We start from the raw sequence: 72,089 nt of genomic DNA on the forward strand, positions 1-72,089 counted from the left end.
TACAAGTTGCAGTGCTGAATACATTGGTCAGACTGCCAGATTATTAAAAGACAGAATTTCTGCACACAAAAGTGACTGTAGACTTCATCCAGAAAGGTGTGCCCTTAGTGAACATGTTTACAATAATGGACATGTAATGGACTTTAACTCAGTAAAAATTTTGACCAAAGAGAGGAATGTTTCTAAAAGATTATTCCTTGAAATGACTTACATTTCGCAATCACAAAATTGTCTGAATAAAAAAACAGACTTACAACATTTAAGTGAAATATATTCCTATTTACTTTTTATAGACAAAAATTGGAATTCCTTCAAAGACAACTCATTTGACATTACTTAAATTCATTTATCAACTTATTAACAAAAATTATACAACAAAACTCTTTCTTCTGGAGGCAACTGTAACTCTTTGATTAATTGCACCAGCGGCAAATGCCAAGTCTACTTCTTCTTCAAAATTTAATAAATTGACAAGTGATGTGTTTCTAACCTAAGATCACCACGTTCTTTCTCAAATTTAAAAAAAAACATTTTATGAATAATCCTCATTTAACTTTTATATTTGTAGCTTTCACTTACTTCATATGTCTTGTAATTTTACAGTTGTTATGTGTTTTTATCATGATCACAACTTTCATATTTTAATTTTAACTCAACTCACATGCGACCAATCTCACTAACATTGTAAGTATCCGTCTGTTAACTTAGTTCTGTATTAATTCAAAATCTATCATCTTAGCTCCCTGATGATGACAATAACCATTGTCGAAATATTGGAAATATAATGTTATAAGAGTACACTTGCGCTTCGCTGCTATCCCAAATAACTCCAAGGAATTGTTCGTAACTAGTCAGCAAAGACTACCTCTCTCTATATATATATATATATTATATATATATATATATATATATATATATATATATATATATATATATATATATATATATATATATATAATATATATATGTGTGTGTGTGTGTCTTGATGTAGAAATGGAAGCTATTATTCTGAAATGGCACTCAAGAAAGTGGCAAACCATAGACACGTGTTTCGAGCTTTTGGCTCATCGTCAGTATGGTGCAGTCAAGTGTAAGGATGGGCAGCACTTGGTTACCAAAAGATAGAAATAGAAATTCACGAAACCACCAGCGGGGCTTAAAAAAGATGCACTTATATGCACATTCGTTTCAAGATACTTGAAAATTCATAGAGAAAAGCATTTCATACTTGTTGCTTCAAGGAAAATGCGGGAATTGACAACATTACTTATTGAGTTGAGAAAACTCAAGCCACATATCAAATATTTTTGCGAAGCTCTCAAAGCAGAAAATTATGATGTATTGAAAAAAAGGAAATCGTTCCTATCCGTTTGAGTAATCTTTAATTTTTAACAACAATTAATTTATTAATACTTCAAACCGAACATGATTTCAATGATGTTGATTCATGTGATGAAGAAGAATTGACGGACTTAGATGAAAATTTGAATAATTTCAAAACTATTTATCATTTTGCTCTAATAAAAGACATGTCGCGGTTGTTGTGTCGACAAAGTGGTAAAAAAATCACAAGAAGTTTTGTTGTACCAAATGTCTCAACCATTTCTATTCACAGGAAGTATTGAACAACCATATATTTACCTGTAAAAAAATGAATAAAACCAAAATAACTCAACCATCTGAGAAAGAAAAATTTTTATTTTTCACAGATTTCAAAAATAAAGAACCCGTACCGTTTGTGATTTTGGAAAAATATGAGGATGTGAAACCTAGTAAGAAAATTCGAAAATTTCAAAAACATATTTCATGTAGTGTAGCATTTTACTTAGTGTGTACTTTCGACAATTCAAAATCAAAATTCGAATTATATTCTGGTAACGATTGTATCAGCTGGTTCGTCAAACGTTTACAACAGCTAGCTTTCGAATTAAATCCAGTATTTTCCAATGTGGTTCCAATGATTCCGCTATCACCTCAACAAAAACACGATTTCGATTCAGCCACTAACTGTCATATTTGTCTAAAACCATTTACAGAGGATCAGATCAAGGTTAAGGGCCATTGTCATATATCTAGAAAATTCCGTGGAGCACCCCATTCCACCCCTTGCAACATTAACTATCAGAATGATAATATGATACCTGTTGTTTTTCATAATTTATCTAGTTACGATAGCCATTTCATTATTAGAGCTTTAGCGAAAGAGGTTTCTGATGCTGTTAGATTGTTACCAGTAAATAAAGAAAAATATATATCATTTAGTAAACAAATTGACAACACAAGTATAACATACCGATTCCTAGACTCTTTCCGTTTCATGGCAAGTAGTCTAGATAAATTGAGTTCATATTTAAATCATTCAGAAAAGTTAATCACAAAAAGTTTCTGTAAAAATCAAGAGGAATTTTAACTTTTATTTAAGAAAGGTATTGTCCATATGATTATTTTGATAGTTGGGATAAAATGAACATTGACAAATTACCACCGATCGAATTCTTTCTCAATAAATTGGGAAAGTGTGGTGTAACAGAAGATGTGTATTCACACGCTGTTAAAGTATGGGATACTTTTGAAATTCAAAATTTACAACAATATATGGAGTTATATTTGAAAACAGATGTATTACTTTTGGCTGACGTTTTTGAAAACTTTCGAAAAGTATGTAAGAAAACATACGATTTGGAAGGTTTGAAATATTACACTGCACCAGGTCTGGCTTATACAAGTTGTTTAAAAATTTCAAAGGTTGCTTTGGAATTATTAGATGATGTAGATAAGCCAATGTTTATTGAAAGGGGTATAAGAGGAGGAATATCTCAATGTAGCAATAGATATGGTAAAGCTAATAATATTTACATGAAAAACGAGTATAACCCCCATCATATCTCATGTACTACGATGTTATTAACTTGTATGGTACAGCATTATCGGAATATTTACCTGTAGGTGATTTTAAGTGAATAAATAATACTGAGTTCTATTCTGAAGATATATTTAATACACCTGATGATTCTGAATATGGTTACATATTAGAAGAAGTTGACTTAGATTATCCTGTAGAACTTCAAAATGATAATGAAGATCTTCCATTATGTCCTCAAAAAATGATTCCACCCATATCATCATCAAAAAATCCAAAATTTTCAACAACACTTTTCGATAAGAAAAATTATGTTATTCATTATATAAATTTAAAACAGGCAGTCAGTTTAGGTCTCAAAATAATTCATAAAATTTTGAAATTACAAATACCATGGTTAAAAACTCATATTGATTTGAATACGATATTACGACAATACAGTAAAAATGAATTCGAGAAAAAAATGTATAAGCTAATGAACAATAGTGTCTTTGGGAAAACAAAAGAAAACTCGTAAATATAAAGAAATTAAATTATGTACTAAGTGGGAGGGTAGATACGGAGCCAAAAGTTACATATCAAAACCGAATTTTCATAGTTTAAATATTTTTGATGATGATATGGTAATCATTGAGATGAAAAGAGTCAATATAAAACTGAATATACCCATTTATGTAGGTTTCAGTGTTTTGGAAATTTCAAAAACTATTTTATATGACTTTCATTATAATTATATCAAACCTAAATTCAATGAAAATGCGAAATTGTATACAGATACTGATTCATTGATTTACCACTTTTTCACCGATGACATTTATGCACATATCAAAGAGGACATATATAAATTTGATACATCAGACTATGCTGTAGATAACCAATTCGGAATTCCATTGGTAAATAAAAAAGTTTTAGGTTTAATGAAAGGCGAAAACAATGGAAGAATTATGAAAGAGGGCATTGACTCTGCATCTGGAGAGAATGACGGGGAAAATTTAATAATTAAAAAGGATAAAGGTGTTACCAGAGCCTCTCTCAAAACAATGAATTTCCAAAATTACTACCATTGCCTATTCGGAAACGAACATTTTGGAGTAACGGAAAATCTGATTCGTAGTAAAAACATGAGGTATATACAATAAATCAAAGAAAAGTTACATTAACTCCTTTCGATGACAAACGAATTGTAAACTATTTATCAAGTGATACATTGCCTTGGGGTTTCAAAATTCAATCCACACTTGTAATATTCATTTTTACAATTAATCAACTTACAACTTATATTTTAACACAATAGAAAAAACGTTTCTGTCTTGAGTTCTTTTTCCGATTGATTTGTGATTTTACAGAGCAATATGAACGAAGAAATTCAAGAAAATATTATTAGTAGCACTAATAGAAACGAACTTCCTCAATTCAATGGTCCTTCAAAGTATCGGTGTAATGACAGGAGATGTTTGAAAGTTTATGAAAATTTTTCATCAGAATATAACTTTTGCCAACCCTGTCATCAATGTCAGGATTCTGGGTCCTATAGACAAAGATTAAGGAACGAGAGGGATTCGAGAAGTCAGTTGAAGAGGCAATAACTGACAGCATCACTATCATAACCGCTTTAACTGTTTGAGTTCATTATTCATTCAACAACCACATGAGGAATTTGATTTTTCCACCTCCAACATTGCACACTTTCTGTTTCAGTGAAAAACAAAAGATGGATTTTAGCGATTTATTCGAGGAAACTTTATTAAAAGCATGTGAAGATATGGAAAAAACAACAACTCTGTAAAGAGAAAAAAGAAAAACATATAAACCTAAAAACGAAAGAATCCATGAAAAACGTATTATTTTGCAAAATGTGTAATACTGCAAAAGACAATGAGGAAGTATCAAAAAGAAGTACAAGAAGTATTGTAAACATTGCAAAAAGAAAACCGTTTTTGAATTATAATCACCGACGCATCTGAGAATTGATAAACGTTATGCAGACAACCATAGAATCATTCGTAAGTAACCAATAACATCATTATGCCTGTACCAGTGAAATATAAGTGTACTAAATGTGGAGATGAAACAAATTATCCGAATATATTATGTTTAGAATGTATAGTTGAACAGATTTCACGTGACGTGTATGGTATAAAACATCCCTAATACAACTGTTACGTGTAGTAGTAATCGAATTGCTTTCAAAGAAACACACACACAACGATATAAATATGTATTTGTTGTACATTATTCTTCTACTTTCACAAATTTGCAACATCCTAACTTCAGAAGTTATTTATATCAATACACCATACAATTTGGAAAATTTCAGCATTTTATTAATGGAAGTACATCCAGATACGATTATTTTGAATGAATTTCCAGCTTTCTACTCTGAAAAATCAATACCGTTATGTAAGATAAACGAACAATATTCCTCAAACATTTTTGTAATTATTCTTTCATTTTTTCAGATTCTACGGTAACATGTGAGGACAAAGGAAAGAAGTATAGGTGTGGATACGTTATTGGATCACACGAAAACTTTCATCCCATTGTTCCATTCAAAAGCCGATTAATGTGCGGACATCATAGCATTGAATAATTCCATAAACCATCCATAACTTACAGAGGCTTCTGGTGGACAACCGTAGAAGATTTTTATGAATATGCAAATATTAATCTCAAAAAATATTTAGCTTTACCAGAAATTTATTATGTATACTTATTGTCATCTAAAAAAGAAGACTTTTTGAAAATAACCCGTTAATAAATTACGTATTTCCTTTTTCACAATATTCATGTTCAATCATACATATGACCCTTAAGGCTAGCTAATCTGGTTTATTATCAAGCGAAATGCAACAAAGTATTCATGTTTAATTATACATTTGACCTTAAGGTCAGCTAATCTGGTTTCCTGTCAGTAAAATAGCAAATATTTCAACAAAATACAACGAAAATATCCTAATTAAGTGCAAAAAAGTATTCATGTTTACTTATATATATGACCTTAAGGTCAGTTAACCTGGTTTATTATCAGGCAAACAACAAGTATTCCAACGAAATGCAACGAAAATATCCTAATTAACTGCAACAAAGTTGTCTCAAGGTCAGCTGGCGTACTAACAAAGTCATCAGATAAAACACATTGGCGTACGCCTGGGTACATGGTTTAACGAAAAAGGGTTGCCCGAACAGGGGTTGCCCGAAGAGGGTTGGCCGAAGACGATTCACTGAGCCAAAAGTTCTCTAATACGACACGGCTAACCTACATCCGCTGAGGGCTGCCTCTCCTCTTCTCTTCTTACAACACCCTCTGGCCATTGACCATCTTACAACCCTCTGGTCATTGACGATCTACAAGAACAAGGGTTGCTCAAGAACTATCACGTGGTCAATACTAGCCACCATTGTTCTTCGCCAACAAGGCCTTTTTGACACACTTCTTCACCCCAAAAAACCGCACCCCTTACGCTCTCGATGTACAGCTCGATGGCATGGTTACCATTGTATCTAGAACCACGTTAGCTATACTACTGTTGACTATATTAGGTCATTTGGTCATAATGATTATTTCATTTCGATTTCAGTGTACCTGAACATGGAAACTATCCTGAATTATTTGAGGAATATTTGCCTCCTTCGAATGTTATCGCCACGTCTCAGTTTGAGCCACAACCCGGTTGCAGTCATCATCAGTCTGATAATGATGAAATCGATGCACCTGCGAAAAAAAAGACTTCTTTTGATAGAGAGAAGTATAAACTGTTTGGATGTGATATCACAGATATGCAAGTTATAGAAGTGCGAAAGGGGTTTATGTCAACATTTATTTGAAATGTAAAATGTGTGGCATAACTCACCAGATTCATTCAGAGGATCCACGAAATGTTTCGGGAATAACTGAATCCTTGGATATTAATTCAGCCTTGATTTTGGGAGCAGTTTCATCCGGCAATGGCTACTCAACATTGGCTGAAATTTCAGCTGCAATAAATATGCCAATGATGGCTGAAAACACCTACTCTGATTATCACGATAAAGTTTCTGATGTTATTTACTCAACAGCAAAAAAAGGCATGGAAGAGGCCGGGAAAGATGAAGCAGAATTGGCCAAAAATTTGGGAGAAATTGATGAAAATGGAGTCCCATTTATAACTGTTGTAATAGATGGAGCATGGTCAAAACGATCATATAACGTTAATAATAATGCAGCTTCTGGTGTAGTGAGTTCAATGTTTATATTTTTATGATGATATTGTTGATTCATGATATCATTCGTTTCAGGGATGTATTGTAGGACACCAGACTGGAAAATTATTATATTTGGGAGTCAGGAACAAATTTTGCAGTACCTGTGATTTTTACAATAGGAAAGAAGTAGAAATACCCCAACATAAATGTTTCAAAAATTGGATTGGAACTTCTACACCAATGGAAAGAGATATTATTGTTGAAGGATTCCGAAGCAGCATTACAACGCATGGATTGAAATATCTCACATTAGTTGGAGATGGTGACAGTTCTGTCTATTCAAAATTGATGGAAACGAAACCCTATGGACCCCAAACAGTAATTACAAAAATAGAATGTAGGAACCATCTATTGAAAAATTTTTTTCGAAATTGAGAGATATAAGCAGTGAATTAATTCTACCTTTTTTAAGAAAGACGAAGGAGCGCATTAACGAATGCCTTGGTACCAGTGTACCTGACAAAAGAAGTCGAAAAACGCCTACGATTTGCCATCAGTAAGGCAACGAAATATAGCTATGAAGAAATACTGATTTTCAAACGAAAGTAAAACAATTAAAAGAGGATATTCTCAATGCTCCTTCCCATGTGTTTGGCGAACACGCCAAATTCGATGAAATCAATTATTTTAATTCCGACGAGAAATCCACTAACGTTGTATCCTCAATGAAAGAATGTGGTTTATACAGAGACATCCAGGTTTGTATGAATCGGCTCATTATACATATCGAGAGTTTACTTTACAACATGAACAATAATCTTGCTGAACATTATAACTCGATAGTTTGCAAATTTGTTGGAGGCAAGAGAATAAATTATTAGAAAAAAAAATTCTACCAATCCAGATGTGAAGCTGCTCTTAAATCATTCAACAAAGGACCAAAATATTATGGGCTCATTCATAAAGCGATGAGAAGAAGCAATATCCCTAGCATATTTACCAAAAAGTATATGGGAAAAATCAGAAAGAGAAACCTGAGATATGCAAACTTGTCCAATGAAAGAAGGAGGCGTCGACAAGAGACTCGCCTAAAAAAAGGGTTCGCTCTTCCAGATAATGACTACGGAAATATCGTCGAATCCATCCTTGATATGAATGATGATAAGTATATAACAGAAGAAATTAATTTTCTGAATAAATTAAACAAATCACAAGAGGAGATCGATGATATTGAGAAGGAAACGAAAGACCAGAGCTCTTCCATCTTATGGATGGAAGAAAGACAAAAAAGAATCACTGCATCTAATTTTGGAAACATTTGTAAAATGAAATCGAACACCCGCAGCATCAATGCTGCAATAAGGAATTATTATACAAGAAATTCAAAGTCAACAAGGCGACAGAATATGGAAAATTGAACGAATCGTTTGCGATCGAAGATTTTGAATCAAAACATAATGTGAAAGTCAGGAAGAGTGGATTTTTCATTGATGAAACATTTTATTTTTTGGGTGCAAGTCCTGATGAATTGGTTGATACTAATGCTATTGTGAAGATAAAGTGTCCTTTCAACATTAAGGATATATCTCCTGAATAAGGACGAATAACATCAAATTTGGCAAATTTGAGAACAATACATTTGTTCTGAATAGAAAACACTATTATTATTTCTTAGTTCAAGGGCAATTAGCAATAACAAAAAGAGAAAAATGTTTTTTGTAGTATGGAGTCCAAAAGGTTACCTTGTAGAAGATGAAACTATTGATCAATCACTGCCTTTTTCAGTTTCAACCATTTTGAACTCGGAGAACCACTTTAAATGAAAGTACTAATCAATGTTGTTTTTCTGTATACTGTTTTTTTTAACGTTTGTTATCTCACGTAATTTATTTTTGTTTTTTCTGAATTCCGTTTGAAAATTCCATTTTAATATGTATATTTTTGTTCTTATACTTCAGAGCCCTGAAGATGAAAAAATAATTACCAAAACGTCGACTATTTAACAATTTCTTCAATATTCCGACCGAATTCCCGCCATATCAACAATCAAAATCATATTCATCGGTCGCTATCCTATTCAAACATTACTATTAAAAACTTGGTTTTCATCATCCTCAAACAATAACATTGAAGAACAAAAGTTGAAATGAATCGGCCGTACAGTTAGAGCGAATATTCGAGCGCGCCACTGCTATCATCCGTGCTACTGATCTAGAATACGGAAATCTAAATGAATATTGGGTAATCCACAATGGACAGGAGCGGTGTTGCCAGTGTTCAGCGAGTACATTATATTTACTCCCACTCTTGATGAATATATGCCCACAAACCTTTGCTGCACGGGAAGGTCGAAGGATTCGACAGAAGCGTGTCTTGACATACTGAAGTATTCTCTTATAACTTCTTGATTGTTAGGCACTACTCACACGGGGATATTCAAGTCGCGAAACGACTAAGATACGCAGCGACTCGGAGGCCCAGCAAGTGTTTTATATGTTGCTGCTCAGATGGGGAAATTCCAGTATCGAAGACTTGGCAACGTCGCGACGCAGAGACACGACGACTCGGCTTGCCAGTCTCCTAGTCCCTCAGTTGCGTGATCGCGATGAACGAGCAAGCGTTCAACGTAAAGTTTATCGGCGAAGTGGAGAAGTTTCCTGTGCTTTATAATTATAGACTGAAAGAATATTCCAGAAAAGATGTTACGGAAAAGGCGTGGAATGAAGTAGCCAAGAAAGTTAATCTATCAAGTAAGTTCCACCTTTTTGTTAAAATGAATAACAATATAGGTATATTATTTTAGGTACTTTAGAGAATACAATGAAATTCCTCTCATGAAATGAGATGAAGAGTGGCGTTAGAAAATAGTTTGCTGAATAGTTCCTCACATCATAAGCAGTGGACCGAGAATGCAGTATAATGTCTCTCCTTGAAGGGACAAGAGTAGTAGAAGTGGTGAAGTTTTATTGTGGTTCATCACTATGATATTGAATACCTTCACATCTACGAATGAAATTATGCAGAATGCAAACTGATTTAATTATGTCAACGACTCTCTGCGTGGTTCGGGAACGAATAGAACTGCTCAAGACTTGAAATTTTTTTGTCATCATTCCAAAAACGCATTCCACACATTTCCTTCCCCTACTCAGTCTGTAGTTAAAAATTCTTTTTGTGTTATCAAGAGTTCTTTGAGGGTAGGGCCGCATCAGGTACCTTGCTAATGGAAATGCTTCATCACCAACAAAGTAGTACGGGAAGTCACACTCATTTTCATCATCAGGTAGTCTTGAAGGTGATGGCAAGTGTGATAGGCCACTTGTAATCCACTGTTTAGTAACTGATGCACGAAATATTCCTCCATCGCTATTTCTGCCTGCATAACCAGTTTCAATGGTGGTTAAAAAACCATCGGCATCACTACATGCCAGTAGTACAATGGAATGATACTGTTTATAGTTGAAATTGGTAGAACCTGTCCCAGGTAATTTTTCGATGCGGATGTGCTTCCCATCCACTGCTCCCAAGCAATTAGGTAAATTCCACAGTGTGTAGAAACATTGAGCAATTGTTTTCCATTGCTCTTCGTTTGGAATTGGCATGTAGGTGTGATTCAATACTTGCCAAATGAGTTGGGTAATTTCACGTACGATGTATATAACGGTGCTCTGTCCTCGCGCAAAGTACAATGCCAGCGATGTAAAAGTACACCCTGTAGCCAAATACCTGCAAGAGATCGATAATAATGTTCATGTATCTGTAGTTACATAAGATAAAATAATACTTTCAGCATGTTATTCTTATTGGTTATTCATGTTCTAATATTTTTCGGCAGTCCTCATTTTTTAAATTTTTGTTCAGTTGCAGAGTGCAAGGAGAAGTGGAAAAACCTGCGATCAGTTTTTGTACGCCGCTTGAAGCCACCACCGTCAGGTTCAGGAAACACGACAAAACCGTACTATTTGTCAGAGGCGATACAGTTTACACTTCCCTATATACGAACAGTGGGGAAGCCTGACGGGAATTTGCCTGAAGTACCCACTGTACCACCATCTAGATCTGACGTGTCTCAACAGTTGTCTGAACACCCATCTCAGCAACATCATTTGCCTGAAGAAGAAGAAAATTCACACTCACCACCTCCACCACCACCCCCTCTTTCCTACAGTCGGTGTGCTTCTCCTCCACTAATTAAACCTCATTGTACACCTTCAACGACTGACTCTGTGAGCACTCCGGCGTTTAAAAATAAACGTAAACAACAGACGCTCACAGATGTTGACAAGTCATTCAAAGATTATATGGATGCCAAAAAGCGAAAACTTGACAATCACGCAAGACATTCTGATGCAAAAAAACTATTTCTTGATAGCTTACTTCCCGAAATCGAGCCACTGACAGAAACCCAAATGAGGGGTTTTAGACGTAGCTCATTGATGAGCTGAGGTCATCACAGGACCAGTCTCTAATGGGCTTTTCTTCACCCTATTCATATTCTACCTCTCCATGTTCCTCGGTACCCATGCACACTTCGCAAACGATACTAACAGCAACGATGGAGAAGATAGGACTGGCTACTTCCCAACAATACTATGACGTAGTCCGCGAGGTATTAGACCCTTCAAATTGATATGTTTATATTTCCCAAAAATTGCAAGAGAAAATAATAAAAACATGTACATTTTTAAATAATAACTATAATAATAAAATAATAATATTCCTCGTACTTTGTCACTTTCACTTACCTCAATGTAATAAGAACTCGTTCCTCAGGGCTCACACATTCTCGCATGTTTGTGTTGGTATAATGAATAGCTGGAGCAATAAGCTGCATCACTTTTTGGTAAGTCTTCTTTCTCATTCTGTACGATGCGAGGAACTTCGAATCTGACTCCTGTAATTCTTTTGCAGCAACGAATAATCGGCAATTCATGTTCTTCTCTATGTAGGGGTGTAACCACATCTTTCTCACTTTCCCTTTCCTGTATCGGTTGTAATAATGGATGATGATGTCCTCATCACTACTTGAATCACTAGTCATATTATAAAGCAAGAACAATACCACGACAACAACACACCTCTTCGGCAGCTTGAAGGGAACTAAATACTAGCAACCCGAGTCGCGACTGTGTGAGGATGACAGGCAACTTGAGTCTCCCGGTATCGGAGTATCCAGGTCTCTCAGTATCCAAATCTCTGAGTATCGCAGATTTCAGTATCCCCGTGTGAGTAGTGCCTTACAAGCGACATCATCAAAAATAAAAATCAAAAATCGAATTAGGGTTTGCTTCAGAAGGATGCATTATATTTTCACTGGCACTGAACGAGTGATATCCTATCCCTTTTATTGGATTGAATAAATGTTCTAAATATCTATATTTGGGTTGATTTAACGATTTTGAATACACGTATATATTTTCAAATTTCAAACCATTTTCATGCTCTAACATATTCACCATTAAATTTGTTTTACCACAGTTGGAAGGTCGAACAATTATACATCTTATGGTAGATGGAAATAGAATACCATGCTTTTTGAAAGTTTTCTCTATTTCAAATATATTATTTTCGATTGGTAAAGCGATTTTTTGTGGAATAACTCTTATATCGTTCATATCAATTTTCAATAAAATACGTTAGGTAACTGAATTTCTAATCAGTCAACTTTCAAACTTATGAGCGAAAAGATCTAAGATGCAGCGTTATAATAGCGGTGATGGATTATTAAATAGTGCTATTAAAATCTACCGGTTGACTTGCACATATCTGGTTATAGATATTGCGGACCTGGTACAAAATTACAAAAACGTCTTGCACTCAATCAAAAGGGAATAAATGGTTTAGATGAAGCATATAAAACTCATGACATAAGTTATTCACAAACTAAAGATTTAAATCGTAGACATGAAGCTGATAGAATTTTAGCTAATAAGGCTATGATGCGATTCAAATCGAAAGGGGAAGAAATGGCTGCCCTAGCGGTCGCCGCTAGGGCAGCCGAAAACATTAACCACTAACTGCGAATATCAAAAGAAAATGTATCAAACTACTGAGTAGAATGAATGAACGATTAACAGATGTAACAAAGAATATTGAAGAGTGTCTCAAACTTCTCAATAACAACAACAATGTGAATAGAACCATCCGAGTTGAGAAGAAAAAAAATCTAATGCAAGACGTGAACGGCACAATCATGAGACACAACAAAATATGGATGTTGATTTAACTGAATTAAAGCTGAAAGAAAATGAAAAGAAGACTGTTAAAGCGCTGTCATCTAATGTCATAGAATAAGAAGAAGAAATATCAGAATCAACAGTCTTAAAATTATATGCAAACCGAAATACACTTTGAAAAACCTTATTATATAGCACCTTTATTGGGATTCCAAAAGAAGAAATTGATACCAAATAAAAAACAAATATCTCTTTTACCTGTAAATATTTCAAAAGTTAATTCAATTCGTATTGAATGTAACTTAATAAGTAATTCATTCAATAATGAGAGTGCTGTACATTTATTACATATACATATTACATATATACCCTACGTTCCCAAGTGGATTTCGAATAATACAAAAAGTATCAAATGTCATCTATTTACCAATCAACACTAGACATATTGATGAGGTGGTACTTGAAATAAACAATCAATTTCCAACAGGAGATGATAACAGTACGACTTCATCTTAAAGCACAGCTCTAAGATGGTATTTTTATATAATGTTACATCTATACCATTAGGAGAGTTCCTATACCAGGTTTTCAAGCACTTTGAAAAAACGGATACTTTATATGAGATTTGTGTTGTTAACAGAAAATTCCTTGTTATTAACAAGATTTATGTAATCCATCAAGAGTCGGTAAAGATCAAAGGAAATGTGTTGTTTTGAACAAATGTTAATAACAAAAATTAATAGCCTTTGTTAGCGCGTTAACTTTTGTTAATAACAGGTTCCTCTCTTCCCCGCAACCCCTTCGCCCGGCATCCTGCAACACAGAGCGCGCCAGTCGCCCCTCAGTACCACCAACTACAGCAGCAGACGAAACACGTGGAGACAGAGTGAGATTATAGTTTGTGTTTTGCTGCGATTTGGTATTTAGTTTATTGTTGACGTGAAGTTTTATGTTTATTTTAATGATGGAAAGTGAATGGAATCAGGAGCAAGTGATCAATTTGATAGATCTGTATCGCGAGCGCCCAGTGTTGTGGGACCCAACCAATGCTGATTTCAAAGACAGAAACTTAAAAAACTATGCTTGGACAGAAATTGGCCAAGCTCTCCGCATGACGAAAGTGGAAGTTAAGAACAAGATGACAAAAGTGATAGGACAATTTCAACGAGAGAGCAAGAAACAAAAAAGTGGGTCTGGAACCAACGCAAAAGTAAAGTGGTTTGGTTACGAACATCTATTGTTTTTGAGGGACAAAACCGTGCCCAGATCAACGAGCGAGGTGGGCTGGGAGAGAAACGAGGTAAGTAAAATAACACAAATAATTATCTTGATATATATAATTCAATGCTACGTTTTATACAACAAGACACACTTTTCTACTTCTTTCAACTGCTTTTGCCAAGGCACTGAAACCTCAGGGCCGCACAAAATTCATTCCTTACTAGTTTTGCGATGTCAGATGATTTTTTCGGTATTTTCTTTAATCTAAGTAGATTTTCTGATGACAAACCAACAATTCGCCCCTGTCCAGGAATGAGTTGTCCTGTTGAAGGGTCCTCTTGATCAAAAGTGCCTGAAGGGGTGTATGTTCCGTTTGACGACTTGCTTCGTCTCAGGAAGTTGTGTAGATGGATACAAGCCAACACAACCTCTTTTGCACGATCAGATTGGAGCAACAAAGGTTTCCTTAGTACCCTGAACACGACTGATATAATTCCGAACGCATTTTCCACCACTCTTCTACACCGACAGTGTCGATAGTTAAACACCCGTTTTTCACTACCTTTCCCATGCAGCCCAGGATATGTTTCCATAATCGTTGGTGTCTAAACTTTTCGTATAATTTCCAAAACCTGGCAACGCTGACAACCTTGGCGGCTGACCAGCGCAGACTACAAATCAGAAGTAAATATACTCTCAAGAAAAGTATATAGATATATGTATATGTATTTTAAATATTTCAAACTCCTGTGGAAATAAAGTTAATTTGTAATTTTCTAAATATTATTTTAGAATGGTCCTTCAAGATTCAAATTTAACAGTTGGTTTTAATGGAACTGCATCATCCGCGACGATAACGTATGGGACGGGTAGTGTTCTTCCCGGTAAAGGGAAGGCGTTAGGTAGATTGATTATATTGCTTTCCAATGACTCGTTCAACGCACTGTTTGCAAACACTCCACCGTCCGACAATCGTCCTTGACATCCAACAGACACGTAGGAGAAGCAATAATTAGCATCGACCAAAGTTAGTAGGACGATACTGAAGAATCCTTTGTAGTTAAAGTAATCACTACCTGTATGTATTGGAGCTTGGAGCATTACATGCTTGCCGTCCATGGCTCCAACGCAGTGAGGAAAGTTCCAGAGTCGGAGATATTTTTTGCATGGTGTAGCCATTCCTCAGGCTTGGATGGTACCTGAAAAAGACATCTTGCATTATTTTAAATTATTTTTTTTTATGGATTATTTTAAATGATTAGTTGAATTTTTAAATTATTTCAAGTTTTTCAGCATGCAGAGGAAGATGAGGACAATCGGGAAACAGAAACCACCCCAATGAGGAAACAGAAATCACCCCAGCCCCGCCTCCACAAGTCGGCGCCGCACAAGCCCTAGCAGCTAAGCATACTATAGCACCACCCCAAGCTCCGAAAGCAGCCCAACCAAAAAAACGGAAAACAAACCAAATTATGGCTGAGGAGGCATATGGCGTTATGAATCGGCTTGGGAAGAAGATCGGAGAAAGAGATCACTGTGAGGTAGGAATATTGACGTTATAGTTATAAAATCGTTTTCAATATACAGTCATAACACTGCCCTACACTTACCCTAAGAAGGATAAACACAATAATTCCTTTTTTACAGGTATTTGGGGAGAACGTAGCTTGCCAGCTTCGTCAAATAAAAGACCGTCGTTTGCAAATGGTTGCGAAACATCGAATCAATCAAGTTTTGCTCGAAATTGGTATGTCTGAGTTCCAACCGTCGGACGCAACTTCTAGCCCTGGAAGTTTGCCCCAAATAGCCCCACGCCAAGCATGTATTCATCCTTGAGCCCGCATGACGCGGACCCTGAAAGTACTCAGCTCCATGCACCGAACATCCCCACTACAAGCGATTTCTGTAGCCTGCTTAACTTTACCCAACTGTAAATACTTGATTGTAACGTTCTCTCTATTCAAATACATTGTTTACATGTACTTATGAATGTTGTACACTTGTTTTATGTTGACATAAATATGAAAAAACAAGGATTTTGGGTTGTTTAATGCAATTGAGTAGTACCATGTAGCACTCATTAGAAAGTTATTGGTAAGTGTGACACCTATAGGTGAGTAGACTAACTAGGTCGATAAAAAAGTTTCCGCGTTGTGAATAATGACGGTTTTGAAACTTGTTTTTTGCATGTTTCAAACTATTATGCAAAACGACAGTTTGATGCATTATGCAAAGTGACAGTACTTTCATTTTAATAATCTGGTATGTAATTCACTTACCTGTACATTTTCTTTGGAGCAACCAATCAAACCATCTAGTACTTGTGGAACCATCAATGAAATTGTTGATTTTGATATTTTAAATAAATATTCTAAATTTGCAAACAAGTTCCCTGTAGCTAAAAACCGCAACGTGACCGCAAGTCTCTTCTTTCACGGGAATGGCTTTTCTGTAGTTGGTGTCCTTTTTTCCAATTCTGTGCCCCAGTTGTCCGATTAACCACTCAACATCACACCTGGTCATGTGGAGGAAATTCTTGATGCACCGTAGCTCGCCTGAAAGAGGGTCACGATCGTCTTCTTGTAGATCATTTAACATATCATTCCCACTGTACACAGTCCTTACTCTGAGTGACGGTTTCACTCAGTATTTCCTACGTCTCCTTTGAGCAGCGGTAGCCAAAACAACGCACGCAGCTGCAGCGAGCACCACGTCATCCTCTCGCACCATTGTCTCACCTAGAAATGCTGGCTGTGCATGAGCGTTGATTGAAGATGGCGGAGTGACTTTTAACTTTTGTTGATAACACAACTGGCAGCCAAAAGAAAATGTTATTAACATATGTTACTGACTTTTGTTATTAACATCAGTTAATAACAAAAATGTTAAAAACTCGTGTTCTTAACTCCGGTGTAAACGCGGCTTTAATCCTTCGGTGGGCGCGCCGGCGGCAATCTGCCGCGAATTTTACATTCGACCTTGTATCAGAGCTGCCGCTCAACCTGTCGTGCTGTATATGCATGTATTCCTTACTCACATTTCTCACACCACGTTCGATAAATTGGACGTTCCAGGCGACAATGATTCAGTTACTGATATACCTTTAGTGAAGGCTATCTGCCGCAACGCGCCCACTCACGTTTCTCATTATCTTTTCCAAAAAAAAGCATCACCATGTAAGTAACACTTTATCTATAATATTTCAGCCACAATGTTTCATCCAAAATACTAATAATTAGAAGACATGTTGTTTTATTCCTACTTCTCGTTTTCTCAGGTCTCGGGGAAAATTTTGAATGAAGAAGAGTTAGAGAGAGCTCTTCACGATGTTGAGAGAGTTATCGGAAGAAAGGAAACTAGAGAACAATGAAAACCCTAGTGATAGTTATTTGGAACCAGACGAAAAGATTATTGAAGAAGATGATCACAACAGTGACTCAGAGCAATCCGGGAAGATGAAATATATTATGACATACATGAGAATGAAACAAATCTGCAAATCAGAGACGATTACCGATTTTATATAAGTAAAGACGGTGAAACTTTTTGGATCGACAAGCCTCTCGCTGCAGGTAAAACACAGGCAACAAACGTAGTGAACATTCTACCTGAGCCAAAAATGAATGCCAAAGAAGCGAAAAGAGAAATTGATGCTTTTGGTTTGTTCATTACTGACAAAATGATTGAAGATATCGTGACTTTCACCAACATATATATCCAAAAAAACAGGTTGAAATGGAATATGCTAGAGATAGGGACTGCAAAAAAAACGACAGAAACAGAGCTCAAAGCTGTTTTAGAAGCCCTGTTTTTGATTGACATAAAAAAAGGAGGCCATACAAACTGTGTTGAACTGTGGAATTCAAATGGTACAGGTATGATTCTTTTACGGGCACTTTTCAGTTATAAGCGTTTCCGTTTTCTGCTTCGAGAAAACGGAAACGGAAACGCTGCTTCGAGAAAACGGAGGCCATACGAACTGTGTTGAACTGTGGAATTCAAATGGTACAGGTATGATTCTTTTACGGGCACTTTTCAGTTATAAGCGTTTCCGTTTTCTGCTTCGAGAAAACGGAAACGGAAACGCTGCTTCGAGAAAACGGAGGCCATACGAACTGTGTTGAACTGTGGAATTCAAATGGTACAGGTATGATTCTTTTACGGGCACTTTTCAGTTATAAGCGTTTCCGTTTTCTGCTTCGAGTCATTAGATTTGATAATCTGCTCACTAGAGATAAGGGAAAAGAAACCGACAAACTTGCTCCGATTCGTGATTTTCATGAAGAGTTTGTTAGTAATTGCATAACTAATTTTCATATTAGTGAATATGTAACAATTGGTGAAATGCTCCATGGGTATACTGACGTCCTAAGAACAGATGCCTTATCTACAAAAAATCAGTTTTTGAGATTTTTTTCTTATTGGATTCGTGGCAGGCTAATTTACCTTTCTACCAAGCAAAAATGCCGTATAATTTTTCGGTACATTCAAAACTTAATATTTCATTTAGCCGTATGTGAAAAAATAGATGTATGTACTACTAAAATATGCCGTATGTGTGTAATACTAAGCATAAAAGGCGTATTGTAACGGGATAAATCGACACCTAAATTATTCATCACATAATATTCACAACAAACATACATTGCTGATGCTGTAATTCAAATTGTTAATAACACGATATCCCCCATTGTTCTGTCACGACAATATTCTACTGCACTGGATAAAGGTCACAAGCACAGTGATTTGAGGTTGAATTAATGAAATTATCGATGGATATGGTCTTTCGGTCAGTTAATCTCAGAATCTGCTTAGCCATTAGCCGACAAAAATCATTTGGGCTCGCTCTCTCTACATCTCGAGAGTGGACCGTCTGAAAAAAATTAAAGTTATAATGTAGGTTCGTTTGGGCTGAAAGAAAAGTGTTCAGGAAATACTTTCTCATTCTAGTTGCAGACCAATATGAACGTTACTCACCTGTTAGCTGATGATTGTCCAGTTGTGGTCCGATTCCATCGCTTTTTCGATTGTTTACTTCCGTCTCCATTTTTGTTGACTGTTGACTGAGAATAGAATTCCGTTACAGATTGGATCTCAGTCGTGATCTTCAATTAGCTGTCATGTCCAGATCACGAGAAGGTAACTCCCGTTGTTGATAGAGGGCGTGAAAATTCTCAGTTTTATTTATTGTGGGAATTTTTCCAGGAAAGTCTTGTTGGGAAGCAATTGTTCGAAACGTTATCGGGATAATTTGTCAGAATTAGAAATGTAGTTGAGTAATTGTTGAATGATATAAATTAGACAAGATTTCCCTATTAGGACCATCTGTTGACCAGTTTCCTAGGTCTAAGTTAATACGTCTGTTCAGCAGATTCATTTTAGTAAACTGCTAAGTCACCAGTGGAGAAACTCCACCCACTTGTTTCGAACGAGAAACTAATATTTTCCAATTTGTGGAAATATTTATCAATTGTTTGTGGTAATATCATTAAATTATTGTTTTTCCAACTTTCGAGTACTCCGTCAAGGTCGATTCTCAATTTATGTCATTGATGTTGGAAAGTATCGGAAATCAAGCATCGTCAACGCTAAAGGTGATTGGTTCGCTTAAGTCTGCTCATGGCGAATGGACCTGCGTTCCAAAATTTGAACTTTTTAAAGTAGGCTTCAAGGGAACAATTCCCCACCCGATGTTTCCGGCTTCCTCAAATCGGAAGGTAGGGCGATCGACCTGCCATGATCAGGATTTCTCATGTCAATTTGTCTGATCCATTTTCGACTCTAAAAAGAAGTCTACTTATTTTTTTTTTCATCATTCCAGAAGAATTTATGGTCAGTATAGTTCTTATTATTCCTGGAGCCATTGGAAGTCTTGACCCGATTAGACCATTCGTAGATTAGAATTTTTTTTGTGGAACCTGGAAGAGACTCATCTCACCGGAACAATTTTTGATCGTGTCAGTCGAAAACACTTCTGAGCTCGAAGGTATGTCTTCTTGTATACTTTCACTTGTGTATATTGTATTGTCCATATTTTGTTTTTCTCGTGTCATATCACAACAGCTACCCTAAAGGGGCTGTTGTCAACGTTATTGTCCTTTTATTAGAAGTAATGTTCGATCGAACGTGATGAGTCCTGATGGTGATCGAACACCGTTAACGGAAGTTATTGTAGTATCTTTTCTTGAAGCATATTGAAATGGAAATCAACAGTTGCGATCGATATCACTGCTCCGTACATTTGTAGTGAGCTAAATAAACTACTGGGTACTGACATTTGCGAGCAGGACCTAAACAACGTCTACTCTCTTGGAAAAAGTGAAAAAACTCCGGTCAAGATTGAATTTATATCTTGCTTAACTAAGAAAAAAGTCTTCGCGCAAGTGAAAAATCTTAAAGGTAGCGGTATAAGCATTGCTCACGATCTTACTCTAGATCAACGGGCGGATTTGAAGATTCTAAAAAGACATCTTGCCCAGTATAAAAAAGATCTGAATATTTATATTCGAGGTAATCGCTTGTTTGTGGGCCCAAAGCAGTATTCGGTGAGTGATCTTATTAAACTTGATACGCTAGTGAATGTACCACCTAAGACAAGCAGTGTCCCTTCTACTCCGACCCAAACGCTCATTCGATCTCCCCAATCTCCCACCGAAGAGAGATAATTTCCAGTGATTCAAGTACAGGAACCGCACCCCCTTGAATCTACACAGAAGTCAACGGGAGTAACCAAAAAAGTAATCTCCAAACCATTGGAGAAACCTATGCGAACCCGATCGTATAATCATTAGGGATAACCAGTTAGGGAGTTTCATAGACATTCGTCAGGAGACCTTTTGCATATCACATAATTTCGTATGTTTTTCTCTTTTTCTTTTTTTTGTAATTTCAAAATAATTCTGATTATATTTAGTAATATTTGATTTTGTGATGATTAATAGCCTTAAACTTGCTCACCTCAATGTTAGGTCTTTATTCACTGAATTTGATTCGCTTAAAGAATTTATTACATCAAATAACATAGATGTATTTGCATTGTCGGAAACATGGCTCAGTTCTCGTATTGATTCTTGTACGGTTGCAATTCATAATTATTCCCTGGTTAGAGCTGATAGAGATGGCAGAGGGGTTGGAGTTGGCTTTTATATAAAATCGTCTGTGAAATTTAAAATTGTTTTTTCACAAGTAAATCAGTATTTAGAGCAATTATGGATTTCTGTGAATAGCTTTGGTAAAACATTCTATTTTGGAGTCATTTATCGGCCTCCAAAAGCTAATGTAACGCTGTCGAAGTCGAAGAAGTTGTCTCTAGCTCATTACCTAGCTGTGATTCACTAAATTTGGTTGGGGACTTCAATATCAATCTCCTATCAATCAATAACTCGGTTGAAATTTTTTTGAATTTTCTCAAAACTCACAATTTATCACAGGTTATTGAAGTCCCCACAAGGATATCCTGTAATACTCAGTCACTAATTGATATACTAGTTACATCTAATAAAGATGATATTAAATCTATAAATGTAATTGACGCTGGTGTCTCCGATCATCTAGCAACGATGTGTGATATTTTGTCACTGAAAATAGTGCATGGCCACAAAACGATTACTGTTAGAGATTTTAGAAATTTCGACATAGATAGTTTCAATAACGATCTTCACTCACTCCAGTGGGATTACCTCTTTCAACTCAATAATGTTGATAGTATGATTGAATTTTTCAATGACAATATATCACATCTTTTCAATTTACATGCACCAATGAGAAGAATCAGAACAACTAAACCGCCTGCACCTTGGCTCACCTTCAATATAAAGGAAACCATTAAATTGAGGAACAAAGCATTGAAAAAATACAAATCATCCAAATCCCATACCGATTGGTCACATTACAAAGACATGCGTAATTTTACTACAGGTGCGATTCGCCGGGAAAAGAAAGCTTACCTGGACTTCACTTTAAGAAATAGGAACTCTAAAATGATCTGGAATACTCTTAAATCTCTGGATATTCTAAAATCCAAGAATAACCTTACCTTTCCACCACATTTGTCAAATTTGGATGAACTTAATACTCACTTTGTCAACATCAGTCACCCAACAAAAAACCATACTCATTTAACTCTTCTTGATAAGTATAATCATAATTCTAATGGGCCAAGCTTCCATTTTACCACTATTACTCCTATCCAGACGCAACTCTACCTGGATCGTATTGTCAAATATAGGAAATAAACATGAAATAATTCAGATTCATTTAATTACATACATGAATTGAAAGATGTTCCAACCTCACTTCAATATTTTAACACAAGAACACTCAGTATTGAGAATTCCATCTTTTAATATTTCAAGTTCATAGACATCGAAATTGATCCGATCACAGGATATGGAATACAAAACAATCTCCAAATACGCAAACTTGGCACAGATTGCATGCTGTGCATTTTACCTCAATAGAGTGACCGGATCAAAGTCGCAATGTCAGCGTATAATTCTTTATAAATATTGAGGGAGGTCAAGATCATGGATCACAGTTAAGAGACAACAGACAGTATTCAGTATTCATTTAAGTATCGATTAATCATCAGCAATGCAGCACATCTCCTTCTCTTCGATCCTGCTGGGTGGCAGTATAATGTAAGTTTTTGATTGTTTTAATGTATTATTTTTATTAACATTTGAGTGTGAGTTAATCCAAAATATATTTTTCGTTTCTGTTACAATAAATATTTAATTAAGTTTTAAATGAGTTCTTTCATTATTTGGGATGAATGAATGAATGGGTGAAACAGCAAATAAAAATCCTCTCGTTAATAGCCAAGCGAGAACTGAGTTGCGACACGTGGTGGAGGCGCCTCTCTCGTTCTCGGGGACTTCATTCTTCATAATGGGCCTGTGAAACTAATTTTCTAATACAAAAAGTTGAATTGTTCAAGTTTTAATAATATGTTGTGATAATTAGCTGAAAAGTGTATTTTTATTGTGTTTTACAATGATGAGAGAATTTAATAGCTGTTTCATCCAGTGAAATTACAGTTTTTCCCTTCTCCTCAAATTATGAGTAATACATTTTCTAATAACTGTTCATCAGCTTAGAAAGAAAAGTATTACTGAAGTTGAGCAATCATAAAGAATATCTGTTCATTCAGCTTCTTAAGATAGATTGCCAATGGAATAACTTGAAAAAATTTTCATTTATCGTCTGTAAATTTCGTAAGTATGAGCGGTACATTTTCCAATATCTATTTCATCAGCTTGGAACTGTACTGTTGAGATTGGCTAAACGTATGGAATACCTATTCATACAGCTTCGTACGATTACCCATTACATGATTTCGAAATTTTGCATACGTATCTGACTTTTTGAAAAATAAATGATACATCTACCAATATCTGTTATATCAGCTTGGGAATGTGTATCATGATTCATAAGATATTCCTTGTTCCCAATCATCCTTTAATAATTTATTGGTAATGACTCGCAAAAATCCTAGTCGTCGTCAACGTCAGCTCATTAAAGAATTGAAGGCAAAACTAGCATTAAACCAAGCAGTAAAAAAACAAAAATTGATAGTAAGCATCAGTCTTTCCCTTTTAGTAGACATCTATGAAACCAACCCCAAATTTTTTCATAACCCTGAACAAATGTCAAAGTGTCCCAAAATAGAGTTGACAAATGAAGAAAAATTACAAGAGAAATTTAAAAGATTATTTGGTGATAATTGAATATGATATATATTTTATGACTTCATGATTATTATTAACTAATTATTAATTCTATTATATTATTTACACAAAAATGAATATAGATTAGTTGATTTTGTTTTTTTAATTATCAATATTATAGTTATCTCTGGCGAAAGTTCCTTATACGAAGAAGTAGATAGATTCTAATGTATTCTCATACATTTTTGTAATATTTCTTGTATTTTATAAAGACCACATATGTTAGTAGAAGGTTTTTATTGATTGATGATTTTTTTTAACAAAAAATACATATACACAGCATAAACATAACTTATCACTAATGTTTAACCACAATTAAATAATCTATATATAAAATACAAATAACATGGTAATAAATAGGAATGTCAGGTAGAAAACCTTTTACTAGAGGAGATAAACTTTTGGTGAAACTAACAGAGAAAAATTTTAACCCCAGCCACCGAAGTACGGAATTGTTTTTGAACCCAATCGACCGATCAGAAAATATATTTGCCAGATCCACACAAACCCCACGTTCCCCACAAAAACCACTGAGTCCTATAACTGTACAAAAAGAATCCAATAGACTTTTCGAAGAAGCTTGTAACGTTGAACCTTTCACTGAAAACAAAGACAGATTTTCAGACAATCAAGACAGTGAAAACAAAATTTTTGACGAGAAAACACAGTTGACTCAGGAAAATTTTGAAATTAACGACAGTTACTTCGAAACTTTTCAACAAGATTACTTAAGAAATACCGGGGAGGAAACTGAAAACAACGAAAAATTCATTCAACAGTTACTCACTCAATCGATCAATAAATCTTTAGACGAATCCCCAGCACGAATTCACACTCAAAAACCAATCTTAAAAAAACATGGCCAATATTACACTGACAAGACGCCTTCACAGCAGCAAAATCGGCAGCGACCCCAACCTTTATTTCACCACAAACTTTCAATCCAAACAAGGGGAATGCAAACTCATTCATTAATTGCTATGAACGTACCTCAATAGCAAACGGTTGGGATGATAAACTGAAAATATACTACTTCGGGACATTCTTAGAGGGTGCAGCGAACATCTGGTACAAAATTTACAGTGAAGAAGCGGATAATGCAGCAAAAACCTGGAAAGAAATCTGAAAGTATTTTATAAAGGAATTTGGAGATGAAGATATCAAAAGGAGTTTGGAAGCTCGCCTACTTCAAAGGAAACAAGAAGAAAATGAACCCGTTAAGTCCTACTACTACGACCTGAAAACAATGTTCTACGAATATGACCCTTCACTAAATGCCGAGGAATTTCGCAAATTCTTTGAGAATGGAATCAGACCCGAAGTATATGCAGCATATCGTCTGATAAGACCAGACACAAAGGATATGGATAGTTTCAAGACTATCATCAATAAATTAAATGATATAATTTCGAAATCTTCTCTCAGCACCATTCCGTTAACTACTCAAAATACTACTACAACTATGACAAATCAAAATTCATTTCATGGGCCACAAAGATACCAATTCTCAAATCAACATCATCAAAACAACCAATTTCAGCCACAGGATCACTATGCCAACCAGCGCCAGTCAAACTACCAACCGAATCAGTTTTTTCGAGGAAATCCAAAGACATAATTACTACCAACCACGTCCTACCTACAACCAAAATCACAATAACCAATACATGGGACCACGATAAAACCCGCAACAAAATTCAGGGAATTTTCAAACAAACCCAAGATCGCAACAAAATTCTAATTACCTAAATGGGCCAAGAAATAATCAGAACAACAGACCTCGTCATCCAAACCAGAATACATCATATGTTCCAAACACAAGAACAACAGACGGTAGGTCTAAGTGCTACAACTGCGGAAGAATTAGATATTTTGCTTCAGGGTGTCGGGATAGACAAAACCCAAACGGCAATGGACACCACAACTGAACCCTGGTGCTGTCCTATCCACAAACAGGGTTCACAACCCCTCACAGCAATACAACATACTAACAATAGACGGCACCGTAAATAACCAAAACGTTAAAATAATTTTAGACACAGGGGCAGAACAAAATATAGTAAGCAGAGACTTGGTTAACTCTTATATACCCAATGATATCAATAAATATCTGTTAGCACAAAACAAAAATATCAATTAAAATTGAAAATCTGAGTACAACTTGTGATACTATAGTCATAGATAAGCTACCACATCCCCTGATACTTGGAATGGAATTTTTGAGAAATCATAAAGCAATAATAGATTTTGATAAGAATTCAATAAAATTCAGTAATAAAAATGCCAACGCAATTATTAATTTGTCCCAGAATAAGGAAGAGAGATTTGTAGTGACTACGATAAAAAATTTAGGAAAATGTTTCTCATACAAGGACCTATATCAGGAAGAGTGCAAAAATAATTTAAGAAAAACCCTTAATGATATTGGGACTGTATCATCAAATAAAAATAAAGAAAATTCCCAAAAGATAGATAAAGAAAAAATATCATTGATGCTCTATTCAACATTAGCTTCGATAATATTTCTCAGTTAGATGAAAACCCAGCCACTAATATGCATCATGAACACGACAATTTCAAAGGAGAAATACACAAGGATCATCTTATTATACCACCACCAGCGGAATTCAGTGATAAAATTACCATGGAAAAAAAAGGATACTTCAAGAAACCCCTCAACACTTGAAGATAAAATTGCTATACAGGATGACTGGCACGACGATAGGGAAATGAAAAATGTAATAAAGGTCACACTCACTGACGATTTTGTTGTTCTACCAGGCATCGATTACTACTTACCAGTTCAAATCGAAAATAGGACAACAGACCAATACAGTTTTAAAATTAATGAAGAATACTTTTTGAAAAATGGACTCATCTGTATTGAACATCCAACATTGTCAAACCAGCCCTACATTCTTGTGCGTTGCTTGAAATATCACCAAATAAAACTTTTCAGAGGGTCCACAATTGGATTATTTCTTGAGAATAATGAAATATCGAATACAGCCCTACTACTCTATACATCAGAATGCGATGAAGAGGTTACCATTAAAGACCACAACTTAGACCATATAGAAGAAGGAGTCTTCAAAACTCAGCTTACGGAATTACTAGAAGAATAATAGGATGTATTTTCGAAATCCACTAGGCACATGGGTCTCACTAATATCACTGAACATCGGATAGACGTAGGAGATGCAACGCCAATAAAATATCGTCCTTATAGGGTAAGCCAAAAGGAAAGGGAAATAATAGAGGAGCAAATTTCTGAAATGCTAAAACATAATATAATTAGACCTTGCCATTTTCCGTGGGCTAGTCCGGTGGTGTTAGTTCGGAAGAAGGATGGTTCCATTCGTTTCTGCGTCGATTATAGAAAAGTAAACAGTGTAACAAAAAAAACCACGTACCCAATTCCCAACATGGATGACATCCTAACATATCTTGGAGGGGCAAAATATTTTTCTACCCTAGATATGTTTAGCGGTTATTGGCAAGTGAAAATCGAAGAAAACTCAAAACAATACACAGCATTCACTACACAAGGTCACGACACTTATGAATTTAATGTTTTAAGTTTCGGCTTATGTAACGCTCCAGGAACTTTCCAGCAACTCGCAGATAGAGTATTTGAAGGGATGAAATGGAGGGACGTCCTTGTCTATCTTGATGATATAATTGTCTTCTCTGATACACTGGAAGCTCATCTGGAAAAATTAAAAAATGTTTTTGAGAGATTACGGAATGCAGGCTTGACCTTGAAACCAAGCAAGTGTGTTTACGTAAAAAATAATGTAAAAGTCTTGGGACATATTGTTAGTGATGAAGGAATTTCACCTGACCAGAGCATTCTCGTTTCAATCGAAAAATTTCCTCAACCTAAGAGTGTTAAACAAGTACAAAGTTTTATTGGCCTATGTAACTTCTATAGAAAATTTATAAAGGATTTTGCAACTATAGCCCGTCCTCTACATGATGTCACAAAAAAACAATTAAAATTCAAATGGGGTGAAGAACAACAGAAAGCTTTTGATATGCTCAAAACAAAACTTATAACTGCCCCAATTCTACAGAATTTTGACCTCAACAAAGAATGCGAATTACGAGTTGATGCGAGTACAGTAGGAATTGGGTCAATTTTATTACAAGAAGGTGCAGACAAACAACAACACCCAGTAGCATATATAAGTAGAAGTCTAACAAAAAATGAAGCAAACTATACCATAACTGAATTAGAAGGACTTGCAGCAATATGGTCATTATCTTATCTGCGTCATTTAATAAATGGTAGGCCAGTGAAAATTGTAACCGATCACCACGCTCTCTGCTACATAAAATCACTGAAGGATCCCACAGGAAAACTTGCTAGATGGTCTCTTAAATTATCGGAGTATGACTACAGCATAATTCATGAAAATGGAAGCAAACACATGGATGCAGACTGTCCTTAATAATGAAAACGATAGTACGTTCGAAGATATCCCTACTTTTCTGCTACTACCAACAGATATTGCAGAGCAGCAACAACTTGACTCCGAACTTCGGAAAATATTCAACATTATAAAGGACCCTTTGAATACATCTGCCACCATCGGCATGAAAAGACGCGCGAAAAATTTCAGAATTATTGATGGTGTACTATACAAATCCAATCCTAATCCGGAAGGACTAAGAAACCTGCTAGTAATCCCAAAACAATTAGTGAGCAAAATTTTAGTTACAAATCACTCTGAACCACTTTCTGGACATTTGGGCATAGCTAAAACATTACACAGAGTCAAGTCAAGATACTACTAGATAGACTTGTACAAAGATGTAGAAAAATTTGTAAAAGGATGCACCGATTGCCAAGCTCGAAAAGGACAAAAGAATAAAAAACCAGCAGGCCTTTTACAGCCAATCCCTGTAGGAACCCCTTTTGAGAAAGTGGGAATAGACCTGTTAGGCCCTTTCCGCAAAAGTAGAAATGGGAATACGATGATTGTGGTAGCCACAGATTACGCAACGAGATGGGCAGAGGCAGAAGCCTTGCCTAATGGAAAAGCAGGTCCAGTTGCGAAATTCATTCTAGAGAAAATAATTACCCGTCATGGTTCACCAAGACACTTATTGAGCGATCGCGGAAAAACCTTCATGTCACAACTTGTACAAGAGTTACTACTCATAATGGGAACCGTCAACCAGTACACAACAGCATACCACCCTAGTTGCAATGGGCTGGTAGAGCGATTTAATGGTAGTTTGGCAAACATGCTATCAATGTACACCAACACCGAACAAACCGACTGGGACGAATACATACCTCATGTCACTTTTGCATACAACACAGCAAGACAAGACACAACTAAATATTCACCTTTCATGTTAGTATACGCCAGAGAACCCATTCTTCCAACCGAAGCTAACCTGATGTCAACCTTGAACTCACCAGATGCCCAGCAAATAAGGGAAAGAGCACTTGCTGTACGGAATGAGGCGATTGAAAATATTCGTAAAAGGCAAGGACTAGACAAGGAAAGATACGACGACAAGCATCGTCATTTAGGATTTGACATTGGAGACAAAGTCAAAGTGTTTACCCCAGTCCGCAAAGTTGGAAAGAGTGAAAAGCTAATACTTAGATGGTTCGGCCCATACTACATCACTAGAAAAATAGGAGAAGTAGATTACGAAGTGAAAAAAGGCACTGCAGCGAACTCCAAAAAAGAAATAGTCCATGTGGGTCGTATTATCCCCTACTATGACCCATGGACTCCCAAACCAGAAGATAACACAGAAATAGAGGATTGAGAAATATGAAAAAATGAGTGAATAGTAACTCCTGACAGGACATACACTTTGATAGAGCACAAAGATCCAATCAACTCAATCACAATACCTCAACCCAATATTTTTACTAAAATCCCCTGTATATATTATATATCTTTTCAACATAAAGCACATACCCTAATCACAGTCAGATCCTCATTCAGAATATGTCACCTATAGAAGATACTATCTGTAAATAAGTCTTCTGATTAACCATGTACATACAGAATATATATAGCATATAGTAATTAAATAATCAACCCCCAGGTTCTTCATCCTTGACATAAAGAGAGTCCACAGTTCTCACAATTTAGAGGTTACAGCAGGCGCATTTTGGAGACCCCTTCCTCAAACCGTGAGTTATGAGGCCACAATCCCTCTAGTTTACCAATCCAACTGGCATGAAAAATCAGAGATGAAAAATAATATAATCCAGCAGATCGGTACTTGCAAAGGGAAAACTGATCAGACTTCATACAGATGTAGGGCAATTGAACATTTGAATTTACTACAAAAAGCATTTAATATTGAGTTTCAATCACTTTCAAAAAGTTGGAGTCCCATTTACCTCAGAAATTGTTCAGGAAATGACAAACGTCACATTTTAGACGAAAGGTCATTGGATTTCTTAGGGGACGCAATCAATTGGTGTTGTGGCGTTGCTACTGAAAATAAATTAGAAGGTATGATTCTGAACGAAAACACATTGAAAGAAAAAATGTTCAATATTAAAAAAGGATTGAGCAAGTCAATAAGAGCTATAAGTGAAAACTCAATCAAATTCAAACAATATGAAAAGTCTGTGGCAATGTCATTCAGAACAACAGAAAAACACATTCATGACCTGGAAGGATTCATAGACAATTTGAAAAATGATATTAACTCAGAAGAAAATGAACAAAATCAAATTCTGAATTCACTGTTGAACAATGAATTGCAAAGTTTGAAAAATATTATACAAGTTGGTAGAGAAATAAAAAGGCAAGGCATTCTGGCTTCATGTCGTCAACACCAAATCCCAATAGCAATTTTAGACCCATCCATACTCCTTCATGACCTCAGTAATTAACTGAAAGAGCTGCCAAATTCCAATCAAACATTGGCCATTTCAATTAATGACATATCAAAATACTATCAACTCCCTTTTTGTAACTGCACATTCACTGATGGTAATATCTTTATTCATGTCCGTATACCAATCTCACAACAATTTCATTCTTGGGAACTATATCAATTAGTAACCACCCCTTTGCTTGGCACAACCAAACTTGTAAAATCATTCATGACACAGTATTTTTAGCAATTTCTAATTTCAAACAATCTATACAATTGAGACAAATATCCGGTACAGGCCTTCAGCACTGTAAACCATTCCACGATAAACTCTGTTATTTACCACGCTTCTCAGCCGATTCCATTAGAGTACCAGCAAAGTTATTCACTGGAGCAACTGTAGAAGAAATTAACCATCACTGCCCCCTAACTTGCCACAAATCATCAACTACAGTTATTTCAGAAATTGAGAATGAAATCTACATAATCACTCACCCAAAAAAAAAACACCCGAATACAATGTCCTAATTCTATAACAAGATTCCCTGACCTAGCATACAATACCCCTGGGGCAATAAAAGCACATATTCCCTGTAACTGTAAGTTGTCAATGAATAACGAAGAAATAATTCCGGAAACGTACCCCTGCATTGAAACATTACCACAGACAGCCATTATTTCACACATCATTCCTGCTGCCTGGTCTAACCTGAAATCATTCATCATAAACCCTGTTACAAAAACGAACTTGCCAACATTTGGTAATATATCAGAATGCCTGAACACAAATTGGACAGTTAATATTCCTTACATCAATTTAACGTCATCTCAAGAAAGTATGCATGATATCTTGGAAACACTCGAAGAAAAGACAGCCTGGTCTTACAGCTCTTTCACACGATTCGGTTCGCGCCGTGCGACTCGCGCCTTATGCGGCGTTGAGCTATGGCAGTAGATGAGTCTTTCCACACTACATGCGGCGCGCAAATTACCTCCGGACTCCCCTACGCCGGACATGCGGCGTTCACGCCGGATTAGTCTGCGAAGGGCTATTGTTTCTTATTGAGGTTTTTACACGGTCCGGCGCGCGCCGCACGACTTTAACCTCTAGTCTTGGATCTGCCATTGGAGAGTGAAGACCTACTATGGTATTGTGTTTGATCAATGTTTTGTTGCTGAAGTGATTGAGGATTATAAAAAAAGTTTTTATATCCTGAAACGAAAGAGAAGTAGAAGTTAGAACATATATTTAAGGAGTTAAAATGAGTGAAACACAAAAGGTCATTGAGACTGATATTGATGATATTGACATGGAAAAATTAATCATGTTTGTGGAAGAAAGACCATTGCTGTGGGACAAGTCGCTAGAGGAATATAAAGACAGAAACAAGAATAGGGAAGCTTGGAGAGAAATTTGTCAGGAGCTATTTGAAGGATTTGAAGAAAAATCTGCTTCGGAAAAGAAACAGTTGGGTAAGTACCATTTGAAAGATTATATAGTTAAACACGTAGCATATGATGAATATGTTCATTGAAAATAACAGGTTTTTTTTTAAATTTTAATAGTACTGGGTAAATAAAAAAGATTAGAACTAGCAACAAAAAATACCTGAAAATATTTTATAATTGTAAACAGTTCACATTTTTGACCACAGATGTTAATTAGATGTTTTTTAACTGCCATGATACTGATCCAACGTTTGTCATGAAATACATTCCTACAAAACATTCCTAACCTGGATAGGCTCGTTCCCACCCCGCAATGACTGGTTAGTTCCTTGATTGGTACGTACTGGCAAATCTTCCCATCCAACAACAGTAGATGCATCTTCTAACCTATTTCCATCCCTCACTCTAACGAAGTTGTGTAGAATTACACAGGCTTTGGTTATCTTTACAGCTAATTCGATGTTCACATTCATAGGTCGATGAAAGATCCTCCATTTATTGCTCATGATGCCAAAGGTGCATTCAATCAATCTTCTACCTGTTCTCAACCTATAGTTGAAAACTCTTTTTTCAACAGTTAAGTTGTGGCCTCCAAAAGGACGCATAAGCTTAGTTCTTAAGGGAAACGCTTCATCTCCTAGGAAGAAATAAGGCATATTAGGTGATTCACTCCCTGGGAGAGGTTCTGGTTTAGGAAATTCTATTTTTTGATCCTGAATATTTTTCCATAGACTTGATTTCTGGAAAACTGAGGGATCTGCTTCTGATCCGTGAGCCCCAATATTAACTAAGGTAAAACGATAATTTGCATCGCACACGGCCATTAGCACAATAGAAAAATAACCTTTGTAGTTGAAATACAAAGAACCACTATGCTTCGGCTTGACCACTCTGATATGTTTTCCATCCACAGCTCCTACACAATGGGGAAATTCTGTTTTATTCAAAAATCTTTCTGATATTTCCTTCAGGTTCTTTGCCGTCAGCTCAGGAAAACACTCAGATCGGAAGACATCCCATATATTGCTGCATACGTTTTCTACAATTTTACTTATTGTAGAAATTCCAAGTTTGTAGTAGAAGTGTAGGTCAGTAAACGTGTTGCCAGAAGCCAGATACCTGAAACAAACAAAAATAGATTTTATATCTGCCTTTATTAGAGTTTCGGAACCGGTCCCTCCCTCAGCGGCATTTCGTCTTTTGTTTCTTTCCACGCCATAGGTCAAATCAAAAGAAAAGTTAGAACGCTAGAACAAGTTCAACCTTTCAACAATTATTGCCACTGGTCAAAAAGCCACTTTTTCTACCATGGTTTACCGATACTTGTCCGTTCGACGGAAAAATATATTTATAAAAAGTAATAATGGACAAATTAATTTATTTAACGCCACACGTTTTATACTTACGGTTTTCTACTTACGTTGTTGCGTTAGCAGTTATTCTGAGTAGCTGATAAACAGTTCCTGTGTAAGCAGACACCATCCATAAACATAATAATGTGTGAATAGAATTGTAATACTCAAAACAATTCAGAATCACCATCATACCGTTGAGTACCAGGATAATCCAAATCCCAAGCAGCCTACAGAAAATATTTCACTAATAATTTATGAGAACGACGCTAGTTTCATAAATGCTGACACAACAGGACCACAAACGATGATGTTTGAAGTTTCCCAAAAGCTCTCGAAGGGGTAATTTCTATATTCCTGGGCAGCTAATAACTTGATCACACTATTACACGATGAACACACAGATATAAATATATTTCAAAGTGTAAAATCAAAATCACTTCAGTGAACGAAAAATGCCGCTAAATATTCACATATTCATCAAATTATATGTATGTCATATGTCATGTCAAGTCGTAAATCTTCTTCTCTATACACAATTGAGAGAATAGGCATGGAACAGAATGACAGATACATTTCACAGAAACCATAGAAAAATGTTCTGGTAATACGAGAAAACACAAAGCACAATGTAATACGTAATTATAGTCCAGTCCAGTCCACTGTTACGTTGCCAATGTTTCCATCTAGTCGAGTTGTGGTAGCCGAGCAGCCGTCAACCAAAACAGAATCAGAACCAAGACACGGAACGATGTGCGGACAGATTGGTGGAGTGACACGAAGACAGACAAAGTTCAGTGCCGGACAATATGACAATATTAGTGTGGGAACTCATAGTTGCAGAACAATATAGTTTTTTCTAACTTTTATAGGACATGTAGTTTGTAATTGATGTTCATAATCATATTTTAGACCCATTGTTTTTTTTTTTATTATTATTCAAAATATTTTATCGAGTTGTGAGTTTTCATTTGAATTTCAATTGTTTTTTTTTTGTTTTTCATTACCACCCAAAAAGCTGGGGGCCAGCTTTAACGTGGAAGGGAGATGTGTCAAATATAGGAAATAAACATGAAATAATTCAGATTCATTTAATTACATACATGAATTGAAAGATGTTCCAGAGAAAAGTTTTGAATATAAACTTTTGGAAATTATCTACAAAAGAGGAGAAAGCATTTATCCTCAATACCTGCAGTCGTCTTGATATGAAACGGCGTACTACTGAAAAGTGAAAAGAAACAGAACACATTCAAATATAAGTTGAAAACTGCAAATGGTCAAATGGTAGAAGTATGTAAGACTTTTTTTCTCACCACACTAGGTTACAAAAAAACCAATGACCGATTTACACACGATACATTGAAAAATACTGCCAAGTACCAACTATATCTCCGAGAAGATAAGCGAACACAGTCTGTCAAGAAGAGGATAAATTATGATTTAGTAGATGCTCACATAGAGTCGTTTCAAGTTTCAACCAGTAATTTCTCACTATAGGTAAGTTTTCAAAATAATATATGTACATAATTATGTTGATATACATGCTTTTTTTCAATATCAGGCGAGAGCATGCACCAAACCGAAGATATCTTTCCAGTGACATTTCTATATCAATAATGTTCGAGTCCTTCAAATCACAATATCCAAACATGAACGTTAGCTACGAAGCTTACCGTTTGCGGGTTAAGGCAAAAAACATTTTTTTTGCATCATTAGGACACGAGGAGTGTGAACAATGCGAAGAATTCAACCTGCGTGATGATCATCAAAAACAAAATTTGCAGAAAGACTGAAAAAAATTAATTTCTTGGAAAAAGTACATTGATCACGCCAGGGAGTCTACAGAGTTATATGAAGAACACGCCCAAACTAAGTTCGAAAATGGGACTGTTTGTTTTTCTGTAGAGAAGGTGATAATGTTACCTAGGGTCGATACTTTTAAAAAGGTTTTATTCCTAAAAAGACTCACAACATATAATGAAAGCTTTGTTCCATTAGGACCCAAGTCACAAAATAAGGCATTTGCCGTTTTGTGGAATGAAGCTATATCGGGCAGGGATAAAGAAGATATTATAAGCTGCTTTTATTCTTTCTTCCTTATTCATTAGAGATTCACCTAAAATTATACTTTGGCTAGATAACTGTTCTAGCCAAAATAAAAATTGGTGTTTCTTTTATTTTTTGGTTAGGATAATTGATTCTTCCGAAATGTCCGCGAATGAAATAGCTGTTAATTTTTTTGAACCAGGACATACATTTATGTCAGCAGATAGCTTCCACCATCAGGTGGAACTGTCACTGAAAAAAAAAGGCAAGATGTACGATTTTCATGATTTTGTAGAGGCAGTGCAAACAGCACAAAAAGTGAAAGTAATGTCCCATCAAGAATTTTACAAATGGAAGGGTCTTAAATCGTGAGGCAAAACTGAAAAAACAAGAAAAAAGAATATATTTATGTGATATTGTCCAGATAAAAGCAACTCGTGGGAATTTCTTTTTATATTAGAAATCATCGCTGACAGATGATTTTAATAAATTAGAATTCTTATGTAAGAAGGCAATGAGAAAGGGTGGTATTTTGTCCCAATTTGTAGCCATGGAAATATCAAGTTTGGTGACTTTTATAAGTAATTGATGAATGGTTATTGACGGTGTTTCAAAAAATCGCCAAAAATGAATGCAAATATTGATTATTCAAACGAAGTTCTCATGAAATTATTTATTATACACGGACAGTGTGATCAAATCATTGCCAGAACTTGTAGAAAATTCAACCAAATGTATCCTGAATCAACACCAATGAACGAGAGGAAGTTTGTAAGATTACAAAATAATTTCCTTAACTATGGCTCCATGTTAAAAGCGCCTTCAACATTACCAAAACCTGTTACTTCAAATGAGGACAATACTGTTAACGTTTTGGCATATTTTTATGCATATCCAGAAGCTTCCATTCGCAGTGCAGAAAAAGATTTAGATGCATCACATGCTTCAGTACAACGAATTTTGAAAAATCACAAAATGCATCTGTATAAATGTACCAAAGTTCAAGCTCTAAAAGCAGAAGACTTCGAACGTAGAATGCATTTTTGTGAATCCCTTTTGATTCATACACAGGAAGATCGGGAATTTTTGTCAAAAATAATTTGGAGCGACGCGACGAATCAAAATTTACGAGGGATGGTATTTTCAATAGAAGGAATAAACATTTTTGGGCTGATCATAATCCTCATGTTACAAAAGAAATGGGTTTTCAAGAAAAATTTGACCTGAATATTTTCAGTATTTTGAAGAATAAAATTAGCTTTCTTTATTTATGAAGACACACTGAATGCAGAGAGATATCTCCAAATATTGAGGACGACTGTAACTGATTATCTTGAAAATTTGCCTTTAGAGGAATGTAGAAGGACGTTTAACTGATGTTGAAAATAAAGTGAGTAATACAATGAAATTCGTAAATAATGGTGTGGCACATCTGTTTGATGAGATACGTTATGAAATTGGAGGTAACGTTGTTGATCGTGTCAGAAATCCAGGTATTACATAAATTATGAAAGGCTATATTTCCTACACAAGTAGCGAATATGATAGATACAATAATGCCTGTTGGAATCAATTGGAGAATTCGAACATAACCGATTCAAACGGCTATTTCAATGTTTATATACCTCTTAAACATCTTTTAGGATTCTGTGAAGATTTTAAGAAAATAATGGTGAATATTCGTCAAGAGTTGGTGCTCATTAGAACAAGTAGTGACACGAAATCTGTAATGTCTACAAAGGATAATGAAAAACCTAAAATTGATTTAACAAAAATTTTCTGGAGAATTCCTCATGTTCAAGTTTCTGATGCTGAAAAGTTACGACTACTCAAGTACACTGAAAAGTTACGATTACTCAAGTACACTGAAAAAGGACGTGATTTGGAAATCGCATTCAGAAGCTGGGAATTACATGAATATCCAATTTTACAACAAACAATGACTCATTCTTGGAATGTAAAAGCTTCTAATCTATTGGAAAAACCTGGATTCATCATTGTAGCTTTTCAGACTCAGAAAAAATCAGATTAAGAAAAATATCAGTCAGTTTGATCATTGTAATATTACCAATATAAAACTCCACCTCAATTCAGATGTATATCATTATGACAATATGAATTTGAATTTCAAAAAAAATCAGTTTGCATTACTTCACGAACTTTTTGCTCAATTTCAATAATCTTACTATTTTAAAAATTCTGGAGAACCGTGTCTAACACTATCTAAGTTCCTTGAAATTGCACCGCTATTCGTTATTGATTGCAGTAGACAAAATGCAAGGTAGGAATGCAAGATATAAGACTCGATTTTGAAGCCAGCGAAAATATTCCTGCAAATACATCAGCATTTTGTTTGATTTTACACGATCGTTTACTCAGATATAATCCCCTTACAAATACTGTAAAACAATTCTAGGGTGAGTTATAATGAGTAGAATAACTTTCGATGAAAAGAAAAATAAAATTCATCATATGGTTGCTTGGAGTTTTGCTTATATTTAGATGTGCAAGAAAAACGTATTGGGAATTTTTCGCATTAGATCGAACACGTTTCCAAAGACGAATCAGACTCAGTGCCGCTTTTATAAATTCAATTCTAGAAAGTTCTCATAGATAAAAAATTTTCCATCAAAGATTTCGAGGAGATGGTAGAGCATGAAGAATTTTAATCATTTGTTGTATTTTTAAATTTATCTCAAATGAAGCAATAAACTATGTAGACTTGTTTTTGATAACAAAAAGGTATAAACAGATTCATTACATTTGAAGTCACTCATAACATTTTCAAATGTACATGTTAGATTGAAAATGAATTCAGAACAAGATAATAAATGTTGACATTGAACAGTATACAAAAAATTTAATTAGACAACTTTGTCCTCATATGGAAGAAAGTAAAGTGTCTTCTGAAGCAAATCGTCTCATCAAAAAAACCCCCAGAATTCTCAAGAAGAAAAAGTCAAGACGAAGAAATAAAAAGAAAAATTTGACTGCGTCAGAGGTTAAATAATATCAGTAGATCTATAATGATTGAACCAAATCGGAAGTGCTCAAATCTATAATGAGACATCCAGCTCGGAAGTGCTGAAATGTACAATGATACATCCAAATCGGAAGTGCTCAAGGTCACTCGGCGGCCTCGTCGCGATGTTGTTGACTTCGAGTTTATCAGTAGGAGCGCTCGGCAAAAACAAAAATATTCGATCGGTAAAGTGGTATAATAATGATGATTAGATTTAATAATTGAAATATGTCATCGACGTTTGAGAAAAAAATCCGTGGGGATATACAGGGTGTGCAACATTAAAGAAAAAAACATTCCTACCGTGAAATAATAATAATAATGATGATGAAGTGAAATAGTTGAAATATGCCATGGACGTTTGAGAAAAAAAAATCCATGGGGGACAGGGTTAGGTTCCATTATAGTATACAGGGTATGTAACATTGAAGAAAAAAAAACATGCCTACCATGCGCTCGGTGAAAATATTCGTGCGTCGAATGAGGCAAAAGGCAGCGTGACGAGACCCCCATATTTTAGCATGCGATGCTACGTCGTTTAAACCGTCGAACGCAAATTCGTTCGTTTTAGAAAATTGGCTAGAGCCAAATCGCGTTCGATTTTTTTCAAATGTTAATTCGTTTATCGTTCGTTTTTTTTTCAAACGTCAATTCGCTTAGAAGGGGGGGAGGTAATTGAATTTTATGATAATAGACGAGCACTTGTTACTTTGGAATAGTATTAAAATGGCAACCGAAGACTACCGTCAAAAATTGGAGGAATTTGTTAGACGTGTTCGAGATTTGAGTAAAGATATTCAATTTTATGAAGAAAAAGAGAATGTTGTGAAGCAGTTGAATAATTCGAATATTAACGATAGAGTATTCAATCGAAATTTGCCGCAAACCAGATACCCTTCACGAAGAATTCAACCCATTAGTAAATCATAGCTGCGTCAGTGAATATCCCATAATACGTGTTGGGATGAGATTCATGGCAACATTCATCAATATGTATGCATCTGGTAGCAAAAGAACGAAATTGCCGCTATTTATCAGCACTACCCCCAAGAAAACGACATCCAAGTGTAAATTCCAGAATCTTCCAAGCAAAGATAGTGCAGTTATCATCGTTGCCGTACCATTAGTTGTGAGGAAAGAGAAAAAGCGCAGAAAAATAGACTTTACTCGATGTATAATTTCAATCATTGTATTCATGGTAATAGTATGTGTAATAATTTCAAAGATAATAATTGTAGAATATAGTTATGAATTAAATGATTCAATATGAAATGATTTTTATTTATCATACAAAATTGTTTTTCAATAGTCACTTGTTTTTGTCAATATTTGTTTGAGAATGGCACATAAAGCCGCAAACATGCGTGAAAATAAACATGTTTATGCTTCCATTCTTTTCTCGAACATTAGGCTCTGACTATAAAAAAACAATCGTATCAGTCAAAAACATCAGTATTACGATCGACAGCAGTGTTGTTTCACTAGTGCTCTAGTTCCTTGCGTACTCTACAATATCAGTAAAAAATCGTAAGTTGCATTTTATATTGTACAAGTGTCTTTTATGTTTCACGGCTGAATTTTTGAATGAGAATTGTTTCCATTCTACAAGTGCTTTTTATATGTTTCACAATAAAATAACGTTCATGTTGAATATTTTCAAGTTAAATGTTCAAGAAAGTGTTAGTGATTTTCTTCAAGTTTTCAACACAAATAGTATTTTTTTTAATTTTACAAGTGCATTTTTTGTTTTATGACTGAATTTTTCTTTTTTTGAATTCAATTACTATTAAAAAATAAATAACCACTAAGCGATTGATTGGAAATAATTTTCATTTTTTGTGAAAAAGCATAAATTAATTGCAAAAAATAATTATCCCATAGATGGACTTACACAAAATGAATGCACGCTCCTCCCTTGCAGCCAAACCAACAATCAAACTGCATGATTTGCCAATAAAGGAGCCGCAACAAATTCAGAAAGCAAAAATCGTTAGAGGAAAATTTGGAGAGGTCGTACTGTTGGAATTAAAAAACAATATTGTTTTCCTGCCGGCGAGGGTCACCGAAGACTATAGGCCGAATATTCACCATTTTGAAGAGGGGAAATTTGCCATTGTCTTTGAGGGTCTCGTCGAGGTGGGCATAGCAAATCCCGCCGCATCCTTCATCACAGTAGAATTTTAAGGTGAGCTATGCATAATTCTACTTTTTTTGTAAAAATGTTTCGTTCATCCTCTTCTTTCATGAAAAAGGTTTCTATTTCAACTATTCTCTGTTTTGATTGGCTCTAAAAATCGTTTTCATTTCAGACGCAAATCAAATCATAGCCATTACATCACCAGCTTCCAAAAGAGCAGTCACCCCAGCAGCCCACACCACTACTGCCCATCCATAGTATCAGTAGCAAATCATCGTCATAATATCAGCTTCACAGCAGAGCAGTGCCTGCAGCAACCCACACTACCACTGTCCATCCATAGTATTTGAGTAAGTTGAAATAAAGCCATGGCAGTTTCCGAAACTCTTTCTCAAATTGATAAATTACTTGAAGTGATCAAAGAAAATTATTCGAGTTCCATTGTGAGAAAGTCTTAAAACCTAATAAACAGACATATAAGAAAGTGTAATTTGGCAATGGAAAAAATCAATTTTTCAGTGGGGGGAAAAAAGAAAATCATAAGTAAAATTGGGGAATTGAAACGGATTAAATATTTGATTATCAATATGAAGAATGATGAACAAGGTTCGGGTTTGAAACGTAGCAGCAGAGTGAAATGGGAAAATGTTAATGCAATTTTCAAGGGTCGAGTTAGGACGGGAATCATCATCAATTTGACGCATAAGGAGGTGCGGAATTTTTTAGCTGACGCATATTTCCTTTTCAAATCGAAAGTTTCAAAAATTTTAAATGAGATGCAATGTCTTAAAGTTAATTACACTTTGTTGGGGGATTTCATAAAGAATTCGAATGAAGGGGAAATATGCGATCGCAAATATTTCAACACCCCTAATGCGGTCATTGATTTGGGGACGGATTTGCCTGCGTGGTTTCAGGAACATGTTGTCGAAATTATTCTAAATAAACTTGAAGAATTTCAGGAACGTGATTCGGGTTGGGCGTTGAGTAAAATTCTTCTGCTTAAAATTGCCATTAATAAATATGAACTGAGTGGGCATGGTAGAGCATTCATACGACTACCTGAAAAAATTCAAAACAAAGGTGCCTGCATAAATATTGCTAATCAGGATGATGCTTGTTTTTTTCAGAACAATTGTGAGTGCGTTGTACCTGCCAAACATAATGTTACACGCTCATCTTCATATCTCCATTATGACACGGTTTTGAATACAAACGGCTTGGAAATTCCCATGAAAATTCCCCAAATTACAAAATTTGAGAAACTAAACAACATTTCAGTCAATGTATATAGTTTGGAATTGAATGTCATCAAAGAAAAATCATTTTACGAAGTAGTACCTGCACGATTAACTAAACATAAATTGGATCATCACGTTAATTTACTTTTAATTCAAAACAAATACTTTCCCAAATTGAATGAATATGATGCTTTACCTTTAGATACAGATAGTTCTGAAATCAAGTATCATTATTGTTGGATAAAAAACATGTCCAGACTTCTTACAGCACAGGTTAGCAAACATTGCGGAAAAAAATATTTTTGTGATAGATGTCTGAATTATTTTTATAGCGAACAGAAATTGAATGAACATGTCATCTTGTGTGAAAATGCAAACGACTGCAAAATTTCCTTCCCGAAATTCGATCACATAGAATTTCGGAATTACGTTTACAAACAAAAGTGTCCTTTTGTTTTATACGCGGATTTTGAATCAGTTCTACAGAATTGTGAGGAGGAAATTTCAGACAAATGTAAAAAATATCAATCACATAAAGCTTTCAGTGCAGGTTACTACTTGAAATGTTCATATGATGACACGCTATCCAGATTCAATAGCCATCGAGGTGAGGATTGCATTCAATGGTTTGCTGATGAAATGGCCCATATCGCCAAATTTGTTGAGTCCAAAATCAAAAATATTGAACCGATGATATGTCCTCTCAATATGGTCACTGCTAGGATATGTCATATTTGCGAGAAACACTTCACGAAAAAAGATATCATTGTAAGGGATCACAGTCATTTTACAGGGTTGTTAAGGGGGTGGAGTAATCAAGGGTGCAATCTGTCATTTAAGAAGCTATTTGTCGTCCCCATCACATTTCACAATCTGTCAGGCTATGATTCTCATTTCATAATTAGAGATGTCGCTAAAAGAGGGCGTGTAAGCATACTTACAATCAATAAGGAAAAATACATTTCATTTACCCAATTTGATAGTGAAACTAACATCAAATTCCGGTTTATAGATTCTTTTCGATTCATGGGAGCCAGTCTCGACGAGTTGGTTTCAACATTAAATCCAAACAATTTGAAAATACTCAAAAAAGAATTTGCTTTACTAGATGACGAGAAATTTGCTCTTTTAACCAAAAAGGGTGTATTTCCGTATGATTATATCAATAATATTGAAAAACTCCTCGACACTAACCTTCCATCAAAGAAAAAATTCTACAATAAACTCAATGACACAGAAATTGATGATGAAAAGTATGCTCATACGCAAAACGTTTGGCGTCAATTCAGTATCGAAAATTTAGGTCAATACAGCGATTGGTATATGAAAACAGACATTCTTCTTTTGGCTGATGTTTTTGAAAATTTCCGTGAGATTGATTTGAAGACGTATGGGCTGGATCCTGCTTGGTACTACACAATGCCGGGGTACACGTGGGATTGCATGTTGAAATATACCGGTTGCAAATTACAAATTTTAAAGGACGTCGATATGGTTATGTTTGTGGTAAAGGGTATTAGGGGAGGAATTTCAGTTTGTTGCAATAGATATTCGGAAGCAAATAACCAGTATATGCCATCATACGATCCCACGAAACAGTCCAAGTATCTCATGTATTTTGACGTCAATAATCTATATGGATGGGCAATGTCAGAGTTCCTACCATATGGAGGTTTCGAATGGACGGATACGAACATTGATGTAACTCAAATTCCTGCCGACAACCCCGAAGGCTATATTTTACAAGTTGATTTAGAGTACCCTGCACACCTTCATGATTCACATATAGATTTCCCTTTTTGCCCCGAACATCGGACACCACCAAACTCGAAATTAAAAAAATTGATGCCAACTCTCCACAATAAATATGAATATACTCTTCATTACAGAAATTTAAAGCAGGCTCTAGAACATGGTTTGATACTTAGAAAAATTCATAAAGTTTTGAAATTCAAACAGTCTGCATGGCTGCGTCCTTATATCGAGTTGAATACTCGATTGAGGACTGCAGCTAATAGTTCTTTTGAAAAGAATCAGTTCAAATTAGCAAATAACGCAATTTTCGGTAAAACAATTGAGAACATCCGGTTACACAGAATAGTAAAATTAGTCACCTCCTACGAGGGTCGATATGGTGCCAAAAATCTCATCGGTAGTTCTCGATTCCATAACCGTACAGTTTTCGATGCCGATTTGATGGCTATTGAATTAAAAAAATCCGAACTTGTATTCAATAAACCGATGTATGTGGAAATGGCAGTTTTAGATATATCAAAAACTTGCATGTTCAAATTTCATTACAATTTCATGCTACCCACCTTGGATGTGGAGAAATGTAGTGTCGTCTATAGTGATACTGATTCATATATATATGAATTGGTATGTGACGATGCATACAAGGAAATCATCAAAAAACACATTGAGAAATTTGACACATCGGATTATGGCACAGATAACATTTATGGAATCCCTTGTGTGAATAAAAAAGTGCCCGGCCTCATGAAAGATGAAGCAAACGGCAAAATCATCACGCACTTTGCGGGGTTGCGTTCAAAAATGTACGCCTACAAAGTGCAGGGTGGTAAAGTCATCAAAAACGCAAAAGGGGTGAAATATGGTGTGGTAAAGAATAAAATCACATTCGATGACTATGTCGACTGTTTGAAAAATTCCAAGCAGAAAAAAACATTTCTCAATGTACAATAAGATCTTTTGCTCACAACGTGTTCAGTATCGAGCAGGCGAAAGTGGCCCTAAGTCCAGATGATGACAAACGTTATCTCATCCCTGAGTCCTATGAAACCCTGCCGTGGGGGCATTATAGCTTAACCTGAATATTTTTTCATTTCTAGGTACACACTCTCAGCCATGAATTTGGAGCAATTGTGCATAAAAGTCATTTGCGAGAATATATCCTCTGCGTGGGATTTCATAGCATGGCCACCATTTAATCATAAAATCTCTCCATGTTTTTCTTTATATATTTATATTATTGTATTTCTTTATGTATAAATAGAAAACAAACAAATCATTTCATGTGTTTTATTCATGTATTACATAAGTCATGTAGAAATTTTTGCTTATAATAAAATAAATATTCTCGCAAGCCATTAGCATACAAACTATCCAATGATGAGGCTTGACAGAAACCTGTTATAATTTCTTCTAAAGTTAAATTGGTTTTATTCTCACGCAACCAAGATTGAATAATATGGAAAACGCCTCGATAATAATCACAAAAATTCAATGCATCCAGCATGGCTATACGGTCTGACAGCACCCCCAAGTGAGTTTTGAGAACGTCGTTGACATCCTGTTGAGACAGCTCCATATTTGTTGTATCCTTGGAAATGGAAATTTGTTTGGTATCACTTTCGATGTACTGTGTGACGTATATGTAGTCCCCGCAACGTGTTGTGATTGGATCATACTCGTCCACATAGTCATCGATTTCTGAATCGAAGAAATTTTCCTTTATCTTCTGCAGAATACCAATCAGAGTTTCCCATTCGAATGAGGTGAAATTGATGGAACGCATAGAGAATTGTTGCTTGAGTATTAGGCATGAGCCAAAGTCTCTGGACGGACTTAACCCACATCGAATTTCATACGCTTGCATAGGGAAGATCGTCAACAGCAATTGGTGTTCGTTTCGTGCCAACATTTCGTAACGCTCCAATGCTTTGTCTATTGCACCCAGAGTTTCGTTATAATCTTCATCACCACTATCAAATATTACTTCGACTTCACAACCATAACCACTATCGAGAGACATTTTTTTCAAACTGAATATCCATGTGTATTTGCATGTGTTCTTATACCTTCAGATCACGTGGTCGAATTCAGATATTGTGTTTGTTGAACATCATTTCTTCACAAAAGGCCGCCCAATACAATGTCAGTGTGCTTGTTTTCCATAAGATTCTATACAAAATCAACATTTTCAATCCAAATGTTGTGTTTGTTATCCAATCCCAGCCATTTAACATAAATTCTTTTGCCTTTTTTCCTCAAAACTCTCTCCACGAGATATATATCGGGATTTGCAGTTTTTTGCAATTCTTCCACATAGAAAGCACCCTTGATAGGTGCACCCTGCATATCTTCTAGCATAAAGGTGGTGGGGTTGGTAATGTTGACTTTGATCATTTTGAATAATTCCGTAGTCCAATTGGGTGTGTAACCTTTTTCGAAAACATGTTTTGCCTTACTGATTCGCACAACATGGCCGACCTTGAATTGATTTGAGAATTTGTTTTTCGTTGGCTTTGTTGATTTTCGATGGTTCTATGCCGTCTTCGAGTGTCGCGTATCATTGTAGGATTTCGTTATTTCAGGCAAGACATTCAACCATTTGTAGGTGCCATTCAAACTGAAATATTTGAAAAGTCTTTCTTTTAACGTTCTTATGACACGTTCAGCCATTGAAGCCTTCATGATGCTGTATGTATTGTAGTGATTTATTCCATGTTTTTTCATTGAAGTTTGAAACTTATTGTTGTAAAACTCGGTGCCTTGATCGGTTTGTAAATTTTTTGGGCATCGCTTCGTATGTTCCAAAATATCCGAAAATGTTTTTGTGATTTCTTCTCCCGTTTTCGATTTCAACGGTCGTGTCCACACGAATTTCGAAAAACAATCGATGACGATGAGAATGAGTTTGAAATTTCGATTTTGATGAGCGTAGGATCTCATCTCAGCCAAGTCCATCTGCCACAGATCATCCTGGCCTTTGATAATGGTACGACGTCGAGGAAATTTTCTTCTAATTGGTTTATGCAGTTCACGGACAAGTTGAATCTTGTCTTTGGAAGCCATGTGACGCGACTGATGGTCGAGATTATCAAACTTGTTATTTTATTATGTTGATGCAAAAACTACATTTTTTATCGTTTTGATTTCCTTGATATCAGATTGTACTTTCGCTATATCCGAATTTATTTTGGAAATTTGTTTGGAAATATCACCTTGAAAGTGCTCCATCATGTCGTTTTGTTTGATTTCCAAAGTTTTGTTGTGCGAATGAACCAAATCGGTGATTTCTGTTGTTTTCTTCAGCAAATTTGCTTGAATATTTTCAATATTACTTACATATTGCTGATTGAATTTTGTGAAACGCGCCACCGCCTCGTTATTGCGTACCATATTTGTTTGTATCATTTGATCAAAATTGGTATTAAGTGATTGAAATTTACTATCGAATCGTTTGTTCACATTCTCCTGTTTTTTAATGTCATTACTCATGTTTGCTACTTTATCATTAACTCGCGTTATTTGTAGTTGGCATTGATCGACTTGATCTCGCATTTTAGTCAGATTTTCATTCACTTGAACCATTTGTTTTTGATATCGACCACTTTGATTCCGTATAGTCACATCAATTTTTTTCTCAACTTTATCCATGTACTCTTTGCTGACTGCATCAGATGCGTTCGTAGGTCTCTTCACATTACACAATTTCAAATTATCAAAATCGATGTTGCCATCGGGCGTATGTAGCAAACCTCCGCTACTGCCTACAGCTGATGTTGTATAATGCTTTCGCTTCCTATTGGAGCTACGCCCGAACTTGTCGATAGTCATGATGGAAATGTGACCCACATCGATATGACTCTAGTAATATGTGTTTTTCAACGTGATTAAAGTGTTCTAAAAAAATGCTTGTTTCCACGCATTGAATTTTTGTCATTTTTTCGATACGATAAAGGTGACAAAGGTGATAAAGGTGACAATCTAATGTATCAGAAGGAGAAGAAATTATTTTGTATAGTGATGGATGTACCGCACAAAATAAAAATGCCACTTTGTCAAACGCACTTTTGCATCTAGCGATAGACAAGCGCATAGTTATCACGCAAAAGTACTTGGTAAGTGGCCACATGCAGATGGAGTGCGATAGCATGCACTCCACAATCGAACGAAAAATTCGGAATAGAGAAATTTACTCGCCTGCTGGGTATATTGCCGCTTGTAAAACGGCTCGTTTGAATCCAAGGCCATATCAAGTTGAATATTTGAACCACAGATATTTCAAAAAAATTTCTGCGCTGAAGTACCACACTTCAATTCGTCCAGGATATAAAACAGGAGATCCGACTGTAAATGATTTGTGTGCCATACAATACAGACCTGATGGAAAGCTCTACTACAAATTGACGATGATTGGATGGCATTGGGAAAGAGATTGAGTAGAAAAAGTCAAGGGATAGGTAATATCGTTCCTCTTTATGAAAAGGAACTACCAATTAAAAAAAGTAAATACGACCAGTTACAACAATTAAAAGAAGTAATACCTGCAGACTATCATCTTTTTTATGATACACTACCGTTTGAAAATGATTAGTTTTTTAAATATTTTCATGTTTTTTATTTACCTTTCCAATTGACTTGATGTTTTGTTTCATTTTATTCACTTTTCTGTCTGTTTTTAGTTTTATTATGAAACAATTATTGAAACAAATAAAACCTACTAAGTCTCTATCATGTTCTGTTATATTTGTTGCAAAACTTTTTATGTCTAGTTGAAAACTATATTATTGTAATTTTTAGTAAATATTTGTATAAGTATTGGTTATTGAAAGATCACTTCACAAAATTGGTGTAAGATGGTTCATACACGTTTTGTATTCCTCGTGTAAAATTGGCCTGAGCTGACTTAGGAGGTTTTGAAAGTAAGCCGACGATATTCAGCACATTTCCAAGGTTTTTCTAGAACATTCGAAGAAACGCATATCAACATCAGCAGTTCCTGCTGATGTAGATATGCGTGATTCAAGAATGAGGCGTCCTCTTGAAAACAAGAGGACGCCTCATTCTTGAATCACTTCGCGACTATCCAAGTTCGTCGATTTCTTGAATCATTTTTGTAACATTTAATACTTCATTGTAAATAATTATATTCAATAAAGTTTGTTTTTAAAAATATAAATTCAGTGTGAACCACATAACAAATTGGCGCAGTCGTACGGATCTTGAGAAACGCTGATATCCAAACAGCGATAGTCTCCAGACTTTCGACAACAAGAAGAACAAGCACCGACCCCAGTGGACAGGACGGTCTCTTCAGCAACAAGAAACCCGCATAAGTCGTCGCCGTTGCCCATCCGTTGTGAAGAAATCACTCCAGGAAACACGCGTAAGTCGTCGGACGCTGCTCATCTTGCTGTAGCCAGAGCTCATGAAGTAGGACTTCATCCCGCCACACCAAGCAACCAGAAGCCACAACGAAAAAGAAAAACAAAGAAGAATAGCATAAGAAACTAGGATAAGGAAAAGCGTGAGTACACTTTGAATTATCATCACAATTGAAGTTGAAATTTTGATTAACCCTTGTTCAAATTTTGAATAATAATTTAAAAATGGCAGAAAATAATGATCCAATTGAACCCTACAAACTTTCTGAAATATTTTCAATTGTTCCCGAATACGATGGTGATTCAATTTCGCTAGGAAATTTCATAAATGCTTGCGATCATGCCGAACGCATGGCCGTAGATCAACAAAAAACTTTACTCACAATTCATATTAGAAATGAATTAAGAGAAAAAGCTGCTCAATTGATAAATTCCAGAAACCCAGGAACTTATCAAGAGATCAGAGGTTTATTAAATTCTCACTTTGGTGATACGCGAGATCTAACGTCACTAATTCAAGATCTACAGAGAATAAAACAAAGAAATGTAGAAAATGCACTGACATTTTTCTCAAGACTACAAAGTCACAATGCAAAAATGTTATCTTGCATACAAGCTTCAAACTTGACTTACGAACAAAAATTAGAACAATCGGTGATTAATCGAGTCAATGATATTAAATACTTTATTGACAGGATTAGAACCCAAATTGGGTCACATTATACGAGCAAGTAACCCAACAACGATGTTAGAAGCATCAATTAGAATAAAACGTGAGATACAGCTCTCATACTTTCAAAATCAAAGATTAAATACACGTTTACCTCCAAATCAGAGTCAGAATAGACCAAGACAAATGACAAACACCCAAAGTAATTTCCAAAGAAATTATATGCAACGCCAAAATCCAATAAGACCCATTGGAAATCAAAGTCAAAGCTTTCAACAAGGTTTTCAAAGACCACAAAACTACCAACAATCATATATTCCAAGACCCAACTTTCCAGTACAACAACGTACACAATCTAATCAAACAAACCAATTTAGACAACAGAATTACGGTCAACCACAAAATAGGCCTACAGTAATTCAGAAAAATCCCCAAAATCCAATAAATAATAACATGAGAACCCATTATCTCGATTATAATGATTATAATTACGACAATGAGTATGACCAAAACGAATATCTTTATAATGACAACCAAGACGAATACAGTTCGGAAAATAATTCATTTTATGATGAAAACAATTATTTTCAAAATCAATATGAAGAACAATTCTATGAGGATTTTCACAATACCCTGTCTTTAGACAACCCTCCTATAGCCAACCCTCATATAGAGAACCCATGTATACGAACTACCAACAGTCATTCAGACAATATCAATCCCCAATTACGACAAACCCAGTATACAGACAAGCTATTAATAGACCCATCATGCGTAGCACAGCCGATAACCGAGAAATTTGCGGCAGTCATCAAAACGAATATCAGTCCCGTTCGAACAATGAACAAAGAACAATTATTCGTATAAGTCCGATCCTAAGCAATCTTTATTACATAAACAGTCTAAGCAATTTTAAAATACTAATTGATACCGGAGCAGGAATATCAATTTTCAAAAAGAAAACTGTAGAAAATTATTCAAAACGATTTAAAGAATATTCAACGAAAGCCATTTTTTGTGGAGGAAAAAATCAGTTTTTTATCGACCTTTTTTTGGGTAATGGTTACCTTCCACAATCTGAAAAAATATAAAAATTATAATGGAGAACTTTATACAAGTGTAGAAGGGCAAACTTTTTAGTTTACCCCGATAAGTTACTGCGTAAAAATCAAAGTATTTTTCACAAAGAAAAATCTTCTATTTATCAGTAACTTGTCGTATTTCACAATTTTGACTATAAAAAAAAATTAAGAAATTATACTTATCTTTAAAAAAGGTATAATAAATTGCCTTTACAAAAGAGCTAAAATGATATGCAACTCAACTGAAAATCTCAATAAAGAAATATCATTAATTAAATCTGTTTTGAAAGATAACGCTTATCCAGATTCTTTCATTAATTCAACAATAAATTCAATAGAAAATAAAGAGTCAATTAAAAACCAAACGAACATACAAACAGCTTCACAAATTCAACAACATCCAACTCAACAATTACCGACTCAACATCCAACGACACCTTTTACAACTAACGTTATACCTTACATTCCAAGACTATCTGAAAAAATAAGACGAATTGGAAATAGATATGATGTTAGAACTACTTTCAGAACAAAAAATACACTGAGATCTATACTCACACATACAAAACCCAACAACACTGAAGAAAAAACAAAAAATTGTATTTATAAAATACCTTGTTCTTGTGGTAAAAGTTACATTGGTGAAACCTCAAGACCATTGAAAGTGCGTGAGAATGAACATCGAGATTATATAAAAAATAGACAATTGACAGGATCAAAATTATCAGAACACATTTTAAAATCAGACGGTGAACATCGGGTGGAATGGAATAGGACAAGAAAGATTACCAATGAGCCTCATTCTAAGAGACGTAAGCTAAAAGAATCAGCGTATATTCTCATGTCTGGAGAGAATTGTATCTCGAATAGCTCCTTAGAAATAGATCGTACTTGGCTACCCATCTTGAAGAAAACTTTGGATAGTGGCGAAATGGCAACAAACTGATATCGGAGAGTACCTTGTATTACATCGAATATTTCAGTTGTCAATCAACAACATTGACATAATTTCATATTTCAAAACTTCGACATCTGTCGAAGAAGTAAAGAAATAAGCTCTCAAAAAAGGAATAACTGCATATTTATTCGAATTTTTATTCATTTCTGAAGACGGAGGCAGATTTTGGCCTCCGAAACGTAAAAGATAAGTATAATTTCTTAATATTTTTTTGATAGGCAAAATTGTGAAATACGACAAGTTACTGATAAATAGAAGATTTTTCTTTGTGAAAAATACTTTGATTTTTACGCAGTAACTTATCGGGGTAAACCAAAAAGTTTGCCCTTCTACACTTGTATAAAGTTCTCCATTATAATTTTTATATTTTTTCAGATTGTGGAAGGTAACCATTACCCAAAAAAAAGGTCGATAAAAAACTGATTTAAAGAAAATATTCAAATAACAGGAGTAACTGAAGGAAAAGTAACAATTAATGAATCTGTATTATTACCTTTTGGAAAAAATAGAGTTGAACACAAAGTTTATATTCACGATTTAGATATCGATTTTGACGGAATTCTAGGATGTGATTTTTTGGAACATTTTGAAGGAGTTGTAGATATAAAAAATCAACAATTAAGGCCCGTATTCTCCGTTTATCATGCAAAGCCAAGCTTTGCTAAGCTCGGCTGAAAAAGAAAGCTCGGCTCAAATGTTGATGTTATGCACCGTGATTATTTAAGCCAAGCTTTCTAAAGCCTACAATACATGTGGCAACGCCGGAAAAGTGGTGAAATTATCGTAATAAATCATGCCATAAGCACAACAAACATAGAAGAAGATCAAATTGAATGTCAAAATTGTGAATTTCAAAAGTTGGGAGATACTGTAGTTAGTAGTTAGGTAGGATATGAGATTTCAGGTACTAAAGTTGGAAAATATAAATTGAGGTTTATCATCTCTAGATTCATTGTCTCGAATCTGTTTTAGACAGTTTTCGACTCTGATATTCTCAGTACTTTTCTATTCCAATTTGAAAATGGCATCTACAAGCCACAAAAATCGAGCACCAAATTTTACCTATGCGGAAAAAGTGCATTTGATGCGTTTAATTGTTGACAAATATGCTGACACCGTTGAAGATAAAAAAACCGACAGTCAGTGCGGCACAAAAAGAAAAAACCTGGGAACTTATAGAGAGTGAATTTAATGCATCTTCTAGTAGTACTTATAGAAATGCAGCAAATTTGAAAAAATGCTATGAAAACAGGAAGAAAGAATTGAGTAAGTCCTTGGCAGAAGAAAAGAAACAAACCCTTATGACTGGTAGGGGGCCTCCTCCAAAGATTAAGAAGGATGATACTGATGACATTCTTATGTCAATTTTGAATAAAAAAACACTTGTAGGGCTTCATAATGAGTTTGATGATGATGCCAATCTGCTGCCCATCAGAGCTACCTCTTCATCTGAACAAATCATTTAATATACTTTTGATCAAGATGAATATCAGCAACCAAATTCAGAACATCAGGTAACTAGTTTTTTATTATAAAATGTTATATTTAACAATATGTACCCTCTCAGTAACTAAACAAAAATATTTTTTAGAACACTAGTTCCACCAGACTCAATGTGGAAGTGACCCGCGAAGAGGATATTCCTGAAAGTACCAATCACAAATCTTGGAAAAAATATACTCCAGTGCGATTAGAGGACCCTGTTAGCACCCCACTAGTTTTACCAGAAGAAAAAAGTCCAAATAATGAAGCTGTTGACAGTCAGGTTAGTACTTGACAATTTGTTTCATTCTAGTTTAAAAAATGGTAAGGTGTAATTTATTTGAAAACCGTCATCATTTTTTCAGCACTCTAGAAAAACACCGAACCGGAGGCGACCAACTACAGTCATTAAGCCATATGGAAGAAGAAAACGCCCTCATCATAAAAAAACGGAAATTAGAAATAGAATTACTGGAAATTGAATTAGCCAATAAAAAAAAATTAAAATTTTGAAAGATTTTTTAAATTTTATATCTGCATTTTATATTAACATTTAGGATAAAAATTCAATACAAAAGTATGAGTTTCAATCTAAAATAATAATAATATTTATTTGCCATTGAGGAGATACAGTTTGAAATCAATATATGCTAAGTAGTAGAAGATAAATAAATATGGTTAACCTACAGAAGAGCGAGTCTGTGCGTAGGTGGATAAAATGTTTACAATTAAACAAGAGAGAACATGTTTTGATGTTGATCTATATACATATATACAAATATACATAAATTTGTCCTAATCATTGTTTCTTCAGACACATAAGTAATGTTACTTATATATTCATTCATGTATTCATATATGTGATTCGAGAATCACAAAAGGATGATAAAATGATTTTTGAGTTGTAGAGGGAATATCCTATTCAGTAACGTTTTGTTGAACAATGTTGGAGTTGATGAAGTAAAATAAAATATAATGATTTATAGTTAATCTACTAGTTTATGTATTTCCCATCTTGGGATGCTTCTAATCTATTTTTCAATGCAGCTGACAAATAATGAAAAATGAATAACATTTTTGAGTTCTAATAAAAATATAGTTGTTTCGTTTTTGTAGATAATAAAATAAAACAGTATTTTTTACTGTCTGATATTATAATGTAGCAAAAAAAGTGTTAACAATATCATTTCTAAAATCAAAATTGACATTTTCCTGTAAATTTACTGGAGGAATTTGTCCTTGGTGGATTAAATAATCTAGTTCCTCTGGATTTATTCCGACAGGAGGTGGCGGGATATCCTCGTGCATATTTCTGGCAATGTTGTATAAAATCGCTGTGGCAACAATAATTGTCATTGCATTATTTACACTACACCGGAGCCCATAACACAGTACTGGAAACCCCTTCTTTTGTATACACCATTTGTTCGTTCTATGCAATTTCTAGTACGAATATGTGATTCATTATATAATTGTTCGGCTTGCGTTCGAGAATTTGCGAGTGGGGTCAGTAAATATGATTTATTTGGGTATCCACTATCTCCTGAAAAATACAAAATGAAACAACAGTAATATTGTAAGTAACTATTTGTAATACCGAGTAGAATGGCATTTCCAAATTCTCCAACCTCAAATCTTGTTCTTAAGCGACTATTATTGAAAATTGTTGCATCATGTGTTGACCCAGGCCACCTTGCTACAATATTAGTAATATTCAATTTGCTATCGCATACCAACTGTACATTGATGGAAAAGTAAGATTTTCGGTTTCTATATACCTCGCCATCCTCTCCTCCTACAATATTGAAACATTTATATCATTTTATGTTTGTTGCTTTTGTGTTATAGTTACAATACACATTATTTTCAAAAATTATTATTTCAAAATGTTATAGTTTATACTGACCTGGTGAACGGATTTTAACATGCGTCCTATCTACACACCCTATGACACGTGGAAACCTTACTTTTTGGTAAAACTCATTTTGACAGGATAATATTTCTTCTGGAGTACTTGGCATTTTTATGAATTGATTGCGTAGAGAAGCAATAACTTCGGACACCCTTGTTATGATTCGAGAAACCGTGCTTTGGTTCATACACATAATATCACCAATATTAATCTGGTGGGCACTGCTGGCATAAAACAAAAGGGTTGTTAAAAGTTGATTAATAGGCGATACACTGTTGTTTCTGAAAAAAAAATAATACTAACTGTAGTTAGTCCATAAGGCATTTTAAAAATACTTACAGGTCATTTTCAAATTCAAGCTGCTCCTCTATTAATTCTAATACGGATAAAACTGTAGCTTTGGTTAACCTAAATCTTCGAAAAAAAATCAAATCATCCATTTCTTCAAAATAATTTGGCCTGGCATGAATACGCCGTGGAAAACCGAATTCTATGATATCCAATAAATCTAAATCATCCTCTACATATAATTCATCCTCTACTTCCATTTTGTTAGACAGACAGATACACAATAAACAACACAAGGATGGAAAATAAAATAAATAATACCTGTCAGGTCAGTCCTCGCCCGTCAGAAAGCTAGGTTAGATTCAATAAAGCTTGGCTTAAATATTTTAAGCCACCAAAATGGAGGGCTTAACTATAAGCAGGCTTAAAGCTGATTACTGTTACGGTGCATATAAAATTAACGAATTAAGCGAGCTTAGCTTCTAAGCCAGGCTTACTACCCTACGGAGAATACGGGCATTAAATTAAATTATGGCACAATCCCGCTAATAAAAGCAACAGAAATGATTGATGACCAAAAACCGGAAGAGAAACAAAACCAAAATAAAGTCACTCTTAACCCTGAAACATCAATGGCTGAAATAAATGATATTTTTGAGTATGACCCTGATAATTATTTTTTCGAAAGTAAATACGACTATTACAAATACTTAGAAGATGAAATTCCCATCAATAACATAAAAATCGAACCAAGAGTAGAAAAAGTTTTTAAATTAAAATCGAAACTTAGAAATACAAAAGCTATACTGTAAGCTGCTGAAAAAGAAGTCAGACTTCCAAACGCCCTTGTAAAAATAAATGAAAAAGGAGAATTTTTAGTAACAGTTGTAAATGGAAACGCAATTGAAAAATCCATTGATTTCCCAGACTTACAATTTGAAAAATTTAATGAAAATGAAATTCAAAATGATTTCAGTGAAATTTTTCCAAATCGTTCAACAGAATTAAAAAGTTTGCTTCGTTTAGAGCATTTAAATGAAGAAGAAAAAGAACTTATTGAGAACCTTTGTTTAGAATACTCAGACATATTCTATATAGAAGGAGATCCTTTAACATTCACGAGTGAAATAAAACATTCTGTAAAACTAAAAGAGAATGCCCAACCAGTCTCAACAAAATCTTATAGGTATCCACACATTCATAAAAATGAAGTGATAACTCAAATTTCAAAACTATTAGAACAAAACATAATACGACCATCAGTCTCACCTTGGTCAGCCCCAGTTTGGATAGTACCTAAAAAACTTGACGCATCTGGAAAACAGAAATGGCGCGTTGTAATTGATTACAGGAAATTAAATGAAATCACAGTAGACGATAAATACCCTCTACCAAATATCTCAGACCTTTTAGATCAATTAGGAAAGTGTCAATACTTTACAACACTTGACTTAGCATCAGGATTCCACCAAATTGAAATGGATCCTAAAGACATAGAAAAAACTGCATTTTCTGTAGAAAATGGCCTCTACGAATTTCTGAGAATGCCATTCGGGATGAAAAACTCACCCTCCACCCTTCAACGAATTTTAGACCATATATTAACCGGACTTAGAAACGAAAGATGTCTAGTCTACATGGATGACATAATAATTTATTCCCCAACAATTGATGAACACTTGCAAAATTTAAAACAAGTATTCAAACGCTTAAGAAAAGCTAATTTAAAAATACAACCCGACAAATGCGAATTTTTAAGACAAGAAATGGCATACTTAGGACACCTTATAACCAAAAATGGAGTGAAACCAAACCCAGAAAAGGTTAATTGCATAATAGACATTCCAGAGCCTATAAACAATAAAGAAATAAAACAATTTTTAGGTTTAGCAGGTTATTACCGAAAATTTATCCCAAATTTTTCCAAAATATCTAAACCAATGACACATTTATTACAAAAAGATGTGAAATTTAATTTCGACAATGAATGTAAAATTGCATTTCAAGAATTGAAAAAAGCATTAACGTCAACCCCAATTCTAATATACCCTAATTTTGATGAACCTTTTATTTTAACAACAGACGCATCTTCCTTTACAATAGGAGCAGTATTATCTCAAGGACCCATAGGAAAAGATACCATACTCTACCATACTCTACTCAATTAAAGACTCTGGCAGCCGATTAGCCAGATGGCGATTAAAATTAGAAGAATATCAATTCAATGTAATTTATAGACCGGAAAAATACACAAAAACGCAGACGCTTTGTCTAGAATTAAAGTAAATTATTTCAAAGAATGCGCAAAATTTCATTCAAAAATTTTCGCAATTGAAAATGAAGCAATCGAAAATGAAAACCAAAATTAAAACGAAGAAATTTCAGATACTGAAACTGAAATAGGTCAAGAAACAATTTTGAAGAATTGAAAAACTTCACAAAACTTTATGAATCAAAATCACTAATTGACTATTCTAAATTCATTTTTACCAATGACCAATTTTTAGACAAAAAACATAGATATAATTGTTTTTCTGCAAAGAAACAAACTTACAGAAATCCATGACAAAATACTCGAAGATATTTTTGAAGAATATCCCGATTTCTTCTATAACAAAATCAATGTTGTGTCCAGCAAAACGGTGAAAGATCGAAAATATTACTTGATCCCATTACCTTTTGATCATGACGGAGCAATAGAATACTTGTTTAGCTCTCTATACAAAGACCAAAATTAATTTGTACCAAACAAAGTATACCAACTCGAAACAAATGTAGGATTCCCAATACAAGAAATGTTATCCTATATTTTAGCTGACAAAGATGACATAAAATTCCAAATATGTCAAAACCGACCCTGACAAAGATCAGATTCCAATTATATTAGACCAGTTTCATAACGATAAAAACAATTTACACCGTGGAATAAATGAAACTCTACGAAGAATAAAACAAAAATACAACTGGAACGGTATAACAAAAGATGTTGAAAATTTTATTAAAGCCTGTGAGGTATGTCAAAAAACAAAAATCTGCAGGAAAAACTTAGAAAATCCGTTAGTAATCACAGAAACTCCCAAAACAGCTATTGAAAGAATAAATATAGATATTTTATAAATTCCAACAAAGAATTATCTTCTTACAATTCGAGATGAACAAAATTCACTCAAGCATACCCTATATCTGATAAAACAGCGAAATCAGTTGTAAACACATTATTGCTATATTTCCAACATTATGGAACACCACTAAGAATCCATGCCGATTCAGAAAAAGAATTTAATAATTACTTATTAAAAGACATATGTTTACTCTATAATATTAAATTAACATTTTCCAGTGTTGACCATCCACAATCAAATGGCTCACTTGAAAGATTCCATGCCACCCTAATGGAAATGATAAGAGTAAATCTAGCAGAAAACCCCAAAGACCACCCATTTTCTATTATACCCTGTGCTGTTATATGTTATAACAACAGTCTTAATAAAACCCACGGATTTAGTCCTTATGAATTAATATTCGGACACACATCCGGTAGACCCCCAGAAACCTTATATAATCAAAAAGACCTTATGACGAAGTATGTCAGAGATCTTAATAACCGTATGGAATATTATTATAAAGTAGCACGCACAAACACTGAACGAAAGAAAGAAAAAGATAAAGTAAGATTTGACAGTAACTTACATCATGAACCAAAAACTTATAATATAGGTGACAAAGTATATGTAAAAGAGTCCCAAATCAAAAATAAGTTAGAAAATAAATTTAACGGACCTTTTGAAGTAATAGAAATTTTCAAAAACTCAGCAGTACTGAGAAATCCTGAAACTAACCAAACAACAAAAGTCAATTTCGATAGACTGAAACCAAGTTTTGTTTCAGATCAAGAATGATTCTTCTACTGGCACTAACGATTCAATAATCAACGCCCAGTATATGCTAGTACCTGTGAACAACACTATAGGTATTTATTACCATGAAACCGGAAGCATGAAAATATCAAATGAAAAATGGACTTTATTAGTTGTAAAAGACATGGCACCTGTAAAACAAGCCATTGCCCATAATCGAAATATTCTAAGTAATCTCATTCACCTACTTGAAACAAACAATTTAGGAATGAAAACTTTCAGTTCAGAGATAAGCACACATATTAGCCTTTTAAATAAAGTAGAATTAAAATATGAAGAGACGCAAATAGACGCGAATGATTACAATAAGAATAATAAGCGATATAAACGAGGACTTTTAAATGGAATAGGTTCCGTATGGAAAGCAATAACCGGCAACCTTGATGCCAGTGACGGCGAATATTTTAATGAATGTATTAACAAGATTTATAAAGACGAACACCAAATTGAAAATTTATTAAAAAACCAAATTTCAGTCACAACCTCTGTAATTAAAGAATTTAATACTACAATACGACAATTACAGGTTGATGAACAGGCATTTAATGAAGATATAGTTCAAATTGAAGCATGGATATATACGCTATCCGACAGAGTATCTTTAATAAACGCAAGGTTGAAAGTTGCGAACAACTTTTAGAAAATTATGTATTTCTAGAAGATTATTTAAATGATATGCTGAACGCAATTACTTTTGCCAGACTTAATATCATTCACACATCAATTATAAAGCCAAACGATTTAGTTTCGTCCCTTCAGGAAATTGCTCAAACAATACAAAGAAACAATTTACCTTTACCTACCAACAAGACTTTCTTCAATATCAAAATATCTTGACATAATTGAATTACAATCTTTTCAAGCAGATTCAAGACTTGTCTTTATTTTAAAAATACCACTAGTAGAACCTGAATTATATACTGTTTATAGATTGTACCCCATTCCAATTTTGGATAATCGAACATGGTTACCCACAAACAAGAAATTTATAGCAAAAGATGATGATTCAATGCTGTATGCTGCATTTGAAAATCTAAATTCATGTAAAAACTTAAACTATAATATTGATATATGTCAAAATGTAATTTCATACCCAATTGATAGTAACGCAATGTGCGAAGCTCAAATTTTGAGACCACTTTCAGAACTCCCTAGAATGTGTTCAATTTCACTTTCATTTGCAAAAGATTACAATGTCTATGAAATACAAAGTAATACTTGGCTAATTGCATTATCAGACCCGTTAGCTGTAACAATAAATTGCCAAAAACGCGAGGTTGAAACACGAATTATAAAAACCAATTCAATCTTGAAACTCCAAGATAATTGTAATGCTTTCATTGGAAACACAAGAGTGTATTCAAAAATACTTGCAAATGAACAGAATGTAACTTATAAAAGTCATCCAATTTTAATACCATATCCATGTTGCAAGGATGTACCAGAAAAAGAAAGTTTACCACATTTAAAACCTTTGAAATTGAGTAAATTGAATGTAGACAATCTCAATATTGCTCAACATAAATTAGATCAATATTCAGATCAGTTGGATCAAATTATAAATGAACCATTCGTAAACCGACATGTTTCATGGTTTACTATTTTCACAATTGTAATAATTGTAATAATAATAGCACTTTACATATTTTGTAAATGTAGAAAAAGACGCTCTATGCAAATTGGTATAATGACATCAATGATGATCAACCACCTGGACCCAGAAGAACTTTCGCTTCATTACGAAGACTACTCCCAGCTCCAGGAAGAAGACCCAGTATCCACCTAGAGGAACCCATTGAGGAAGAAATTGAGTTAAGCTCAAATAAAACATTTGCTTGACTGAAAGTTGCAGCACCGCATCAACTTTCTTTTCAAGGGGGAAGTTGTTATATTAGAAAAATCAATGCACCCTTTGTCCAAGGATTGCACCATAATAAACAAACATTGCATCAGCCACTACGCATTTACCCAGGAAATGATTCAGCATATTCAGCACATTTCCAAGGTTTTTCTAGAACATTCGAAGAAACGCATATCTACATCAGCAGTTCCTGATCCTATAAATATGGGAAAACAAGAGGACGCCTCATTCTTGAATCACTTCGCGACTATCCATCATTTTTGTAACATTTAATACTTTATTGTAAATAATTATATTCAATAAAGTTTGTTTTTAAAAATATAAATTCAGTGTGAACCACATAACATATATATGTAAACATTTATTTTATTTACAGATGAGTACCGAGGAAAACTGGGATAATGATAATTATCCAACCTATATACCTGATTCAAACAGGGAGTTAGTTAGAACTCCCCCAATCAGGAAAAATAAAACAATTAAAAACCAATTCAAGCTGACTGAAAGGAAGAGACATCAAAGACTAGCGGAACAAAAGACCGAAGAAATTTAGGAAAATTGGAATAATGATAATTATTCTACCTATGTCCCTGATTTGAACAGGGATATAGTTAGAACTCCCCCAATTAAGAAAAATAAAACAATTAAAAACCAATTCAAGCTGGCTGAAAGGGAAAGACATAAAAATATAGCGGAACAGAAGAATCAATTTGATTGCAGTTAATGTTTATATTTAAAAAATTAATAAAATACTAAATTCAAGGCTCTCATTCATTTTTTCTTTTTTCAACAAAATGTCTTCTGAATATACCCTCCACGGCATTCCCATAAACTCGTTTTTGTTACTTTGGATTTATTAGACGATATTGATTAGATAATGTTCATTGAAAAAGGTTTTAGCGGAGGAGTTTCTCAATGTAGCAATCAACATGCATCATACCTCATGTAAAATGTATGGAACAGCTTTATCAGAATAATTATTCGTTGGTAATTTCAGGTGGATAGATAGTGTTAATTTCTATTCTGAAGACATCTTTAACACACCCGATGATTCCGATGAAGGTTATATATTAGAATTTGACTTAGATTATCCTGTAGAACTTCAAAATGTTCATAAATATCTTCCTTTATGCTCTCAAAAAATGATTCTACCCATTTCAACATCAAAACATCCAAAATTGTTAACGACACTTTTTTATAAGAAAAATTACGTCATTCATTATAGAAATTTGAAACAAGCTGTTAGTTTAGGAGTTAAAATCTGCAAGATTCATAAAATTTTGAAAATTAAGCAAATTCCTTGGTTGAAAACTTATATTGATTTTAATACGAATTTGAGACAAAATAGTAAAAATGAATTTGAAAAGAATTTCTTTAAGCTGATGAATAACTTTGTTTTCGGAAAGACCATCGAGAATTGTCGTAAATATAAAGATATTAAGTTATGTATAAAATGGGAGGGTAGATATGGAGCAAAAAGTTATGTATCAAAACCAAATTTTCACAGTTTAACCATTTTTTATGATGATTTAGTAATAATTGAAATGAGTGGAGTTAATATAAAATTGAATAAACCTGTTTATGTAGGTTTCAGCGTTTTAGAAATCTCAAAGACCATTTTATATAACTTCCATTATAATTATACTAAATCTAAATTCAGTGAAAATGCAAAATTGTTATACACAGATACTGACTCACTGATTTACCACTTTTTCACTGATGATATTTATAAACCTATCAAAGAAGACATACATAAATTTGATACATCTTACTATGCTGTAGATAACAAATTTAGAATTCCATTAGCAAATGAAAAAGGTTTAGGTTTGATGAAAGATGAAAATAACGGAAGGATTATGAAAGAGTTAATGGGTCTGAAATCAAAAATGTATGCTATAAAAAAAGAGCATGAAGATGATGAGGAAAAAAATTTAATGACAAAAAAAGACAAAGGTATAACGAAAGCTTCTCTTCAAGAAATAACTTTTCAAAATCATTATGATATTCTATTCAAGAATGACCATTTTGAAGTATCAGAAAATCTGATTCGTAGTCAGAAACATGAAGTTTACACAATAAATCAAAGAAAAATTGCACTAACTCCTTCAGATGATAAACGAATTGTGAATTATATATAAACAGAAACATTACCTTGGGGTTACAAAATTTAATCCACATGTATTCATTTTTACATTTAATTAATCTACAACTTATATTTTCAACACAAAGGTGAATGATAAATTTAACAGAATGAATATTCAAGAGAATAGAATAAGTAGCAGTTCTGATACGAGGAAACAAACACCAGATCTCGATGGTCGTTCATTATTCAAATGTTAGATGTAAACGTTTATTCATGAGTATTACACCATATAATGTATGCTCATGTCATAAACGAGAGGATCGAGCGACACTCAGAGAACGAATCCGTTTTGAAAGAGAAATGATGGACACGTTGAGACATAGACGTATTAGAGATGAATAGGTTAGATACTATTATATATGTAAACATTTATTTTATTTACAGATGAGTACCGAGGAAAACTGGGATAATGATAATTATTCAACCTATATACCTGTTTCAAACAGGGAGTTAGTTGGAACTCCCCCAATCAGGAAAAATAAAACAAGCTGGCTGAAAGGGAAAGACATCAAAGACTAGCGGAACAAAAGACCGAAGAAATTCAGGAAAATTGGAATAATGATAATTATTCTACCTATGTCTCTGATTTGAACAGGGATATAGTTAGAACTCCCCCAATTAAGAAAAATAAAACAATTAAAAACCAATTCAAGCTGGCTGAAAGAGAAAGACATAAAAATATAGCGGAAGAGAAGAATTAATTTGATTATAATTAATTTTTATATTTAATAAATAAAATATTAAATTTAAGTCTCTCATTGAATTTTTCTTTTTTCAGCAAAATGTCTTCTGAATATACCCTCACGGATTTTAATGATTTATATGGGGATACATTATTGAAGTCGTGTCAGGACATGGAGATGACGTTGACGGAAATTTACTATTCAACAACTAATGAATCCATAACAAATATTTAATTCTGCAATATTTGCAACTCCCCAAAAGAAACTAGTATGAAAGTCATGAAGAAAAAACAAAAACGTCAGTTTTGTTATCATTGTAAAATAAAAACCATATTTGAATTATGATTAAAAAACAAAATGTTTGATAAACTACATAATTCTCCAATTAAAAATGTGAAGGAATTATGTCTTTTATTTTCCTACTTTTTTGTTCATTCAAATTAAAACCTCAAAACAGCTCATTTCATAGTTCATTATCAGTAAAATGAACCAAAATTAACTTGTAAACAAATTACGACCCCAAAGGTCACAATTTCCAATAAACTAACAAATGCGTCACAAAGAATATCAAGTGGGTGAGGCGGGGCTCGGCTGGGCTCCATCGAACCACTTTTTTAACAAAAAAAAAAACACCCTCTATACACCTACTAAATTAAGGCCCTTTTGACACTTTTTCTTCAACCCATTCTGGTCATTGACAATCAAAACCAACAGGGTTGCTCAAGAAGTTGCGTCATTCCATTGTTTTCTCTCTGTCAACCCTCAGAGTAAATTAAGGACCTTTTGACATTTTTCTTCGTCGAAGACGTCGACGACAACACCCTTCTGGGCATTGCTGCCGGTTCAAAAATATATTTCAGTCGTTCAAGTCATATTTGAGCCCACCTCTACAAAACTTAGTTCAAGGAAAGACATGTTATGTTGGTAGCGCTTGCACATGCGTAGTGGATTCTTTCTGTCAAAAATCATATTTTCAGAAATAGATATTTATTTAAAAGTTAAGCGTTTATTTCATAGACAATAGTTCTATACTGGTTTAATTGTGAGTATTAATTAGTATGAAGGCTGAAAGGAAAGAAAACGTCAATACTGTAAATTCAACAAATAACCCATAAATGAAAAGTTGAAAACTTTTTAGCAAGATGTGGCCGAGGCTAAAAGATCAGCTAATTTTACTTCCAAAGAAGAAACAATATTACTTTTATTAGTAAAAAAGTATGAAGATATATTATAAAATAAACAGATAGAATCAACAAAAATAAGCTAGAGTGCTGGAAAGAAATTGAAACTGATTTCAACAATGAGAGTGGTCAGATTTTTCGAGATTCTTTGATCTTGAGGGAGAAATATGACAACCTGAAGATGAGAACAAAAAAAAAATTTGCTGATGAAGAATACCATGCATTAGGAACTGGAGTAGGACCTACAAAGAAGACACCAGAAATTGCCGAAATTGATTTGGAAATCAGAGAGATATTGGCAGAGCGAATTGATGGTTTTCCAAGCGAATTTGGAGGTGATGCAGGTTAGCAATAAATTTTCATTATTAACGTTTGTTAGTTATTATTTATTGTTCTTATATTGTTTTCAGAGATAATTACGATCATAAACATGCCTGATGATAATACAGACAAAACATTTGAGGATAAAATACAGGAGGAAACAATTGATATCTTTAATAAGGAAAAAGGCAGTAAGTATTTTTCAGTAGATGCATAGAATTTTTTGAAAGAATATTTAAATACCACCCACAGTAAATTCAAGTTGATGGTTAAAAATGTGTTTATTCACATTTCAGGTAATTCAGTCTCAAATGCACATACCATATAAAACACATGTAAAATACTTATTAAAGTGCCTACCCTCTACGATTTTTTCGTCCATGACTGTAAATCAATACTTTGATTTGAATTCACTAATGCTTTTTTAATTGATCCTATTTTCATGTAATAACAGTTCATTCTGCACCTAAGTTTAAAAATATTTTTTTGGCTTGCTTACTTCAACACCACTTGATTATTCATCTTTGATTGATGCAAACCCAGTAAATTTAGTTAGCAGAGAAATTTTTCTTTTCTTAGAGTTCACAACAAGTAAACCAGACTGGTCTGAGAATACTGTGGAAAATTTAAAAACACCAAAGTCTAAGATTTTCCATGTAGGTAAGAAAATGAAAAACGTAAATTTAGTAAATTGTGGATAGTGTTATTACCTATTATCAAGACTACAACCATAGGTTGTGCCCCTTAATAGAGGCAGAGAATAAATATATAAAAAAGCATTGAGTATTTGCTGCCTTGGGAAATTCTTACTTGAAACATGTTCATGAAATTTTTGCTGAGACAAGTGTCATTATTTGTTTATTTGATAGAATTTCTTTTATATTACTTAATTGTATATTATTTTCCAATGTTTTTTTACTCACTTTAAACAAAATGTTTTATTTTAAGGTGAAGCATCAAATAGCAAAAGAACCAAATGATTATGATACCATGTGTAGTAAGGTTAGCCAATGAGCTGCCTCAAAAGCTAATTTGGAATCAGAAAAAAATCGATTTGCGGAGGAAGAACAGAAAATTAAAATTGAAATGTTGAAGCGAAAGTGTGATACATAATGTGAACTTATGAGAACAGGAGGCAGAAGTAATCATGGAGGGTATAATGGAGTCTAAAGGTACGTTTACATCTGACATTTATTGCATGATATTTATGTCAGACAGTGATATATGGAAATGTAAACGGTCACCGAATTTATATCCGACATAAATGTATCAGTGTCCAGCAATAAGTATCGACATATCTAGACCATAAATGTAAACACTTCGATCCCGCAAGTTCCGACGCACCTGAGAAAAATCGCATTAGTTGACTAGTTGTCTACTTTTTACTATTTCGTCTACTATTTGATGGAAGTAAAGAAAGAAGTGACTGAAATTCCTTAAGTTGATTCATTTCTTTCACAACTGAAATTTAATATTGATTTTGTCTTTAGATCTGAACCATCTCAACCCTCGAAATATGAGAACAACCTGAACCTACAGTTGAATCAACAAGACCTAGAACCTCAACCACCAGCATCCAGAAAAATGTGAGTTTCTGTTACATGTTTTCAATTAACAATTTTCTAAAATTCAACATATTTTCAAAAAACTTCAAATATCTCCACTTCAAAATGAACCACCCATTAATCCTTCGTAAGTTGTTAGAATATTTTTATTGTCAAATTGTTTATTCATTATCATTTCAGTTGTCCTGAAATGTCACAACCAGTTGATGAATCATGTCTAAATCTCTTTCGAGTTGTTCACAAAAATATTTTCAGTATCGAATTTCATTGTGAATCATTTCAGATGTCCAGAAACCGTGACGATGTCCCCCGCTCCACCCACATTACTGCCTATTAATACACCTCATTCATCAATCATATGTAAACGTTGTGGAGTAATATTTTGTTTTTGTTCGTAGAGTCTACGTATTTCAGATGTAACGAAATGATGCAGATCACTCCTGAATAAATGATACAATTTCCAATTATCTTTTATCAAATATACCAAGTCTTTCTTTCTACAGAATATCAATGAAATTGATGAAACAACCCTTGCAGAATTGAGGGAAACCATCAAATTGTCAGATTTACCCAAGGACCAACCACATACGATTAACAATATCCAAATTATACAGACAAGATATGGTGAAACTCCATTGATTGGCCTAGAAGAAAAAAGCGCCTTCCGTCAAAAATACAGACTTGTTTTTCGAGGACATACCTAGGACATTGTTGCGGTTTCAAATCAGTAACGTTTGTCAACTTGAACTGAAAACATAATTATATGAATAAAAAATGTTTAAAAATGTCTTCGATTTTATTTGACAACCCACCATGAAAAATAAAATAAAATATATAAAGAAAGAATAAAGCCTAAATATGTTCAGTTATCAGTCAAACATGTTGATGTCAAGTTATATAATTCCCTCTGCTGTCTTTGAAAATATTCTTTATATCAACCCTATAATGTTAGTGAAGTATTTGTTACATTCAATAATAAAGGATTTAAAAATGAATCTTGGCCCTCAAATTGGATAAAAATTATTTCATCTACAGTCAATGATGGTCACTTGTCAGTTCTAGCTGTTGACATACCAAAAACTTCAAAATTTTGGAAATTAAGACTAATTTTTAATGATAGAACATTTGGTGATTCACATTGGAGAAATGTTAAAGAAAGATCGAGTTCTACCACAGACCCATCACCTCTAAAAGTTTGTGTTGGATCTGATATGAAAACAATTTCTGGTCTGATATATTTCATCACAAGTGTATCATTCCTACAAATATCCAAATTTTGTCTCAAATATCTATAAGTTGAAACCGCTGATTTCACAATGAAAACGGTCACTATACACGAAGAACATAACAAAATCCATTATATGTTTGGAGGCTTGCCTAGCATGAATCGAGAAAAAATTTTGGGAATATTTGGCAGTTGATCGAATGCGTTTCAGGAGGCGTATTGAAGAATCTGCAGAACTTATTAATCCTATTTTAAATCAAATACATCGAAAAATATTTATGAATCAATATTTTTTAATAAATATTTGTAATGTGTTTTAATTTTTTTCATTTCAAATTTTGTTCGAGGCCCAAATCGAGGTCCCAATCGAGGACCCAAATTGAGGTCCAAAAGCCAACAACAGGTACCAAAAGAAAAATTGGGAATTTCCAAATTTGGCTGGAGATCTCAAAAATTCAACCCATTGCAAAAATACAGGCTGCAAATCAGCGAGTATTGTCATGTTTTCCTCTGTATGACAGCAGAGAGAAATTGTTTCTGAGACTATAACAGACGCTGATATTTTTGTCGCTATGTCCTATTGTCCATTATAATGGACGTTTGTTTTTTTTTGTACTTAGGGATAAAATAAAAAATTTTGAAAAATAACGCAATTATTTTGTTACTGAATGAGACCTCATATTAGAATTTCAGGTAAATCGGCCTCAACTGCGAGCGTCGGGTCTCAGGAGGATAAGTACGGTCTTTTGAACTACGGCGCTTGATATGGGCCCAATACAAGTACGGTATTTTGCCACCAAAACCAAATCGAGAGCCCAAATCGAGGACCAAATCAAGGTCCCACCTCCAAACCAAGGACCCATATCGAAAACCTGCACCCCAACCAAACACCCGACACAGCGCCCCTGTCACTTGTCATTCTTTCCCACACCCACACCACCGGCAAAGACCAACAACCCTCCACACACACACGCAGGGGTTGCTCTTTGCGTCACCGCACCCTAATAAACCTCGCTGGGCTTGTTGTTGCTCTTCCTACCACCACCGACCCTCCATCCAAATGACCAACGCCATCCGACTACACCGGAAGTGAAAATGACGCGGAACGAACATTGTATACCTACTTTTTCCAATTGACAATTATTTTTTGAGAGAATACAAAAAAAAAATGAGAGGTTTTTTTCTGTGGGACCGAGGAGGATAATTGTAATTGATGGTTTCTTTTTTTGTACTAACTCAAAGATATACCCTGGACATTCGGGAATATTTCTAGACAAATTTTACAATTCGTACTCAAACAAAATGCAAAAAACATTGCTATAATCTTTGACAGATATCGCCGTCAATAAAATACACTGAGCATACTCTCCGTGGTGCTGTTGAATACCGCGATTATCATATTACTGGAGGAGATCAAAATCGTCCTACAGATTTTGTGAGAGAACTTCGCAATTTGAAGTTCAAAGAAGCTTTAGTGTCGTTCCTAATTTCAGATTGGGAAAAAAATTAAATGGTCCCTTTCATTGGAGAAAAAATTCTCTATGTAAATTTCGACAAGTGCTATAAATTTGGTATAGTAAAAAAGACTATAAATGAGTCATTCAGTTGCCCAGCACACGTCGAAGTTGAGTTGTCTACCATGTTTGCAACATACAAACCAACAATGAATTAAATATATGTATCAAATTTTCCGATACTGACATTTCAATTATAATGCTTGCGAATATGAATTACGTTAATAATAACTGCAAAATTTGGATCGAAGCCAGCGTTGGAAATCATAAACGCTACATAAACGTCACACAATTATACTCCCATCTTGGAAACTTTATTTGCGCTGCTTTGCCAGGTTCACATTCCTTAACAGGGTGTGATTACAATCCGTCGTTCTACAAAAAAGGCAAGAAACGACCTTTTACTATTCTACAAGGATCACTGAAATTTCAACAAACAATATAGAGGACAACGAGTTTACGCAAATATTGAATAAAATACAGGAATTTATTTGTTATTTATATAGCCTAAAAAAGTTAATACGATTAATGAAGCTCGAGTCGCATTGTTTACAAAAACGTATACATACAAAGATGAAAATTTATTCAAAATAAATGCCAAGAGTGTTGATGCTTCGAGTCTGCCGCCCTGCGAAGCCGAGCTTAAAAAGCACTTGCAATGTGCCGCTTACATTTCTAATATTTGAATAAACGCTCACAAGAAAATTCTAACTAATATGTTAGAGACGGAAAATGGTAAGGTAAGGTCAAGTGTTCCACTACCTGACCTTACGAGTGGGTGCTGACTCATGTACACCCTCAATACTACGTCATATTGAGTTACGGGCCATTACTAAATTCTGGTCGATTTTTGTCACCAGCTCTTGGACTAGTACCTTTTGTCTTGATGACACATTCAACAAATTGTATTTCAGTATGACCCACATATGCCATCGAGAGTTATATCTTATAAAAAATATAAAATATTATCAATACGACACTTCACATCTGTTTTTCTGAAAGAGAATAATGTATTCTGCGATTTGAGGAAACATTCAACAAGTTGTATATCAGTATGACCCACCAAGACAATTTTATAATATTGATTATTATATTTCATAACAAATATAAAATATTAGTAATGACACTTCCCATCTGTTTTTCTGAAAGAGAATCATGTATAATGTGATTTGAAGACACATTCTACAAATTGTATAACAATATGACCCACCAAGTCAATTTTATAATATCGAATATTATATTTCATACCAAATATAAAATATTAGCAATACGACACTTTACATCTGTAGTTCTGAAAGAGAATCAGATATCTGCGAGTTGAGGACACATTCAACAAATTGTTCATCAGTATAACCACATATTCCATTTTATAAGATCAAGTGTTACATTTTATGTCTTATATTTCATAACAAATATAAAATATTAGCAATAAAACACTAAAGATCTATTTATCTGAAAGAGAATCATGTATCTTTCATCTTGAAGACATATTTAAGAAATTGTATTTCAGTATGACCCACATATACCATTTCATAAGATCGAGTATTATATCTCACAACAAATATAAAATATTAGCAATACAACACCCAACATCGGTTTTTCTGAAAGAGAATCATGTTTCTTGCGGTTTGAAGACACATTCAACAAATTGTATTTCAGTATGAACCATCAAGAATGTTTTATAATATCGATTATTATATTTCACAACAAATATGAAATATTAGCAATATGACGCTTCACAACTGTTTTTCTGAAAGAGGATCATGTATAATGCATTCGAAGACACATTCTACAAATTGTATAACAATATGACCCACCAAGTCAATTTTATAATATCGAATATTATATTTCATACTAAATATAAAATATTAGC

At 34.4% G+C, this 72,089-nt stretch overlaps 1 protein-coding gene and 2 long non-coding RNA genes across 3 annotated transcripts in view; all 3 read left to right on the top strand.

Annotated features, from left to right (window-relative positions):
• Positions 1-798, top strand: part of LOC141483456 (uncharacterized) — a 1,803-nt gene extending 1,005 nt beyond the window's left edge. Inside the window, exons 1-2 of the long non-coding RNA XR_012466102.1 lie at positions 1-684; positions 740-798. The exon at positions 1-684 is cut by the window's left edge and continues 1,005 nt beyond it. This is a non-coding gene — a long non-coding RNA (uncharacterized lncRNA). The remainder of the gene's footprint in view (positions 685-739) is intronic.
• Positions 799-43,307: 42,509 nt separating this feature from the next.
• On the top strand, positions 43,308-44,987 carry LOC141482500 (uncharacterized). The gene has a single exon (XM_074175876.1). The coding sequence runs from the start codon at positions 43,308-43,310 to the stop codon at positions 44,985-44,987; it is 1,680 nt and encodes a 559-aa protein (XP_074031977.1).
• Positions 44,988-51,484: 6,497 nt separating this feature from the next.
• On the top strand, positions 51,485-54,109 carry LOC141483464 (uncharacterized). Its single transcript, XR_012466108.1, has 3 exons — positions 51,485-53,638; positions 53,716-53,889; positions 53,972-54,109. It is a non-coding gene; the product is annotated as an uncharacterized lncRNA (long non-coding RNA).
• The last annotated feature ends 17,980 nt before the right edge of the window (positions 54,110-72,089 follow it).

Source organism: Leptinotarsa decemlineata, unplaced genomic scaffold (assembly GCF_025532065.1).
Source record: "Leptinotarsa decemlineata unplaced genomic scaffold, Ldec_3_MD MMD2_P_RNA_scaffold_14, whole genome shotgun sequence".
Classification (NCBI taxonomy): domain Eukaryota; kingdom Metazoa; phylum Arthropoda; class Insecta; order Coleoptera; family Chrysomelidae; genus Leptinotarsa; species Leptinotarsa decemlineata.

Excerpts from the sequence above, each read along its gene's own strand:
- LOC141482500 (XM_074175876.1), top strand. The coding sequence starts at position 43,308 with ATGGGAGCCAGTCTCGACGAGTTGGTTTCAACATTAAATCCAAACAAT.